Here is a 66,337-nt window from a genome sequence, read left to right as displayed (position 1 = left end):
ATATGGCTTTTTCTTTGCCACTCTGCCCTGAAGCCCAAAATCCCGCAGCCGCCTCTTCACTGTAGATGTTGACACTGGTGTTTTGCGGGTACTATTTAATGAAGATGCCAGTTGGGAACCTGTGAGGCATCTGTTTCTCAAACTAGAGACTCTATTGTACTTATCTTCTTGCTTAGTTGTGCAACACGGCCTCCCACTTCTTTTTCTACTCTGGTTAGAGCCTGTTTGTGCTGTCCTCTGAAGGGAGTAGTACACACCGTTGTAGGAAATCTTCATTTTCTTAGCAATTTCTCGCATGGAATAGCCTTCATTTCTAAGAACAAGAATAGACTGTCGAGTTTCAGATGAAAGTTCTCTTTTTCTGGCCGTTTTGAGCGTTTAATTGACCCCACAAATGTGATGCTCCAGAAACTCAATCTGCTCAAAGGAAGGTCAGTTTTGTAGCTTCTGTAATGAGCTAGACTGTTTTCAGGTGTGTGAACATGATTGCACAAGGGTTTTCTAATCATCAATTAGCCTTCTGAGCCAATGAGCAAACACATTGTACCATTAGAACACTGGAGTGATAGTTGCTGGAAATGGGCCTCTATACACCTATGTAGATATTGCACCAAAACCAGACATTTGCAGCTAGAATAGTCATTTACCACATTAGCAATGTACAGAGTGTATTTGTTTAAAGTTAGGACTAGTTTAAAGTTATCTTCATTGAAAAGTACAGTGCTTTTCCTTCAAAAATAAGGACGTTTCAATGTGACCCCAAACTTTTGAACAGTAGTGTATATATCAGCTTTCATTATATATATATATATATATATATATATATATCGCTTTTATTATATATATATATATATATATATATATATCAGCTTTCATTATATATATATATCGCTTTTATTATATATATATATATATATATATATATATATCAGCTTTCATTATATATATATATATCAGCTTTTATTATATATATATATATATATATCAGCTTTCATTATATATATATATATATATATATATATATCGCTTTTATTATATATATATATATATCAGCTTTTATTATATATATATCAGCTTTCATTATATATATATCAGCTTTCATTATATATATATATATATATATCGCTTTTATTATATATATATATATATATCAGCTTTCATTATATATATATATATATATATCGCTTTTATTATATATATATATATATCGCTTTTATTATATATATATATATATATATATATATATATCAGCTTTCATTATATATATATATCAGCTTTCATTATATATATATCAGCTTTCATTATATATATATCACTTTTATTATATATATATATCAGCTTTCATTATATATATATATATCAGCTTTTATTATATATATATCAGCTTTCATTATATATATATATCAGCTTTTATTATATATATATATATATCGACTTTCATTATATATATATCAGCTTTTATTATATATTTCCTGTTTGGCTTGCCATAATATGTGTACATACATATATTTTGTACATATAATTTGTCCTTTATATGCTTCTTTGTTTCTAGACAAATATCACTCTGAACCAATAATATACAAATATATATATTTGTTCAGAGTGATATTTGTTTAGAGTAGAGAAAAAAATAAGTGTGCCTGTCAGCCAGTGTATGTGTGTGGCTGCCTCCGCATGAGTGTGTGTGTGCGCACCTGCCACAGTGTGTGTTACTTTTATCATGTACCTATTTATGTTCTCTCAATGATGGATGTTTTGCTGTTTTTTTTTAGCTCACAAGCACAAAACGGAAAATATGCCACTCAAAATTGTCCCACCAAGTAAACTGGACATAAAAAAGCCATAGAGGCTTTGGGTGTAGATCCAAAAAACCTCTTTAAAGAGAGCTACACATCTTCAGATGGAGTATGGGCTAAAATTGTAGCCAAATGTGGTTATGCAAATACAGCCAAGAGAAGACGTCAAATTTTCGACAAATGGCGATACGTGCCAGTGCAGCCTCAAGAAGAACATGAAGCAGCACTTCATTCGCAGGAATGGCTACCTGTACCCCCTCAACTCCCTTCTGTGTCACCACCTGCAGCACCTACCCCGATACCCCAAGACAACAAACAGCCTGCTGATGCCCAACATCTGTCACCACCTGAAACCCCTCAACTCTTCTCTGTGTCACCACCTTCTGTTTTGTGCAGAGACAATAGCCAGGACCCTGCACATTATCAAGTAGAAGACAGTGAAGATACCATTTCAGTTGAATCTCTTTATGACACAACAGGGGAAAAGTTAAAGTTGTATTCAAAAATCCAGCGATCTTTATCAACAGAGGAAGCTGTAAGCATATTATTGAATGTGGAAAAGCACCATGTCAATACACACCCAGCCATAAACCCAAAATCTGGTGAGGTTTACATTTTTTCTTTCAAGGAAAACTATGAAAAACAAGACTGGAGAGCAGACCACATCGTATGGAAAAGTTTAGGAACAAACACAATCACTGATCCTCGGGGTGTTTTGAAAGTACGATATTTCAAGGTCCAAAATCAAGAAAAAGTCTTTAAAAGACGTTCATATGAACTTTGCAGACAAGACTGTCCGTATTTTCTAATCCATTACTTGGGAGATGAGGATGCCTACATTCCCAAACCCCATGGGAATGCCATCCATACAGACCGGCCTTTTATAAGAACTGCACCTTCAGTTCTGCATAACATAAGAGAGCAAAAGGAAGAAGCACCTGCCAAGGTATATTATCGAATGGCAAGCCAGATTCCACCTGGAAGCCAAGCATATAGGGATACCCATCAACCAAGGGACAAAGCTCAAGTATCCAGTACAATCAAACGTGCACGGCTGCAAGACCTTCTCCATCCCAATGACCTAATTGCCAGCTATGTACTGTGTAATTACCTCAAAGGGTTTGTGATAGACATGAGAGTGTACCCTGAGCTCTTCATTGTGGCAGCTTTGCCGGATATGAGGAAAGAATTGCAGGTAATGGTGGCTAATGCAGAAAGCAGTGCTCCTCATGTCCTCCATTATGACACAACATTTGATCTGGGAGACTTCTATGTGTCTCCTCTCTTGTTCCGGCACGAGGCCTTTGAAGAATGCCCAGTTATTCCGCTGGCCTTCATGATCCATCAATCAAAGACTGAAACGGTCCATGAAGAGTGCTTTAGGACAATCTTGAAGGTGTTTCCAGAATTGAGTTCTGAACATTTCATTATTTGCACTGATCGAGAGGCAGCAATCGAGAAAGCTATTTCTCATATTTTTCCAACAATGCCAAGGGTGAATTGCTGGAACCACATCCTACAAAATGTTAAATTTAAAGTTAAGGAGCTATCAGGAGGAAGGGATGACGTGCATAAGCACATGGATAACATCAGGGATCTCCTGGAATGTGAAGAAGAAGAAGAAGAATGGGATCAGATTCTTGCTGAGCATTCTAGAAATTGGAGTTCTCAATTTTGGGAATATTTCAGGAGAAACCTAGAAGTGCCTTTGAAAAAATCTTGTACATTTGCACTAAAAAAACTTGGTCTAAAACAGTCCTCAATTACAAATAATCCTTCAGAAAGCTTTAACAGCACATTGAAAAGATTGGTGGACTGGCAACAAGTCAGACCAGACAAAATGCTGGTAACACTCTACCAACTACAAACGTTTCACCTTAATGAAATACTGAGGGGGCGCTGTGAGCGTGGAACATACCACCTCAAAAACACAAAAATTGCCAAGGACCCAAAACAAACTACTTTCCCACCTGATGTTTTATCCATGAAAGACATTGTGAACATATACAAAAATGATATGTCAAACATGAGCCCCCAAAAAGAGGAAGAACTGGAGGAGGAACTCATGACATCCAAAATGTCATTGGCAAAGCTCCTCCTATGTGAAAACAGGGTCGTCCATGAGCCCCGGACCCAGTCATTTATTGTCTTAGGATGGATGGGTCAAAAATATTTGACATCTGTACACCCAACAGAGCACTGCACGTGCAATTCTTCTCCACAATGCTGCCACATTTTGGCAGTCCGGCTCTCTATTGGGCTGGAAGCCATAAAGAATAAAACAGCCACATTGAAGAAGGCAGAGAGAAAACGTTCTGGCCGTAAAGGCCCAACAAAAGAAACCACAATCTCGCCTATTTCAAGTGGAAAATGTACAACTGTGCATAAAGAAATGTCTTCCCGTCAATTTATTTCACCCAAAGACCAGATTGAGGTGAGTAAGAATTTAATGGTTGAATTTTGCAGGTAAACATGAACTTCATGTGATTTTGTTCTTGTAACAAAACCAATACCAAATCACCAACTGTCACCGCTTCGAACCAACACAAACGTGATGTAGGTGCACAGGAGATTTTTACTTTTGACATATTATATTTACAAGAACAAAATGTTAAGCTTTTTGTTTTCTTAATAGGCAAAGACATTGGACATAATACCGAATGACCAATTTATGGAGAGTTCTGATGCATCCTCTGTGCTTACAGTAGACACTCTGGCTAAGGTAAAACGGATGTCATTTTTATTGGTTGACACAACTTTTCCAGACATCATCTACAAGGATGGAAATTGCTGTAGTTATTTTATTTATGCTTTTATAACACCATCACACAAAAGCCCATAAATATAAGAACACTCTTTTAAAACGGGTTATTAATTTATCAAAGTTACTGTGAAATGTTATGTTTAACAAATACCTTTTTGCTCATTTAGTTAGTGCTTGTTTGCAGCAATGTTTTAAGCATTAGTGAATAACTCTTCTTTAAATAGATGATGTTAAAGACGTTTTTTAGTGTATCGTTATAAACTATCCTGAATACTGGATAAAGACTTAATTTGTCATCTCCAGGTCCAAGAATTGTGGGACAAAAAGCCAACTGAAACAGTTGTATCCATACTGGACAAAAATGGAAGGTGTTTTTTAAGGTTGCCAGATTTTCAGAGTCTCAAGCCCTACGTTTGGCTTACTGGAGAGGTACAGAATTTGCTATCTATTCACGTTTATATGCTACATTTCTCGTTATTAACTATTTTGTGTTTCACTTTAGACCATAGCTTTTCACATAAGAACTATGAAGAAGGAGATGGACCCGAACAACCAAATACTACAGTTGGACTATTATTTGACTGCAGCAATTATGCAGAGGAACAATGACTACCTTCAAACGCATCTGATGAGAACTGTAAGTATGTAGATGCGTAATTGTAATGATTGATTAGGCAACTATATTTACTTGGAACTGTATTTGTACAGCAATTGGATCGTTATGGTGCCGCAATTGGCTTCATACACCATGAGGAAAATCACTGGATTCTTCTGGTATGTGATGTGAACATAACTCATTTACTTGAGTGTGACTTTTGAGTGTGATTTTTAAAAACATTACTGCAACAACATGATTTAACTTTTCTGTTTCAAGTATATACATAAGGACTCTCAGCCAGTTTTTTTGCTGGATCCAATGGCTAAGAACGAGTTGACAAGATCAGAGGAAGCTGCAAAATGTTTCAGGTGAGAGACACTCATTTCAAACAAAGCAAAACTTCTTATTAATATTTTCATATTTCTAGAAATTTCTTGGACGTGCGTAAACACAAAGATAAGAAATGGGCAGAAGTGGAATGGAAGCCACAAACTATTGATCACACTGTTCAAAAAGACACACACAGCTGTGGAGTTTTTGTTATGGAGGTGAGTAGTTTGTATGAAATGTCTGTTATTTAGAGTAAATACAGTAACAGCTGGGTCAGTGGGCCATATGCAAAACTAATTGTGTTCATTTTTTGCCTGTTTTATATGTTTTAAATGTATTTAATATGGTCAATCCCCATCACTTTCAATGAGATACATATTTATCTCTTTCAGTCTTATTTTCCAGGCCATACACCAAGCCACACTACCATTGTGTACATTTTTCTTTTCTCTCTGGCACAAACCCTTGAAATGATTCACTACCATAGAACCATACTGCTGCATGACATGTACTGTTTTCCACATCTTGATTCTATGGTTTATCAAATATATGCCTCTAGTTATAGTAGTACTATGCACATCCCCTTTCAATCCAAACACACTCCAAAATTAATGTATATAGCTTATTTAAAAACTCCACTACCATCTCCAAACATTCAAGCCTCCAATTGGCCATCATGTTTTCACTGTTCTTTACAGCATTTTATAAGCTCTCACTTTCTTTGCTAAACTGAGGCACATCAAAATTAAGTAATTCTACCTAAACCAGCTTTTCTTTCACTCATATCCTTTATTAATAATTTTCTTACAGTACTTTCACCTTTCCAATATGCACATTTGTTAGCACATTCATCCTTTATTGACCTAGCCTGATGTATATCCTATCCAGCTTAGTTACTCCACTAAGTTTTTTTATATTCCATAATATATAACTCCTCATTCATTTTACTATGTATATTTCTTATCAATTTTGCTGTTTGTGTTGGGCCACATGTGTGACTTTCTGTGTAGTTTCTCAATCTGTCAATATGTCATTTTTTCCTAGCCTCTGTCTTACACCACTTGACTTTCTGGCAGATTCAGTCACTGTCCTGTTATCTAGTACCCCTTCACCACACCCCAGCATCTGTCTTACTACTTTCCTAAATTTCACACCACAGTCTTCCTTCAACTTTCAGCATCTGAACCTTTGCTTGCCTCTCACAATCTCCCTACTTTTTTTTCCAGTGACAATACATACCATATTGTCTAAACATGCTGTCCCTTGCCACCTGCCACAACTTCTTCATACCCTTCCTCCCTTCTCTCTGCCTTTAAATTTTAATTCCTATTTCCTTCCCTTTCATTGGCCGAACAGTAACACACTGTTCAAAATTGGGTTGTTCCAAATCTGGTATGTAAATTGGAGTTTTAATCAGATTTGATAATTTTATACTGTATGCCCTTTTTTAATGCAACCCACCCTGGGTTTGGACCCAGTGTACACCCTAATGGCAATATATTTGGAGCTATATCCATATTTGAAGCATGCAACTACAACACTGATTTGGGCATGGCAATAAGTGTGTCTATTTCTACACAGATGGCCAAGCAGCTCATAAACTTCCACCCTCGCTTACCATCTCACATTGTAGTTGATGAGAGAGTTGATCAGCTCAGAAGGACAATGGCATCCGAAATTATATCTGCTTCAGGTAATTATACTCTATACTAAAAGTGTTTAGATGTTAAACTTTGTGCCATTTTGAAGGTTAACATCAACAACTTATGTAGGTTCATTACACAATTTCAATTTACATCAACCTTATGTCCAAACAATTTTTCGTGTACTTCTCTTTCTTATGGCCATATGGCAGTCAGATTAAGGATTTTTGGGGGACTTTTTAAGTACCAAAAGTACATGTATGTTTTGTGAGAACTTAACATATTGTGCACTTTGTTTCAGAGGATCTTGTAAATGCTTGTCAGTGGTGCGCAGCATATACAAGCCGAAAAAAAGATGTCTTTTGGGTAAGAACACCTAGTGGCACATATTGTACAGCAATGTTGGGTCATGTACAATCTAATATTAACAACAGCTCATCATGTGATTTTATGATATACAGATATGTTGCAGTACATGTGAGCGATGGAACCACATAACTTGCGTGGCCATGTCAAAGGATGAATTTAATGAGTATGAGGGAAAAGATCGGAATTATTATTGTCCAGCATGTGCTGAAAGCTCCAAACTGCCAATAAATGAAGACAGATAAAAGATGACCTCTGAAAAAGGACTAAATGGCCAAAGAGAAGTACAATGATGTCAGTATTATTTTGTTCTAAAGTGTTGTGTTACATTTGTTTATTGATTTGTTAATCTAACACTTGTTTATCTATCACTTGTCATTAAAATAGTGTGTATAATTACTGTGCAAATGTACTGTCTAAATGAATATTTTCTATAAATAAGTGTGACACTACCAGGATAATTATCACAATTTAACAGCAACAACAGCACAGAACGGGTAGGTTCTGATTTTTTTTTTTATCTATTCAGCACTAAATGGTTGGACATACAGCACAGCAAGACTTAATATTGAAAGACCAAAACTAAACTTTTAAACTATATGAAGTTATTACTTTTTTCGCACTGAACAAGTAAAAATGGTGTTTTATAATTGTGCAGGGAATCTGACCCCTACCGACCGACCAGCGCTCTCAAGGTTCTGAACACTCCAGCAGTTGGGGACAGGCCAAACCGCTGCGGAGCCAAGAAACCGCACACAAGCCCAGATGCACCTCACTCTAAAAACTAGCCATAAATGAAACATTTAAATTTTTGACTCCACATGCTGCCTGAACAATTCTTCCCCTTGTGCTCAATCTCTGCCTTTCCTCTCACAGCTGACTAAACCCAAGGAGCTTGCCTGCTTGCTGGACACCCGCACCAAGCAGTGAAATTCACCATTAAGCCATTCCACTGGATCCTTGTCGAGTTTAAACCCCTTGTAACAGATAACCGTCTCCTACGGGGTTGGAGTTTATATCTTACCCAAAGAAATCTTATTAGTGACCCCAACTGCCCCTTCCCACTCCCCATCATTATATACCTACATGCATGCATAGAAAGACTGTTTCTATTAGCAATATGCCAGCTGCCAATGTATTAGAAGTACTGTATATTCTCTAACTCAGTAAATGATGTTCTCATGTTCGTATGTATGTAGCATGGTATGTCGTCGTAACTTATACTGACCATGCACTGTGAGTACATACTCCACTTTCCTGGATGCTACATTTTTTAATGTGTGCTGTATTTATTGTAGTGGTTTTTTTTCCTTTTTTGCAAAATAATTCCACATTTGCACATTGTCTATATTGTTCTTTGTTTCACTATGGTTCTAGAAGGAATGTTATTTTGTTGTATTTTATACTGAGGTGGAACGAAAATAAAATGCCACATTCTTCACCCTCATTCTTCTAGCGTGTTTTGTGTCAGTGACTCATCCTGAAGTAACCTGGTAGATCTATTTACATTTACTGTCATGAACAAGACAAATTTTTTTTTAATATCGGCCAATATATTTCAACAATATAGATTGTTTTTAATGCTTGAATTATTCATTTCGGTAACACTTTATAATAAGGGTACAAGTCATGGCATTAATTAAGGGATTCATTAAGGATTAACTCATAAGGAAGTATGGAAGAATTGAGTAGGAACAAACTTATTAATAACGGCAAGGTTAAATTCCTCTCCATTAACTAATGTGTGTATGAACTAATGAATATGAGGGTAATGAATGCTTTGAACACTATATGAATAATCTAGTAATTAATATGCTAATTAAGCATGTGGTTTCCATTTGACATCCCACATTCCCTTCCTCATATAATTCTGTAAAACATCTGTCTTCTTAATGCACATGCTTTGTTTTTTAATGTTTTTGTTATGGTTTCATCCTTTCATATTTTATAGAATGATAACATTTAAAATCATACATACAAAAATACACTAATATTTTTGCGTCTACAACACAGACACATACAGACACATACATGTCCATCCTGTCATCTTCTCCAGAATGCTGCCACTTCTATTACTAATATATACCTGTAGATGACTTACTGCTAACTTCAAGAAGATAAGTTGGCTGCAGAGTTCAATTCTCTTTATTGTTTTATTGTTATGTCCTATTTATTTGTAAAATCAACAAGACATCTGAGGCTGTTACATTGGTAAAAGATAGAATAGCACATCCATTAACTAGTTTTTATATGTGAGTGTATTATGTTATTTTAACCAGTGTATTTGTTATAATTAATAAGTTATATAAACATGACTGAAAGTGATTGTAAATGCATTATATGTTAAGCATTTATTACTGATACTTCATGAGTAATACATCATGTTTGTGGACCCTAAATTAAAGTCATGAACAATTCCCTCTTTATTACTGATGAAATACTTCCAAATATATCTATATAAGAGTTTCTGTAGCATTCCCATTAGAATAACGGCGTGAGTCTTTACTGATGATTCAGTGACAATTTATTGCTGACAATCTTGAAGACAACTTGAAGAGAAAAAATATATATATATATTATTATTACATTATGTTTGAATGAGTTAGTTAGTCATTTTAATAATAAATTAATATTGCGTGTGCCCCTTATTATAGACTGCACATTTCCCTTAGAAGTGCACAATAATAGTTAATATATATTACTCAAGCAATACTTAAGCATATATAATGCTTGATTATGCATTTATTTGACCTTTATTGTAAAGTATACATCACATTTCCCTTAGAAGAGCATAATAAAAATGTAATAAATATTACTCAAGCATTATTAAAGCTCACCTTCCGCGAAAATCCGATTTTTCTTGTTTTTTGTGGAATACAGTAGGTCTCTCCGAGTTGAATGTGTACACCTGCACATTAAACTGTTTTGCAGCCCCCATTGTCTGCAGGAGCTAAGCAAAGAAATCCCCCCTCCCCCCCTCCGAAAAACGGGTGAATTTTGAATGATCTTTCTGCCTACGTAGGCAGAAACTCACAGACCAGCCCACCTTGGCTCGAGAAACTCCCAGAGGCGGAGCTGAAGCGACGCAACATCACCGCTCATCAGTTAGGAGGTGGGAGGCAGTGAGCGGCAGAGCGGTGGAGGGGCGTCGCAGTGCTCCTAGCCAATCAGAGGAGAGATATTTGCATGCTGTTTGCATGTATGAATATTCATGAGCAAAGCTGGAATCCGGTCATTTTGGACACACCCCTAAAACAGTCCATTAAAAAAGAGCTATACAGAGACACCTGAGCACTTTTTTTTTTACAAAAACGGCTCACATGTCATTCATTCATACTAGAGACCACAACTAGACATTTTAAAATGAAAGAAAAAACGACGGAAGGTGAGCTTTAAGCATTTATAAAGCTAAATCATTACATTATGTGACCCTTATTGTAAAGTTATAAAGTGAGAAACATGTTAACAAATGAATAATTACTGAATAATTACTGCAGATCATGTAACAGTATAATGAAGTGAAAGACAGTGAATCTAATTACTAAGACTATAGCTGTAAGACTCTTAAACTCCACCTAACAACACACTGTACTGACACAAAAGGACAAATTACTGATAACAAACACTGTCACTTTACCCGCACTGAGACACTTTATCTTCTACTGCTCTAATCCATATCATGCTGCTATAGCACACTTGCACTCTGGACTTCATGTTGCTGCAACCGTTCTACTCTTTCTATTAATTTTTCATATTTGGGGGTATTTGTCTTTATCTATTTTGTATATTCTATTTGTATTGTATTCCTTTATTTTACGTATATATCTATTTAATATAATATTTTTTCTTTCAAAAAAACAATGTCATATTTTACTAAATGCTGATAATATTTGGAAGATAATAAGGATAATAGGGCAATTAAGGTTACTACTACTACAAATGATGTCAATGGCTTCATTCAATATCATCATCAAATAATTTACATAATTGTTCAGTACATATTTCCCAGGTGGCATGTAATTGTTTTCAGCTGAGTAGTTAATGTTGATTTGAGCAGTAAATAGTGAATAGTCCTTAAAGGAAATATAATTAGTAAGTAGTTCATCAGAGGATATGTAAGTCTCAGTAATTAATGTGGAGTTAATAGTGAACTACTATAGTTATTAGTTCAGTACTATCTACTGAGTAATTACTCAGTACTTCCTGGTAGAAGTTTTAGGTATTAAAACAGCACTATTACATAGTTACTGCTTAGTTCCTGCTTAGTTACCAACAGTATTCTATAGACAGAATTTACAGCAAAAAAAAACACAAACAACTGCATTAAAAATAAACTCTACATCAACACCATGGGCCATGAGCACAGGTCTCAGCCTAGAGTGTTAATGTGGAGGATGGAGAAGTAAGTCTATATCTGCTTTGCACATCTTTGTGTTTCCTGCTCTAATACACCCACTTCAACTTATGATTGATGAGGGGAAAAAAAATTAATAATGCAGTTGGAGTGTTTTAATGTTTAAATAATTGCCTTAATTATTTATTAGTAACTATAAACATTAACAATGTTAAGACTTAATGTTACAAACAAACTTATTTTATTCTTTAAAAATAAAAAAGAACTTTAATATACAGTTACTAATTATTATTAAATGTAAAATAATATGTAAAACAATAGGTCCATTAGGTCCAAAGGTTTTTTGGCCATCTTTAGTTAATGATTAACCAAGACATTTACTTACCCATTGACTAACGTTTAAGAATGTTGTGCATACTGGTAATTATAAAATTATTTGACATTAGTTAAACATTTTGTAGTGCTGAAAATGTCTTTAATAAATTCAAGAACTAATTAATTAAGAGATTACTGAACATTTAGTAATGTTTATTACTGTCGTGAGTACTTTTGATTAATGGACCGTTATTGTAAAGGGTTATCAATAATTGAATCATAAAAGGGCCTGGAAAGGCCCCTTAGAGCTAATTCCCAAAGGAAACATGCATGTCACAGTGGTGTCTGATGTTTCTTCTATCCAGTGATGCTGTTTAGTTTTATGTGTATTAGTTCGGGGAGACCCTGCGTCACCGCAAAGGACTTTGGAGATGCCAGTCGTCTATAATGCTTAGACATTGGCCTTTCATAAAAAATATGTAAACGATACTCATGTTTAAACATTTACTTGGAACCATGTTTATATCTTGTAAATTAATTTCCCCAGGTTTTCTTTTTACACATGTATGTTTGGTAATCTGCAGTATATATTTACAAATTAGACATTCGTGTTATGACACAAACTGAGTTGGCATCACATAAAGAAAACACAAAGGAACATAATTGTTTGTGAGCAGATTTTATTACTACTGTGTTTATGACCAGTGAAGTTTGTGCTTTTCCCTCCAAACTGTAGGTTGCGCTGTTGAAACCAGCAGGTTTGGCTGATACAGAAGAAACACAAAAGCAGTCCTTATTCTCAGTTACAGCTGTTCCCTCGTTTTGTCTGCAGGAGAAAGAAAACAGGTTAGTAAAATACATCAACAGAGGATCTATTGTTTATTCCATTTGGAATCCTTCCACTTCCTGGTTTTGACGAGGCCCACCGGTTACATATACACAACCGCAGCTGTTGAGTTCAGGTGGGGAATAGTAAACTGCATGCACTCTGTGTTCATACAGGGTAAATCTGTGTTTTGTAATACACACCAACACCACCATGTTCTTTTTCTTGCAACTTAGCAAAGAGTTCCTCACTTTTGTCATATGAAACAGACCTTGGGCTGTTGCAGAATGAAAATCCACTTATTTGTAGATCATTTTCAGTATGACTTGACTGTATCCATGTTTCTGTCATGCAAATAATATCAGCTTCCATATACCTTTTGTCTTCCAGGTGACATGACAACCCTTGAACATTGTGCAGAAGTGCTTTACATGATAATGATGACCGATGTGTTTCTCTAAGTGGCTCCACAAATGCGGGCATAGTTTGCATGAAACTTTCTATATCAGGTTTTGCATAAATAGCTGTTTCCTTGAAATCTTCTATAATGAGACCTTCCAGAGAAGTCACACGACTTAATGCCACATATGCTTGTCCAGGTGCAAATATCTTTTTAAGTGACAAAACAGCTTTATCCACAGTTAGACCTTGTACTTTGTGAATAGTGCAAGCCCAAGATAATTTCAGGGGAAACTGTCGTCGTATGCCACCACTTCTTGTGACTCTCTCTTCTTCTGGTTCAATTGGTGTAGCCTTTTCCAGTCCTGGGTTTAAGGATGGCCGTTTTGCTCGTAAGGCTCTACCAGCTCTTTCATTGTCAAATGTCACATATACTTTTGATGGGAAATCTTCTCCAGGATTAAAATGTATATCACTAACTGTACCAAAAGCACCATTCACAAGTCCATCTGAAACATCAATGTTTTTAAGGAGCATGACTCTTGCATTAACTGCAATGTGAAGTGATCGTGAAAGACATGTCTTGCAAACATTGCTGTGGTGGCCCTTTACTTTTTGAAAGTGTCCAGTTTTCAGGTCTCTCTCATAATCTTGTGCTCGAATAACTATAGTATCTTTGCATGTCTTGTGAAGCATTTCTCTATTGTGGTCATCAACTTCATTATTTGTGGCATAAATATGCAAATTGGAAGTCATGTGTTCTTCACCAGTTTCACACTGTTTCAGCATACTTATATCTTTTTCCAGCAATGGATGAGACTTCTGTCGTTTCCTTAATCGATTGAGCAACTGTGCGAATTCCACATCTTTCTGTCTCATTATCTGACTCAACTCAGCCAAAGCAAAATGGTCTTGCCACAGATTCATTCCCACATGATCAGCATATAAAGCTTTACCCTTAACTGGATTGAGCTGATAAAAGTCTCCAACTGCGATGATAGAAACCTTTCCAAAAGGTGAATAATCTCCAGTTTGTTTGATCTGCCTCAGTCTGCCATGAACATATGCAAGGAGTTTGTGATCAACCATTGAAATTTCATCAATAATTAATATATCCAGGTTTCCCAACTTTGTTCTCAGAGAATTAATTTTCTCATCTCCCAGTGGTTGATATGGTAGCTTTACATCTGTACCAATAGCTAAAGAAGTATGTATTGTTGCAGCATTAATGTTATAAGCACTTACACCAGTTGGAGCTGTCAGTAACACACGTGAGTCATCAGGATTATTTGATAAGCGAGATAGGATACGATGTGCTTCATAATGTATTGCTTTAATCAGCATAGATTTCCCTACACCTCCAGGGCCTGATATAAACACATGAAAGGGTTCTGGAGTATCACCACGTGCCTTTTGTAAACACCAGTGTCGGATTTTATAAAATATCTGGGACTGTGTCTCATTCATTGAACGTAGTAGAGCCATGGCTTCTTCCTTTGGCATGTTATGAGAATTATCCTGTAATGAATAGATTTCCTTGGGAAAAAGGTCAGGTATGATGACAAAGTTGTGCCCACGCATCTTCCATTGGACCATGTGCATCTAGGTCTTCCTGAGCTTTGTCTATGGAGTCACTCTCTTTTTCAATCATGGCCATATTTGTGTCTACTGTGACTTTCACTGAGACATTATCAGAATATTTCACAGACCCAGTTTCATAAAACTCTTGATATGTCTGGAAAGTGGATGGTTTTAGTTGTGATTTGAGGCAAAAACAACTCTAAAATGCTTTCATGATATTTCTCTGGATTTTTTGTTGGTGAGAAACGGGCATATCGTATCACAGCAGCTTCTGTTCGTGACCTTTTCTTGGCAAATCCTGATCCTTTCAAAAGTTTGATGCTGTCACTGGATGAACGCTCCGATTTAGACAATATTCTATATTCTGATGCAAACCTTGCCAAACACATTTCTTCAAATTCCTTGCTTTTAGGTCTGTTCTTATATCTGTCAGAAATGCTGTACATCCAAATATTGTCACCGTCATCATCGCCGCACTGAGCTTTCCTCTGTATGACATTTAGTGGAAGACTCATTCTGATTGTGTCACCAGTTGGAACAAATTGCACTTTGCGAGATGCCTGTTTTAATTTCATATTCGTTTCATATTGTGTTTGCTAATTCTACTTCCATCGTCTTTGTGGATTTGCTAGCTTTTTCATTTTCATCATTATTGTCATTGTAGATCCATGCGGTTCTTGACTCACTTTCCAACTCGTGTTTTGGGTTTCCAAACCAAAGATTTATTTCTTTAAAAAATAATACACAAGAAACCTGAACAAAATGATTAAAATGCTTATAAACAGAAAACTAGGTACTTATATTCATGTTCCTTATTCCTAAATCCTGAAACTGCGGTCAGAAAAGGTGAGGCTCCTTCGGCTTTTTTCTGCTTGTCTTGTTTTTTCTCCTGCACGAGCCTAATTGTTAATGACCTTCAAAAAACACTGTAATTATCAGAATCTAACTCACTACTGCCACCTACAGGTGCCTAGTGGTAACACACATTTCTAATGCCATTACTGTTATACTAATACTGGCCCTTACACATCCGGCCCCTAATTGTCTTGTAAATAAACAAACAATTACAATAAACCATATAATTCCTTAACACTTAATAGCAGTAAACAATTTCTTATATAAACAGTTTTAAACAACCAAATATTGTACAATTATCCTTTTCCTTTCTTTCTCTTTTTTTTCAAAAAGGGAATTTCTCTATTAATGTCCAATATGTCTTCATAAACTGGAACAACATGGAGTCAGAGGTTCAAGCACATGACTCACCGTTGGAGATCAGTCTTTACCACTGTCTCATGCAACAAGCAATATGCTACATATCCGCTTCAAGTAAGAGACACAGCTTAGTGACTGGTCTCAGGAGAAGATTCACGCTGGTCTTCAGTCGGACTTGACGAACTCTCCCCTTAATGTCCTGGAGGGTCTCGATGACTCGACCCATGATCCAGGAACTTCTGGGAGCAGAATCATCAATCAGCAGCACAATGTCACCAACTGCAACATTACGCCTTGGGTGCAGCCACTTTTGCCTTGGTTGGGTGGTAGACCCCATGATGTGGGATGTACCACATCCTTGCTTCATCTTCCTTGTTGTCGAGCTCGTCTTTGTCACTGATGTCACTCATGAACTTGACGTAATCCTGACAGAACTGCTCATTTTTCATGAACTTCCTTCGCAGGTGCTCTGCCCTTTGCACAGCTATCTTGCAATTGTTCGGAAACTTGGCATCCACCGCTTTCAGGGGAAGACCAATGCTAAAGGCGTCCGTCTACCAATTGTACTGACTTAGACACCGAATCCATGAATCGTCTGTCTTCTACAGACATTTCCATTTTCTCTACATGCTGAACTTCAGGAAAGTCAAGCTTCATCTGATGGTGTATGAGATCATCAAGACATGCCACAGAAATTCTGTTCGCTGAAACTTCTGGCCATTCCTCTGCCTTCTCCTTATGGTTTTCCTTCTGCAGAGGGTCATTTACAACCCACCCAAGGACGGTTCTGATAGCATAAGGCCCATTACCTTCACTATTAACAACCTTCCATGGCTCCAAAGCCTAAGGCACATTGGTTCCTATTAATAATCCTACCTCAAACCAGCCTCAATCTCCTGGACATGGATTTCCTTCAGGTGTGGCCATTTATCCACATATTCTTGTCTAGGAATGCAGTCATCCTTGACAGGAATCTCCTTTTGTGAATACACTTGGGGAAGTGACACATAGGAATCACCTTCCAATCCACAAATCTCAAGTCCTGTGACAACATGTGTGCTAACAGGTCTTTCTTGTCCCATAGTGCGAAGTAAGATATTGGTCTTTCTTCCAGTCACATTGAGATCACGCATCAAGTCTTCAGATCAGAAACAAGCTGAACTGCCTGAATCTAAAAATGCGTAGGTCTGCACAACATGTGCTCCTTTCTCAGACTTAAATTTCACTGGCACTACAGCTAGGGCACATTTTGCATGTTATTTTCTGCTCACAAGTCTTGCTCAAATGCCCAGGTGACAGACAACCAAAGCATAAGCCTTTGGACTTCAGAAATTCCAGCCTCTCTTTATGAGGTTTCTGCACAATAGACTTGCAAGATGCCAACTTGTGTTCTTTCTGACAGTAATTACATTTATCACTGGAGTAACTCAAGTCCTTTGCCTTGCTTGTTGACTGTTTAGTGTCATTCATGGGTTCAGCACTGGTTACAAATGTGCTTTTACTTTTCTTTGGACCTTTGTGGGTGGCCAGATTTAGCTATGCCTTTGTCCTTTGAACTTGCAGGCTCTTGAATGTTGCCAAATAATGGATCAGTAGCTATTCTTGCCTGTCTCTCCACAAAGTACACCAAATCTTCAAACCTGGCTCTGACACCGGTCCTTTCTTGTATGTCACACGCAAATCCCCTCCATCTTTCTCTCAGCCTGAAAGGGAGTTTTGCAATTATTGCACGCATGTTAGTTTGACTATCCATTTCTTCTTTAAACTCCATTCCTTCAACTGTATTAAGACAGCTTGTGAGGAAAACAGCAAATTCTGTTATTGATTCTCTGTCTTCTGATTTTAAGGCAGGCCACTTCAAAGCCTTCTGCACATACGCCACAGTGATGGTGTATTCATTTCCGCAATGGTGGTGCATTAGCCTTTTGGCTTCTTTGTACCCTACGTCAGGATGCATATGCTGACAACTCTGTACCAGAACTTTGGGCTGACCGCTTGTGTACTGCTCCAGAAAGTATAAACGATCTTTACTACTGGAGGTTCTGTCTTCAATTCCATGCTCAAAGGCTTTAGTGAAAAATCTGTATTCAGTTGGGTCACCACTAAAAACAGGAATGTTTACTGATGGTAAGGATGACAACCTTTGCTGTTTCACCAGCAGCTCAGTGATATCATTCTGATGCTTCATAACATCAAGCAGATCTCTAATCTGCATGTTGTCACGTTGTCTTCCAGCAATATTAGCTCCACTATCAGCATGTGAGCATGGGGGAGATGAAACAATGCTGTGTGCGTTTTGCCTTCTACTCACATAGTAATGTGGTCTTAGCTGAGAAGAATGCCTTGCTGGTCGCTGTAGAGGAAAAGCCACATCATCTTCCACAACTTCAGAGAATGCCGCTTCAGCATGCAAATTCCTCACCTCAGGAGGCCTCACTTGTTCTTGCTCTTCCACATCGGACTCACGCAAACCAAGCACTTCAATTTTAGCATTCGCTGCATCAATAGCTGTTTGCAATTCTAGGATCTCTTTCTTTGCTTGCAACTTGGCCAATTCTGTCAATTTCTTGCTTTCGTTTCAATGCACTAGCCTGTGCAATCAAAGCTGCTCTCTCAGCCTCGTACTTACGCTTTGTAGATGAGGCAGTTGAAGACACAACTGAAGCTGCTCTGCTTGTGTGATAAACTGACCATTGAAGCACTATCTGCAGGGCTCACTTCAGCTTCATACTGTCTTGCTTCTTTAGCTTGCTCATCAGCTCTTTTTAACCATCTCTCAACATCTTTCACAAACCCATTAAGATGTTTGGTCCTAGGTTCATACCAGGTTTCCTGGTCTTTAATCATATCCTCGTCAGACATGCACTGTAAAAACAAAAAAGTTGAGAAAACTCAAAATTTCAAGGCAACTTACTGCACTCGATTTTTGAGTTTAGAACTCAACTCAAAATATTAAGTTTTTAAGAAAGTTGAGCCAACAAATTTTTTCTTGTTCAGATAATGAATTTTTCACATTTACATAAAATTCTAATTTTAAGTTTTACATACTTAATAACACAGGTTATTAAAAAGTTGACCCAGCTCATTATTTCTTGTTCAGATTATTCATTTTTCACATTTATATTAACTTCAAATTTTAAGTTTTATATACTGAGAGTTCCAGATTTGTAAAAAGTTGAGTCAACTTATACGAAAAAGTTGAGAAAACTCAAAATTTCAAGGCAAATTACTGCACTCGATTTTTGAGTTTAGATCTCAACTCAAAATTTTAAGTTTTTAAGAAAAGTTAAACCAACTAATTATTTCTTGTTTAAATTACTAATTTCACATTTATTTATACTTCAATAAAAAAAACAGTTTTACATACTAAGAGTTTCAGACTTTTTAAAAAGTTCTTCTCACACACACAAAGTTCTAGATACTAAGAATACCTAACTAAAGTTGGGTGTCCTTATTTAAGACAAATGACAAAACTGTTAAGTTAACATGTTTATTAACCCTTTCTGCAACAAGTAATTTCAAGTTGCAAGAATGTCCACCAAGCAGGCTGATAAAAACTCCTGACTTAACAATGCAAGGAACAAAGTGCTGCTGTATAGCATTTATAAAATATATAAAAATAAAATAAAAAAAAAAACAAACACAATAGCAAGATTTAGATTCACTACACAAGTTGTGCTTGTTTGCAAAAAGTGGGTGCCATTTCTGTACACTCTAAGCACATCACTGCCCAGCTCTTTCTGCCACATCCTTCTCTATAAAAAATGGATCTATTACTCTGCCTTAATCTTATAAAAATCTCTTTGAGATACAGCACCTAATCATTCAAAAAACATCTGCAGACTGCTGCTGTAGAACCGTGAGCTATGCTTTATGTAAGGCATAAAGGAAACAACTAAACCAACCCTTGGCAAGAAAACAGCTCTTTGGCTTTAGAACATTTTTGTAGCTCCTTTAATCCATTCAAATGGATATCAGCAATGTAAAGAATAAAACAAAAAGGTTGAAAACCCACTGGATAAAGCCCTGAACATTGGGGCCAATGCAGAAAAAAAAATTCCTTTACAACCTGTAAAGCCAAAAATGTCTTGACATTTCAGACAGACGGATTAGGCCAACCAGCAAAGTGTATGTAAAAGATCAGTTTCTAATTTAGAGAAGGAGCTTGGTTTGTAAGCTCCTGACACGCTGAGAGCAAGTAGGGGTCAATTCCATGAAGATGTGCTGAATAGTTTCAAAAGTATACATGTGTTCTTTTGGAAACTCCATGTTCAAGGAATAGAGCAGGCCGAAAAGGTAGGCAAAGGCAGTAGGAAGGTCTGGTACATCTGTGAGAACAATAGCCACTTCCAGCACAATGGCAATACTTGTGACAGTGGGCATCAAGGAAGGTGCATCATCATCATCATCATCATCATCATCATCAAGAACAGTGAGGACACCCATCTTGACACCTTTGGTCTGCTCAGCCTCTGGTTCGGTTACCTGAAGAAAAGCAGAAATACTGTTGTTGAATAACCACCCAAAAACATAAGACTAACAGTCTAACAATAACAATAATAATGATAACAAGATACAGTTTTAGAGAAAGAGGGGGGTGGGAGTCCTCACATGGTGGGGAAACACATCTATGTACACTTTACTGCCATAAGTGTTTGGAACCGGGGATTGATGATTTGTACAGGTGAGCAAAAACTTCTGTGTCCACAGGTGTGTAAAAGCAGCAGCTATACAAACTTTTACAAACATAAGTGAAAGAATTGGTCTATGCTCTCAGGAGAATCCACTCACAATTCCCCACTCTAAATTATTTTTAATTTCCCCTCGGGGATCAATAAAGTATCTATCTAGCTATCTCATCTATCTATCTAATGTGACTGAATGTGCTACCATACCATGAACAGCTATTTTTAAGCCTTTAGGCACTATTTAATTTAACTTCATCTACATAATCCATGGTATTTATTTTAGTTTGCCATTATTCTATCCAAAACCAAATACAGCATACAACAGATAAGAGTACCTCTTCATCAAGCTTTTCAAAGAGGGTGTCCATGTCTTGACAGAAGGATCCCTTTCTTGCACGGTACAGTTTAAGCAGTTGAGGAGAGTACTTATCCAAGGCTGCTCTAAAGGTCCCCAACAGATCCTAGGTTGTGACACGAAAGAACTCTTCACAAATCTGCAGAACATAAAACCAGCACAAATACAAAAACATTTAAATAATGAGATTTTACAAGTTTGTACCTTAATTTATAAACCCAGACAGTTTCCCTGACAAGGAATACTCCTTGATGACATGGAAAATGCTGTCTAAAACTAGGCTTAATCACTGGATGGAAAACTGACCCAATCAATAGGTAACAATTTAATCTACATTAGGGATGTCAAGATAGCAGATTACAAATATCAACATAACACAAATATCTGTAATATTACTTATTTTTCTATTCAAAATTGACAGTCAAAAAATAAAGTTCTTTTAAAGTCATAACATACATATTTAGAAGAAACCAATACTGTACCAAAAAACCCAAAAAATTAACTTCATGGAAAATCCTCAAATAAGGAAAGTTACATAAATAGCCTAGATATAATTAAGAAAACAAAACATTATTATAAAAACACTTGAATGTTGTCATCAAATAACGATGCAGTGCTTTCAGACCTCAAATAATGAAAATAACAATGCAAAGAAGTTCATATTAATTTAAAAACAACAATACTAATGTGTTAAGGGTTCAAAAACCAATATTTAGTGAAAAAAAATTGACTTTAAAATCACAGATTTCATATTTCATTCTGCAAATAAATGCTCTAAATGAAAATATTTAGGAGAAATATATATAAATAAAACTAAACACACAAAGTAATAGTACTATTATATTAAACAACACACATTAAAGGCCAAGTTAAAGATGAATTCTGAAGTCATGTACATCAACAGTACTTACCATTATCATCAATGCAACAAGCACGTCCTGGGGGACACAATCAACTTTCCTGCTACTGGGTATGCAGCCAGTGGGTGGTAATCATTCACGTGACATCACCAAGAGGGCAGAGGAGAGAGAAAGAGACAGACTTGGATCACTTTACTAGGATTATAATGGGATTAAAATTAAAGAAAGAGGGCTTGATTTTTGAAGGAGCACCTGTTTATTTTGGCTATTTATTAACCTCTTAAGCTCCAAGCCTATTTTTACCATTTTCCACCTGAAATAACATACTTAGATTTGAAGGCTTTTCATTCCAATATTAAATAATTCAGAGTCAATTCTGTGAATTAATATTACTTAAAAGCCTTTACACAATTAATTTAAGACACTTTAATTATTCAGTTGAACATATAGTAAAAAACGGAACATTTTCAGGCGCTTTTCAGATTTTCTATTTTATTTTCTTATTTTCAGACATATAAACTTTATAATAATAAAAACTACCACTTTTATAACTAATTTTGAAATAAACTCTGGGTTTTTGTGTGGTCTACTCTTGTACAAACTCCTATAGCACTTTGTTTTTAATAGCAGTATTTCCTCACAGTGGGAATTCTCTGAGAGACACAATCTGTAGCCGGCCAGGTCCCGCCCTCTCCCTTTCAGCTGGCAGAACTCGGACACCTGATTGGCTGACAGACCTCATTTGCGTACCTGCATGTACAGTAGGCTCTCCCCTGTCTGGCTCTATGCGGAAGCTCGCGGAGCGTCGAATAATACGGTTTTAATAAGGAGATAAATTTTAGATTAGTTTTTTTCTGCATCAGATTATTCCAAGTGCTGATAGGATATAACTGTGGATTACAGGAGACTGGATTGATGGATTCTCTTAAATTTGGACGCGTTTTGAAGGTAAGAGCTTCGCTGGTGGGTGTTGTGTGTGTGTGTCCTGATGTAACCCCGCAGCGGAAAACAAACAGTTTTTAACTGTACACACGCAGGGCGACGCGCTCTTTCAACTCTAATTCAGGAACCGTAACAGGAGCCAGACCGTTCGAATGGTGTATTCGATCAAATATGGACGTACGATAAACGCAAATATGCAATGTAATATCTTTATGAAACTAGGCACATTTCACCCTAAATGTTTATTTTCTGAAAGGAGATACTGCTAAATAGGCTAGATTCTAAGCTTTAAAATTGTATATTGGCTGTCTATATTGAGCATATAAGTGTTCATAACTATTCATAAACACAGCCAGATATTATATTTCATAAATTTCTGGCCCGCCGGCGGGCCAGGGCGTATTAAGAGGTTAAGTGGATTAACTTTATCAGAGTCTGGGGTGGCTGGATCATGAAGCTGCTGCTGTTTTCAGTAACGGAAGGTTCTGCCCTATCTATTCATATATGGTTTATGCTGGTGTGTGGAGGAATTCCTGAGTAATTAAACTGGGAAAACAAGGTGTCATTTTGGACGTTTAAAACGTCCATCGGGCAGAAGGATAAACCAAACAAAATGTGGTCGCCGTAGTCGGCTTTATTTTGGTGCATCTTACTAATGTTTAACGTTATACAGTAGAATTAAACAAATATAATATTACGACTCTTAAACCATCTCACAAATAAACAGACCCAGTAACGTAGCTACATGAGGGGGAAATGTACAGAGTGTAAGCTTCGCTCTAAACATAGTTAACTTAGCTATTTACTTACCACTGAATCACTGAATACATGGACTGTAGTGCTGCAACAATACTGTGCACTACCGTGCCGTCAGTCAGCCGGGTGCCCAGGCTTTCCCCCTGCAGGCTATGGGCCTTGTCTAATTTCGCTAGCTAGCTTGCTAACGGGCTAGCTAGCTTGCTAACGGGCTAGCTAGCTTGCTAACGGACTAGCTAGCTTGCTAACGGGCGTTAAAACGATGGGTCACCGGTGTAACCGCGTAGCGGTGTAATGTATGAGTAAACGTTAGCAAAACGTTTGTTGCTTAACAAGCGGTTACTTAGCTAGCTAGCTAACTGGCTAGGTTAGCTTAGCTGGTTGGCTGGTAACTTAAAACCCTGGCTAAAATATCCAAAGAAGAGTATATTGTACAAATTTAAGCATGCAATTATGACAAATGTACTATTTCAACCGAAAAACTCACCTTATGGACGATAAATCTCAGTTGAAGATCACCGAAGTGACTGCTTGCCGCAGACGAAGTCCATTTCAAGATGGCCGTAATCCATTTCCGGCAAAAATCGAAAATCCCGCCCCGTTCTCAACCAGGGAGTCAAAATGAGCATGCGCAGAGTAGTTGGCCTAGCCTTAACTAGGGTTCATCTACAATTTGTACATTTTGACAGTGCAGGATGTCAAGTCAGGTCAATTTTTAACAAGTAACACAATAAAATTACCTGAGCCAATTACTTTGATGTAGTTTACAGTGCAATTGAATATTTTTTGTTCAGCTTAACTAAAAATCATATTAAGGCGAACAATTTTAAGTTTTGTTTTTTACAGTGTGTATTCTTTTGCTGTTTTATTTAGTTTGCAAATGTCCACGTACACTCCTGTAAACTCAGTTGCCAATTTTCGGGAAACTGTACAAGCATTATTTTCAACTTCCATTAGGACATCAATATCCTTCATTATTCGATTGAGTTGTGCAAACTTGGATTTCCTATCTGCCAGTGTCATGCTAAGCTTTTGTTCAATTCCTTTAGCAGTCAGCTTTAATGTCCTCTTAGGACGAACAGCTTCATCACTTTGTTCATGCACTTTAAATCCTCAAATATTCCTCTTTTCCACAAACACAAATTGTCACTGAGTCACTGGCTAACTCCATTAGCAAAGCCAGACACATTTCTACCTTGTTCCTTCAACAAAAATCCAAACTTGAGGTCAGTACTTGCATATAGATGACTGAATCCACTCTTCAGCACATCCACAGGGTTTCTTCATCCACTTGGAGCTCTTTTCTGACTATTTATGTAGATCCATGCGGTTCTTGACTCACTTTCCAACTTGTGTTTTAGGTTTCCAAACCAAATATTTATTTCTTAAAAAATAATACACAAGAAACCTGAACAAAATGATTAAAATGCTTATAAACAGAAAACTAGGTACTTATATTCATGTTCCTTATTCCTAAATCCTGAAACTGCAGTCAGAAAAGGTGAGGCTCCTTCGGCTTTTTTCTGCTTGTCTTGTTTTTTCTCCTGCACGAGCCTAATTGTTAATGACCTTCAAAAAACCCTAATTATCAGAATCTAACTCACTACTGCCACCTACAGGTGCCTAGTGGTAACACACATTTCTAATGCCATTACTGTTATACTAATACTGGCCCTTACAGTCATTTTTATGTTCCTCAGTCTTACATCGTGTAATAAATGTTCTGTTACTTGGAGGACGTGGAAAGTTAAATCTGCATGTCGTTCCCTTTTTCTTGCATGTTTTTGAGTGTCTCTTGCTGTGCATCTGAACTTGTGACACTTCAATGTCATGCATTTCTTTGTCCTCATCTGAAGGCAATTCACATGTGACATACTGATCAATAACCTGACAGACACGGAGGTCATCATCTCTGTCTATCTGTGGAGCATCTTTTACTCAGAAAAGACAATGAGTGTGAGGTGAACCACGATTCTGGAACTCAACTCTCATGAAAAAATCTGTTATCTCTCCAATTGGTTTGGCTTCAGACATGATGACATCTTTTAGGAAACAGTGAAATCGATGGTCAAACATTCTAGCAGCAGTCACAGGGTTACTTTTCAGCAGGTGACATCTCTCTGACCAATCAAGCTCATCAGCTGATACATGTTTTCCTTCTTGTTTCAGGATTGTTTGCATGAGTTCTGGCCACCGGAGGTCAGCAGAGGAAAACGAAGCAAACCAGGTTGGAAGTCCTAGTTGTCTGACCATTGCAAACAAATCTTTCTGCACGCTTTGCCAGAACACTGGAGCACCTCTGATAGGTTTCAAGAATTTATAGCCTTCATCAAAATGTAAAATGCGACGTAAGGATTCTTCAGCCTTTCTGGTCTTGTCTCATGAAAAGTACCTGTGCCTTTAGAGAACAGAACTGGGAAGCATTTGGCCTCGTTTGACTCTTCAGTTAATAGCCTGACTGGATTATTTCCTTCTGCTGGTGCTACAGACATGATTCCATCAAAATCCTGATCCAGAACCTCTTGTGCTACATCAACAGGTTGTAAACAAGTATCCATAAACATGCCATGCTGTTGTCGGTCAAGAAGAGTTTCATCAATGTTCTCATCCTCATTGGTATGCTCAGTGTGTTCCTCATTACCAGCTTGTTCACTTTGGTCATCACAGTCATCTGCTCCTGCAGTGTTGCTCAGTGGATTAATCCAATCATTGTTGAATTTAACATCACTGTAGAATTTGTTATGGTTTTTGAGGTACATCAGTGCATTTTGAATTTTCTCTGGGTGGACAAATTCATACTTATAATGCCCCTTGTATGTCAACTTTCTTTTCAATTTCACACGGATCATGAAATCAGCATGTTCTGATCTTGGTAAAAGCTCAGCTGCATCAGCTACATTTGATGGCACACAGCTTATTGGGCCTACGACAGAGCTCTGTGATCCTTTTGGCAGCGGCACAATCTTCATGAATGGTATATGCATAGCAATCAAATGACATTCCAATGAATTTAATGTTTGCAATTCATGAGGAACTGGATCTAGTGACAGATTATTCACAACACTCTGTTCTGGCATTTTTGCATTACAAATCTTTCTGTGACAAGTATAACAAACCCAAAGAGAACCAGCTGGACCCGTTTTAATGGCACAATCTACATCACAGCTCTCATTGCAAATATGCAAATAATCCTTTCCGCTATACATGCAACTGCTGGATCTTTTTTCAAATATTCATGTTTTCGACATCGTATGACTTGGTGTTTGAACAGAGCTCTGTGACAAACCGCACACACGTATTCTGGACCTGTGCTTGTTTTGTTTTTGAACTGTGTAATTACATAATCAGTTTCTTTTCTTTTGTTTTTATGTATTTGTCTTCTTTCTATGTTTCTGTTTTTCACACCCTGGGCAAATGAGCTGTCTGCTTTGTATTTTAAAATGGAAATCTGCTTTACATGCTCTCTGTGCTCGTCATCTGTTCTATATTTCATAACACTGTTCGTTTTTACAATTTCTCTGTGTTCCTTGTCCGTATTGTATTTCATTACACTTGAATGTTTTTTATATTCTCTGTATTCCTGGTCTGTGGCATATTTACGTTTACTTGTTTTTTTAAGGTGATTCCTGTAAAAAGAAAAATCAAAGTTTCACTTTGGGCTTGCTTTTTCTCGATGAACTGCATAATAAACGACAAAACTAAAATCGAAATGCAAATAAAATAAAATAAAACAAATAAAATAAAATATAATAAAAAGTCAATAAATGAATAAATAAAAATATATAATAATAATAATAATATAAGCAGATACTGTTGCTGCTCTAGACATTTGGTATTATTAGTAGGCGCTGTAACTATTATGAACTTCTACTAGTTGTATAAATAATACTTCTGGTATGATACGGTGGTTGTAAGGATTTGTTCTTAATGCAGATGTAAATGATGACAATTCTAGCATTGGATAACAGGTGTGCCTTGCCAGGCAGGGGGCTGTATTCCCATAGATTAATGATTTGTTATTAATACAGATAGAAATAATTGACAAAAGATCGGGTTAATATATTGAGCGTTTCATGTTGAAAGTTGCGGGCTTTAAGAAGCGTGACTGGGACCATATGGAAAGCCTTCATTAGCGCGTGAGTGTTAGTTTAAAATAAATGAGTAGCTTAAAAGTGTGAACGGGGGTCCTTAGGTATAGTCGAAGGCGGACCGGGAGCGGTATCTCGCGGGTGGGCGGCGACCCACTGCTTGTGTGCATGGCTTATTCGTGTCTTATCTGGGGTACAAGAAAACAAATAAAAAGGGGTATACATAGCAGTATAAACTATAAGTTTAAGTGAAGTGAGTCTGTGGCCAATAAGTGTGAGAGAGTATGCGTGTGTATGTGTGCTTATTCCAGGGACTGAGTGTGTCTGACTTTGTGATTGTGTATGTGCGACTGACAGAGAGAAAAAGAAAAGGGTCTACGAGTGTCTGTTACAGGGATTAAAAGTGTACCTGTGAGTGTGAAAGTGTGCGTGTCCAGTTTTCCTGTGAGAGAAACAGAAAATGCGTATCTTGTGTGGCGGAGAGAAAGAATGTGTGTGTGGCAGTGAGTGAGAAAGTGTATGGCAGCGAATTAAAGAGTGTGTGTAAGACAGAGTGAGTGAAACAGAAGTGTGTGCGTATGTATTGGAGTGTGTGTTAAACTGTGTGTGAGCGGGGCTCCTGTGAGCAGTGTGATTGGTTGAGTGTACGAAATCTTGTGTGACAACGAAATAGGAATGGATGAGTCCCACTGCAGGGGAGGAGTCCAAGGTGAAGTAGGGAAATAGAGTAATACACAGTGAAAATGGGGGACAGAGGTGAACAGGGGGAAAAGGCTTTTGTATGGGTAGATAGATATATCTATATAAGAAAATATAAGGATAAAAAACCTAACTATACAAGGTAAAGATCTATCTGTAAACGGAGCAGTTTAGTAGATGTTGCTAATGGTCATAAATAATTAAATAATTAACAGAGTAAAGTAACTGATGTGACATAGAACTATAATATAATATAAATATGCATACGTTATAAGACAGTTCTAAAAAGAGAATGTGAAAATGTGAATACCCAATCATGAGTACAGTGTACTTTAATGTAAGCAAGGTTGGGGAAGTGTTAATATAAATAATTAAGTTGTTGAATAATGTCCGAGAGGTGTGTGACTGGATAGATAATTAGAGAATTTAGAGAGTTTAATACAGGGATTATGGAGACAGAGAGGATGAAAATAATTAGCTTAATTTTGGGTATTGGACTATATCTTGGGGGCGCTAACCTAACAGGGACATATGTCTAACTCTATATTCTATAAGCAAATCTAATAATGGAAATAATGAATGTGTGTGGCTGTGTGCGGAATCGTTTCCTATTGCAGAAATACTAAGCAATTTGGATTGGCCATTTTTGCAGTGCTTTGTAAAAACTTAGCAGTTTATTTTTCCCCATATAGTTCACTATTAACTACATTATATTATAATAATATTGTACAGAAGATGTATGCTGGAAATTCCAAAATATACTATGCCATGCAGCACTGTTGTATAAGCTGTACTCAGAGCAGGACGAATAAACATGGTTTATTATTTGATTTTTAAATGATCAGTTAAATAAATAGAAAATGCTACATAGTAAATAGTGAATGAATTACTGAGTGAGCCATTCCAAACACAGCTTTTTCTATCAGGTGATTTAGTTAATTATCTTACTATTCGTTTCTTATTCAGACTGATCTCAGTTCAGTACTAGCTGAATGAGACTTATATAAGACGGATGTAATATCTAATTTCTCTATGATCTCATGTATATCCGTCTATGCTAATATTTTGATTATCTTAAGAGCGATAGTAGATTTCAGAAACCAGTGAGGAAAGACCTTATTTTTATTTTTTTATTATTATTTTTAAAGGAAACGCAGTGTTGCATCTATTTCAAGCTACAGGGAATTGGGTATCTTTCTGATAAGGGGACATAATCAAATATATTAAAAAATTGAGCTTTCTATTTTGCTTTCAATATGCTTACTTTCTGCAATGAGGAACTTGCTTTACTTTCTTTCTGTATAGTATTAAATTAGACTAAAAAGAGATCTGGAAAACAGCATAAATTTAGTTTTCATGCTTATACAATGCCACCTATAAAACGAATGCATAATTTTCTGGCTGTAGCATGAACAAAATCAGCTAAGCAATATAAAATTGTTTCATCTGCATAGTGGTAAAGTTTGCAATCTGAGAAGCAGAGCCACCAATATAATTTATGTATATATTAAATAAAACTGGACCAAAACTTAACCTTGTGGTACACCTTTAAGGTACAGATGCCAAATCTGAATAATTATTCATTGACATGCACTGTTTTGGGTCTATTTCTGAGCAGTGGCATCAAAGCAAATAATTTAAGCTAAATTCAGTGGAAGAGAAAAGGTGATAATGATGGTAATAAATGAAATATGTATACAGTAATAATCTATAATAAACTATGGGTACTCGGTGCCTTGCACGGGCTTTCACGGTCAACACCAGAGTGTGAGTTTCTGACAGTGTGACATACCTGGGTGTGCGTTCCCTAACCATGCCCTGCAGGAACACTACAGCACTGAATGTAGATTAAACAGTGCTGCTACGCTGTGTGTGGTTCAGTGGGATAGGCTGGTTAGCCAAAGACGGGTAAGATCCCAACATACTACACAGGGACAACCTAAGACAGGCACAGTCTCGATCTGACCACCACATGCATTTTAACAGAAAACGGAGAAAACATTGTGGAGGGGACGCGCAGCCCAGGGGGAGAGTGAGTGGATGAATGAAGTGATGGGGTGTGGGTCAGTGGAGGCCTGGACGGGGCAGACCGGCCAAAATGGACAGTAAGAGGGTGAAGCAATTTTGCGTAAGTTCTCTGAAACAGAAATTCTGTTTCAGAAAAAGGGGGAGATGTGGATAGATGATCATTATTACCACCATTATTTGCCCAACAATTATTTTATACTTTTTATCTTTTTTAAACCTATTAACCTTTTTCATCCCTCACCACTATTACTAAAATTTTTTTGACCAATCATTATTTTATAGACGTAGAGCATTTTTTTAACTTTTAGCTTGTTTATCTTTTTAAAGTTTGGTTTTAAAACAACCTCTATGCAGATGAGCAATTACTTTCAGCAATATTGTAACAGTCTTAACTTTAAGACACACTCAATCCTAATTTAAAAAGAAGAAATAAGAAACTTAGAAATCACAAAATTGAACTTTCACTATTCAAAATGTGAGCCATTTTTGGAGCAAGGGAAACAGTAAGTGAGATTTGAAAAATTGTTTAAGGAAATAGATGTATTGTTGATAATTGTGAAAAGCAGTCTGCTTGGCATTGTATATGCATAAATACATATTGAACATATTGATCAGTAAATGAAAAGCATTGTTTGGATTTTATTTGCTAAAATAACGTGAACAAAGCAAAGCATAAAATTGTTTATTGATATTGCTAACATTATTGTCTGTAATGGAACGATTGATACAGAGAAAAATAATCACGTTCCACTTCTCCCAATTCTTAAAGCACTAAATAAAATCAACTAAATATAGAAATCAAGTCTTTATAAAATCTTGGGAACTGAATAAAGTCAGAATCATAATTTCTTAGTAAAATAGCACACTGCAGAAAATTAAAGTGGCAGGTAAAATAATATAGCCACAAACAGTAATTCTGAAGTCCAAGCAAAAGTAACCCAAGAAAGCCCAGTACATCAACATGGAACCATTCCTGAGACAGAAGCCACATTATGTGTAGTTAGTTTCAGTTTAAAACTTTGGGCCCTGAAATTCTATTATTAAAGTGGAGATGAAGGGGAGAATAGAGCAGCTGATCATTAAAACTTTGCATGGAGCTATATATAAAAAAAAAAAAAAAAAACATGATTTAGATGTATTTCCAAGTTTTTCTTATCTATTATCTATATAGTGTTACCAATACAATATGAGAAGCTTTCAGTGGTAGGCTTAACAGCAGGTGCATTTAAAGCAACAGCTTTGGGCTGTGAAGCAGTAAAATATGGTCTGTACAATGATGGAACTCCAGAGCTGGGTTGTTTTAGTGTCTGTTGCTGACCTTTACCTTTGGTAGTGTTTGTGAGAGTGGAAGTGTTTGAGTTTGTGAGTGTGTGCATGCACGAGAAATAGTGTGTGTCTAGTGGTAAACTGGGTGGTGAACATTAGTAGTGTTTGTAAGATCTAATTTGGATTAGTTAGAGCCAGAGGGAAGCAGTTACACTAAAAGGGAAAGGGATGTGAACAAAAGGAAGGTAAAAGCAAGTAATTAATGGTGATGATAATTAAATGTTGCAATTTACAATTGAAAATTCCTAAAAGTTAGGGATTTAAAGAAATGACTAAATGTTACGGATTAAACGCACATTTGACAGTAAAGATCATGATTGAGTATAACTGAAAATCAGGACAACTGAAGAAGGTAAGAAAACAAAAATTGGGCTGAAATCTGTGCACAGACAAAATTTAAATATGAAATAATTAACTTCCAAGGGGAAATTAGAGCTCAAGTTAAGTGTGATAAATGTATTTTAACCATGTATTTTAACTTGCAGGAAGGAGACACGGAGGACGCCTTAAAACACTTCCAAAATGAATAGAGAACCTTAAACATGATTATAATGAATACAAAAGTCTCGTTTCAGATCTGTTTACACAGGGGGAGAAGGAGAACGTGGTGCAAAGGTGGACCAGTCCAGACACAGAGTGAGGGTTCCTCCGCCATTACGCACGAAAGGGGAACGAGCATGGCTGGATTGAGCCTTTCCAGGTGACTGAGAGAACAACGTACGCAGATCAACTGATAGGCGAGGGTTCTACAGCTGTGCAACAACAGAGATCGCTTAGAGAGCCAGAGGGAGAGGTGAGAACAGCAGCTGAATCGTCTGACCCAGATGGAGGCCCGCAGCAGGAAGGAGGGGCAGCAGAGCCCCCGCAGCACGGGCCTGGCCTGGCCACAGCAGAGAAAAGATTTCTCAGAGCACAGCAGCAGCAGCACACAGCCTGGCTGTGACTGAGGAGAGGAATTGAGGGAGTGACTCATTCAGCAACGTTTCGATTGCGTCAAAGTACACTACATATAGAAACTCTAAAACACATCTCATTAAAAAAAACACAGTCTTATCACACACCAGCTCATACTTTTCATTCACTGATATTGCAGACATCAAGAGCCAGAATAAAGCTCTTCGTGCGTGGGGCTGAGGTAGTCTACCCTAACCCTACCCTCAGAACCCTGAAGCAAGAAGAAAGAAGAAACGAACAACACGCATTGCAACTTTAACATTTACACATATAGGGTTATAAACTGTGATTGGCTAAATTAGGGGGGGAACACATTATTTTTTCTTTACAGGTTGTACTGAACATTGCTTTCCTTTACAGGTGGCCGAAAGACTCTTGAAAAAACGAAATTGTAAAAAAAAATATATACACTCTGTAACCTTAACACTTACACATATAGAGCTATAGATAATAAGTTTACTAAACATTGGGAAACTTAGAGGGAAAACACATTTATGGTTTAATAATGGCTTGGTACGGAAAAAGGGAGTGGGACAGGTCAAAGTACGGAAACTATAACGGACCAGCATTTCCTCTGACTATTCCAATATGGCTCCAGATAATAGTAACAGTTGCCCTCATGGGTATAATGATAATAACACTGACCATTGTCTCAAAACAAGAACAACTAACAACGGTAGAGGGAACAATTGTAAACACATCAGTAACCGTACACCCGACAAACGCAACAACTACAGACCAGCCCACACAGCTTAATAGAACCAAACGATCAACCATCAATCAGCCTAACTCAAAATGCATCAGGCGCTGGGGAGGTATAGAATTAGACTATTATTGGGGTGAGATGACCATATGGACAGTGAACTTATGCGACGTGGTTACTTGTGGTAAGCAGGGGTCCAAGGGGGAAGCGGTGTACTTGTGTTGGTCCCGTGATGATAATCTTAAGTGTAACCATAAGGGGGATTCTCACGAAGACCTTCACATTAACATAAAAAAGTTTTTCACCTCATTGCAGCATTTTTTTTTTTCAAGTTGAGAAGCTAAAATAGAATGTGCATTTTACTATATTGTTTATTTTTTCATATTTTTTTAAATAGAATTTTATTATCATTTGAATCTTATATGATCCAGAATAATTCTCATTACCGTTACAGTAAATGACGAAGCTAGATCAACGGTTCAAAACATTTTTTGATGATTAATTTCATATTTCCACAACAAATTCCATCAACTTAACAGCACAGTCCTTGACAATTACTTTGATCTTTTTTATTTATTTATTTATAGTTAAGCAACTCTCATTACCGATACAACATTTGTAAAATATATTTACAATTTTTTTTAATTAATGGAAATTATTTTAGAATATGTTTGATCACAAACTCATGTGGACAACAGGTGAGGGGTATACTATAATAAAATGAAGAAAAGTTATGATAAGATGTGAAACATTTAAAAAAAATTAACATTTTAGATCCATATCGGTAATGAGAACACAATTAAACGGTAATGAGATGCTCTTAGCTAATTTCACAAATAACTTAAAATGCTAATATGCTAACAACCTATAACTTTGCCAGCTGTCAAAGCCTTATATTGTGATAATATTCATGAAATAATTGATTTTTATATTTTTAAAAGTAATGAGTATTAAACCATAACGGTAATGATAATACACAGTGTAACTGAGGACAGTTTTAGCAATATTAACACAGATTTCTCAAAGGGAGAGAAGAGTGACCAACTGACCTTATCTCCATTTTGAAGCTTGTGTCTGAACTGATGCATCATGGGATAGCTGATCAATTTGAAGGCACAGTGTAATTTTTTTAGGGGGGTAAAATCATGAAACGGTAATGAGAAAAATTGTTCTGACACAGTTATTTTGTTTAAAATCAAGTACATTTTTTGTTCAACACCAAAAATATTTACTTTTAATATGGTTTCACTTAAAATTAGAAAGAAGGGATACGGACACATAACGGTAATGTGAATTTCCATATATTTTTTATTTAATTTATATAAAAATAATTTTATATGAACAATTGATCCATACAGTACTATCTATTTGCTTTACACACAATATCAGAGTTTTTGTGAATTGAGTACTGATTTTAAAAAAAATTGTCATGGACATGTTCCCTGCAGCTTCATGAGAATCACTCATAACACCGACCAAACAGCTTATAAAGCCAGACCTTGTAACAAGTGGGAACACGTAATTAGGTCGACACATGTCAATTGGGATCCAAGCAAACGCTGGGCGACTCGTGAGCGGGAAAAATGGAACAAACTTAACATACAAAGGGATAATGGTGCGATAAATAATCTGATATCCATTGCATTACAGTGGCAATCCGATCCTAAGGGGGAAAAATCTTCGGCATTTTTTATAGGGGTCGGGGTGGATGTAAATGGTAACGACCCTGTCGGATGGATCAAAGTTAGAGTTACAGATAAACCGACCATCGACACCGACGAGGCCACAAAAAAAAAAAAAAAAACACAATAGACAATAATCAAGTGTGAGGAAGAGCAAGAGGAAATGCTGGAAACCAACCAGTCTTGGGGATGACTTTAAGGTTATGATGTCACTTCCTCCTTTGATAGAGTTCGTCTCATTGGCCGCCTGGGGGCAGAGGGGTCGTGAAAGAATTTTTCCTGTCAAAATGGGTTGGAAGGCTGCTCGACAGGTTTTCGCTCTCACCGTTAGCAAAATGTTCACTCACGTGTTGATCAAGTGTTGAACATATGTAAATACATATTTGGAGGAATTACGATGTGTTGACGTATCTGGTTGATACATCAAAAGGGAGAATTAAAGAGTAACTGTTAATTATACTTTGGGTTGATTGACAAATATCTTTCAGTTATGATTACTTATCTTAGTATCTGTAATGACATAATCATTGTGTGAAACCTTGTATTCAATATGCATAACCAATACTCACATTGTATCTGATCATTTTTATTACTCACAGTGTATTTTACACGCATTGATATAAAAGATTAACCAAAAATCACAATATATCCTTTACACATATAGTAAAACATTGTTTGATCAGGCATGTGACTAACACAGACTCTATTATATGACAAATTAACCCACATGATACATTTACTAACACATTAACATATAACATATGAGATGTAGCTCAGGCTTGAAGTATTTTGTTTTACTGCATGACCCTAACTAACGGTCATCAATTCGACTGGTACGGGGCTAAATTGCTACAAAAAGGCTATTAGATCAAAGCAGCCTTTTGGTGAGTGAGTGCCTCCCTAAAAAACCTCTGCTTCAAAGCGGGGGGTGACGCACACACACAGATAGTGCCAGGATGGAAGAACACAGTCAAGGTCAAACACTAGTGGTCCGGTCAGACACGTGAAACTTCAGTACTAACACGTGCATGCTAACATGAGATGATTTTAACAACACCTCATCAACAGGCTTACGTCATTTGGGGTATAAAACATGGAGTCAGATCAGAGGGGGTCAGAACTTATGCTGGGACGGCTGTTAGACGGTCTTTCATGTGTGGGTTCTCCTGAATATCCAGTACCTTGTAATAAATACTTGGTTTGCTTTCAGCTTCACTCCACCTGTCTGACTCTCTCTATCAAACGAACACGTAGGGGAGTTGTACCCCGGACGAGAGGTGGGAGTAGCCCACCTTTCATTTTCTTTTCTACAACAGTACCAATCCGGGAATCTTTTATTATCTGGATGTACAAGATAGAAAGCTGTGAGAAATAGCATCCAGCCTCGTGTCTGCCTGCACAAATCACTGCATGATCCCCAAAACCACACAAAATGGAGGGAGAGTTAGGACTGAACTAAACACAGGCAGCTGTAGCTAACTAACACTTCTCAAACATACACTCGAAGATTTAGTTAAAAATACAGATCATCCATCCTTAAAACATCCAGAATATTACATTTAAAGGCCTTACGCTTCATATTAAACTATTTTTTAACACTTTTTAACACATATTGAACTCTTTTTAGACACTTTTAACCAGAGACTGAATTCTACCAACCTCTCTCCAGCAGAGCTCTCAGCCAACTGAGGAGAGACTAGCTAAACACCAAAAGACGCTGCGCCCCCCAGAGGAATGGAGAAAAATAACATACAATAAAATAAAATAATAAAAGTCCTGGAAAATAAATATATTTTTAACCAATCTTTTGTAAATAAAATATAGAAAAATGCTAGCATGTAAAATATGAAGATTTTGTGTGAAAAATAAATAAACAAAATAAAACCCGTTACAATTACACACACTATATAAACCCCCTTCACTATCACTCTGTGTCGAGTGATTCATTGGTTAGCCCTCATTACAAAGCGTATTCTTGATATTTCTATTTTGATCTCTGGTTTTGACTCTCTGGACTGTTCTTCCTCGATTCTGATTTTTGCCTTCCCCCTATTGTTGGAACTCTGTGTATTACTTGGATTGTTACCGTTTCTGATTATTTGCCTCCCCGTGAACTCTGGACTGTCCCTCTATCTGGTTTGTGCTATTCCTCTCTGGTTGTTGTTTGCTCCCGCTGACCTTATTCTTCAGTCTGACTACCCTGCTATTGTATTTATATCTGCTCTATTTAATAAATATCTCTTTATACTGCATCTGCGCTTGTCTGAGTATATCTGATCATTACAGCAACAGTGTTACTTAATTAGGATACTTAATTCAGTGACTAATTTGTTACAGTACAATATATAGTAATTGGATTACAGTTACTATTTAGAAATAAGCGGATTACGTGCATTACATTTCAGTTTAAAAAGAATAAAATTAGTGAGCACTATAAATAAGGCTGCTAATGCTGATGTTCTTGATTTTTGTTCATTTTAAACCAGCATGGTACTTTAATGACCCACACCACATGCAGAAGTGGCCCCTGGTGGAGAACTTAAGCTTGTTTTCTTAAGTGGCTGTAGGATACATTTATTAAAAAGTGAAGTAGAAAAAGTTACTGTTAACCAGTAAATAATTTCTCAGCTTTAAAATATTCCACATCAGTTAAAAAAAATGTTGGATGATGTCAGGAATGCCAGGCAGGAAGACGTGGAGGCGGACATAAACGCAGGTAAAAGATCATTTATTAAATAAATAACAAATACCAAAGAAACCAGAAACAAGGAAATAAAATAAAACAAACACGAGATAATACTATCATTATAACTAATAATAATAAACCCAAGAGGGAAGTGTCATGTCTGGTGCTGAAAGCATTCCCAAGTCTCCCACATCCAGCTCTATCTGCGATTCTCACGCTTCCAACTTCATTACCCAGAACGCACCACACCCACTCCCGATCACATGACACATCACATGACACCACCAGGAAGTCCCGAGTACTGATTTCCCTCAGTATATAAGGACCATGCTCACGCTCACACCTCGCCGAGTATCTGTTTGGTAAATCCTACAATACACAGCGTTTCTCTTGCCCTTGTCTATTTCCATGTATGATCTTGTTTTTGTTTTCTACCGACTTCTATTTCTGCCTGTTCCCTTTTGTTGGATTTCTGTGTATGACCTGGACTGTTTCCCATTTTGGACTTTTGCCTGCTCTGTGATACTGCCTGCCTGTGTATGAACTCTGGACTGTCTCCCGTTTATGGTATGGTTTCTCTTTTCTCACTGGTACTGACCCTGTTTACGTTGACTACCCCTGATTTCCTCGGGTTGCTGTTGTTTCTGGAACAACGTGAATAAAGTGGATCCAGGACCGACAACACTCACATCCAATCAGATTTAGCATCTCTCAGTGACGTCATTACAAGCGCGACTGTCCAAAAAGACCGCGGGGAGATTTAAACGCCAGTAGAGGTTAGATCGGGCCCAAAAAATCCGACCCAGCCCAAACCCGTGAATGTTCTGCCCGACCAGCCCCGCCCCGCCCCATAAACGGTCTGTTTTCGGGCTGATTGAATGAGCGAAATATAATCAGAATTATGTTTATTAACACTGTAACATAGAAGCATAAAACTATTATTTAATTAAAATAATTTTTAAGAACAGCTGCACACCGTGCTGCAAGTCAAACGCGGAGGAGTTCACGTGCGAGAGAGAGAGAGAGAGAGACACAGGGAGAGAGAGAGAGAGAGACACAGGGAGAGAGACACAGGGAGAGAGAGATTTGGGTGTTCTGGTGTATGAGCTACTCACAGGTAAAGGTTCTCACACACTGTATCTCCTGTTTCACTTTTATCTCCTCGTGCTCATATTCTAGTCCCATACATAATTCTGCAGCTCCCTCAGTGTGTTCTGTCGTATTTTGTGGCTAGCGCGAGTTGTTGTGCGAATCCGACTCCCTGCTGAATCCGACTCCAGAATCGGCACAACACCCCCCGCTGTACAACTGCGGGAGTGAAAACAGCGCTTATACATAAATAATTTTTTTCACTTTCAGTTTTCCTTATTAGGTTCGCTTTCGTTAACAATAATAATTGGTTACTTAGCAACATTGTGATTATCACACCAGAGCTTTATATAAAATAAAAATATAATTAAAAAACAGATGCCTACACCTCAGACTATTTTCTGGAGCCCGACCCGGCCCGAGGAATGTGATGGGAAATCTCGGCCCAACCTCGGGTCAGGTCGGGTTCGGGCAGAGAATCTAAGCTCTAAACACCAGTAACTGCTGTGCTCCCTTGTGCATTCAAGCTGTGCGGTGTGGAGGAAGGTAAGAAAGCTCCCGTATCTCCTATAATCAGTGTTAATACTGTTTTAATTGAACTAAAGTCTGGCTCTTAGGCTCTACACTGTTGCATGGATTCATATTTCAAAGTTCCCTTTCTGGGAAAATGTTTTAAGCATTAGCTAGTTAGATTAACTAGGTTAGCTTACATGCTAACGTACTTAGCTAACTAGTTTACATTTTAAAGACTGGTGAATTTAATGGAGCTTAGTATCAAACATTTGTTTTAATTACATGAAGATCTACAACGCAGCTTGCTTAAGTAAGTTAGTTACTTTGTTAGTTAGTTAGGTTAGGTAGTTAGGTTAAGTAGTTAGCTATCTACTTAGTTAATTATTTACTTCATTAGGTTAGGTAGTTAGCTATGTGCTTAATAATTACTTTATTAGTTAGCTAGCTACTCTGTTAGTTAGTTATGTAATTTGTTTAGCTAGTTACTGTTGTAAAAAAGAAAATGAAAGGTGGGTTAACACCCACCTCTCGTCCGGGTACAACTCCCCTACGTGTTCGTTTGATAGAGAGTCGTAGACAGGTGGAGTGAAGTTGAAAGCAAACCAAGTATTTATTACTGAGCTCAGGAGAACCATACACACAGGAAAATAGGTAAACAGCCGTCCCAGCATAAGTTCTGACCCCCCTCTGATCCGACTCCATGTTTATACCCCAAAATGACGTGAAACCTGCTGATGAGGCGTTGCTAACGATTAGCTCATGTTAATATGCATAATTTCACGTGTTAGTACTCAAGATTCACGTGTCTGACCGGACCACTAGTGTTTGGCCTTGACTGTGTTCTTCCAGAATGGAACATCGTGGCACTATCTGTGTGTGTGCGTCACCCCCCGCTTTGAAGCAGAGGTTTTTAGGGAGGCACTCACTCACCAAAAGGCCGCTTTGATCTAAGAGCCTTTTCTGTAGCAATTTAGCCCCGTACCGAGCGTACCAGTCGAAATCATACAGAGTGTACCAGCCGATGATTGATGGCCGTTAGTCAGAGACATGCAGTGAACGAAATGCTTCAAGCATGAGCTACACAAGTCGCACAATGAATTTCATATGTTATATGTTAATGTGTTAGTGGCGCGTGGTTAGTCCGCCATACAATAGATCCTATGTGTTAGTAAATGCCTTATGTATCATGTGGGTTAATTTGTCATAATAGAGTCTGTGTTAGTCACATGCCTGATCAAACAATGTTTTACTATATATGTAAAGAATATATTTTGATTATTGGTTAATCTTTTATATAAATGCGTGTAAAATAAAACCGTGAGTAATAAAAATGATCAAATATAATGTGAGTATTGGTTAATGCGTATACAATACAAGGTTTCACACAATGATTATGTAATTATAGATACTAAGATAAGTAATCATAATTGATGATATTTGTCAATACACCCAAGGTAAAATAAACAGTTACTCTTCATTACTTAGTTAGCTATGTTAATTAGCTGCCTACTTAGTTTGCTACTTTGTCATGGTGTGCACAGAATACAGACACTCGCAGATGCAGTAAAACGGGTTGTTTATTAAAATAGCAGGCAGAAAAAAGGGGAGTCGTACAAACAGAGTTAGAGCACCGGAAAACAGAAGCAACGTAGGAATAACCATACCATGAGTGAGAGACAGTCCAGAGTTCAAACACAAGCAGGCCAACATCAGAGGTAATCCAAAATCGAAAAAACGTGAAACAGTCCAGGTCATACACAGAAAAAATCCACAATCAGAGGTAATCCAAAAATCGGCGTAGAGAAAAACAAAACAAGGTCATACACGAAGGTAATAGAGACAAAAGATAGTAACGCTTAGTAATGAGGAAAATCCAACAATACCCGGCACAGAAGTGTGTGAGAGGTGTCCTTAAATAGTGCCAGACTAATATTCGGGGCTTCCTGGTTGGAGCAGGTGAGGTGACGTGTGACTAGGTGTGTGCGTGTCAGCGGGTGGTGCGTTCTGGGTAATGTAGTTGTTAGACTGAGAACCTCTGTCAGAGCTGGGTGCGTGAGAAACAGAGGAGCTAACAGCACCAGATGTGACATACTTACTTACTTAACTAGCTACTTTGTTTGCTAATTAGGTTATTAAGGTTAGTTAGTTAGCAATCTACTTACTTAGTTAACTGCTTAATTTATTAGTAAGCTAGCTACTTTGTTAGTAAGGTTAGTTATGTATGTACTTACTTAGTTAACTACTTCCTTTATTAGATTGCTAATTTGTTTGTTAGCTAGCTACTTATTTAATTACATACATACTTTTAGTTTGCTACTTACATTGTTAGTTATTTAGTTAGCCAGGTAGAATGCTTTACAATTTTATTTTGTATAACATTATATCTATTGCTCTATTTTGAAAAGGCTTTAATGCTATCTGTTAGTTTATTTACACTTTAGGTTACATTTAAAAAAAAAAGAAATTATTGAAGGTTAGCATGAAACATGTTATATCTATTTTATGTCTTTTTACATACAGTATTAGCAACTGTGCTTATTGTTTTCCATTTAGTGTAAATGAAGCTTTATTGTTGAGCCAGGAGCATCGTGCACGTTGTTTTTTTTTTTGTTTTTTTTTTAACTAACATTAATATGCTGATTTTGTCTGATTTGTATAGTAAGGTCACACTTCTGGCTTGATGTTTTAGTTGCATTTTAAACTAAAAGTGTTTTAAAGCCATTTTTTATTCTGAATTGCACCCAGAAGGAAGTGTGTGATAGCAATAATATTCAGAAGGAAGATAAACATTACCAGGAACTTTACATTATTCAACATTTAGCTGCACACACAGAGTTAGTGTTTAACACACCATGTCTGTTGTGTCTGTATGGAGCTGTAGTGGTTCCTAAAGGTTACCTGCAATAATGCGTTCCATGCAGGCCTGTCGCACTAATTATATTATTAACTTATTTTATAATAAATGGACATGCCCTCAATAATATTTGATATCTATTATATCTGACTAGTGTTTATTTGTATGCGTACTAAACAGTGAACAGTATTTTAGCCAGTCATGCAATGACCATATCATTTATATCTGTGAACCCCATACACACAGTGTGGACTGAAGAAGGGGAAGAATAAAATATATACTGTATTTTCCAAACTAAAAATTAAAAATAAATGTTTAAAAATACATTTTCAAAATTATTGCAATTTGATAAGAAAATGGAGATGAGGGAAACAAATTATGCTGCCCTCGCACTGTGTCCTAAAGTGTGCAATACTAGACAGCTAGCTAACCCTTGATCTTCAAATTAGTCCACAAGGCTTTCTTTTCTTGTTTTTAATCGAAGATTCAGCAAGATACATAAAGTATTTGTTGATAAAGATGGGTAAAAAGACAAATAATGTCCACAACTCAAGGGATTAAGATGGATTCCCAGAGAGAAACACTGTAGACTGAGAAAACATGGCCTTCACTCTCAAACAACACAGGATGTGGGCTGAGCTTCAATTGTGCACTTCCTGTTAAGAAAATAGCCACTAGATGGCAGCATCTGACTGTCACAAAATCAAGTTACTCTAGAAAATGAATAAAATAATGCATGCCTTAGGGGAAGGCAGAACACTCCCAGCTTGGTATAATATTATTATGCCACTACAAAATTACTTAATTAAACAGAACTTGCATTTAAACTCTATTAACAAACATCTTTTTTTTTCACTTTACTCAGAGAGAAGAACAACTAATTCTGAGATTGGCCTCAGAAGCACCCTAACAGTCCCATCTTTTACTATTTTGACCTCCACTTTACGGATCCTCTTGTCACTGCTTGGCAGGGTGTTCACAATCACTCCCACAGGCCATTCATTCCTCTGGGCCTGGCTGTCTTTTAACAGGACGACATCACCGGGCTTGACATTCGGCCGATCATCAGTCCACTTTCGGCGACCTTGCAACGTGGACAAGTAGTCCCTTCTCCATCTCTTCCAAAATGTATTTGCTAGGCATTGTAGATGCTTCCACTGCTTTCCATGTAGCTCGGCCATTTGGAAGTTTCCTGAAGGTGCTGAGACGGTGCTTATCTTCTGGGTAAGCAACAGCGCAGGCGTGAGGACAGTTGGCATATCAGGGTCAGAGGACACGGCCACCAGGGGTCTGGCATTTATGATAGCCATCACTTCAGCCATGAGAGTACTTAAGACCTCGTGTGTAAGGCGAGTGTGTCCAGTCTGAAGCAGCATCGCCTCTAAGATGCGCCTTGCAATGCCAATAAGCCTTTCCCATGCACCCCCCATATGTGATGCATGTGGTGGGTTGAAAACCCAAGAGCACCCCTTGCTTTGCAGGTAGGCAGTTATGGTTGAGTCCTCCATGTTAATGCCCAGCTCTTTACAGGCTCCAACAAAATTAGTGCCTCTGTCAGAACGAAGAAGCCTGGCCGGCCCACGTACTGCAAAAAATCTTCTTAGAGCGTTTATGAAGCTGTCAGTTGTCATGGATTCAAGCAGCTCCAAGTGGACAGCTCTGGTGGCCATGCAGGTGAAAATTGTCCTCCGTGTCATGATGGCCCAGGGCCCAAAGACATCCAGGCCCACATGAGTGAATGGAGGCTCGGGTGTGAGTCTGTCAGTGGGCAGGTCTGCCATCTTCTGTTCCTGCAGCCGCCCACGAAGCTTGCGACAGGTCACACACTTGTGAATGACAGAGGACACCAGCCGCTTTCCACCAATAATCCAGTATCCTGCTGCTCTGACCGCTCCCTCAGTTATGTGTCAACCCTGGTGCACTATCTGCTCATGGTAGTGTCTCACCAGAAGTGTGGCAATGTGGTGTGTGCGTGGTATAATCAGGGGATGTTTTTCTTCTCTAGACAGATCAGGTGCTGATGACAGACGACCTCCGACCCGCAGCAGGTTGTCTTTGTCGGCCACTGGGTTGAGCTTTTTGAGGGGGCTATGTTTGGGAAGGGTTTTGCCTTCTTTCAGGCATTCCAATTCCACTTCGAAAGCATCCTGTTGAACAGCACGAATGATCACACTCTTCGCCTGTGACAGTTCGCTTATGGAGAGTCTGTCTATGAAACAGTTCCACCCTTTGTGCTTTGAACTGGCAGAGCTTCCCTTGAATGCTGCAGCAACGTGAATGAGCTTGGCTGTTGTATTGCAGAGATTTTTCCACTGGGAGAATCTTTCGAACCGCTTTGAGCCCAGCTGAGCATCCATGGCTCTGGTAGCCAAGGCGGTGACTTCAGGCCGAACCTCAGCATCTGTGTCTGGCTCCACCAGGGTGAAGGTGTGAGGCTTTGGAATTTCCTCTGGGTTGTTGCGTGATAGGAAACTGGGACCGGAGAGCCAACTACTCTGCTGAAGCTGCTCTGCTAACATAAATCTGGTTGCATGGTCTGCAGAGTTGTGGTCGGTGTGGATGTACGTCCACTGGTCCGGGTTTGTGGATCGTCTGATGCGGGTCACCCTATTGGATACATACACATAAAATCGTCTGGATGAATTATGAATGTACCCCAGAACAATTTTGCTGTCAGTGAAAAACCTGACTGTATCCACATGCATGTCCATTTCATCCCTGATCAGCTCATACATCTGAACTGCCAATACAGCTGCGCAAAGTTCAAGGCGGGGGATAGTATGGGCAGGCCGGGGGGCCAGCTTGGACTTTCCCATAACAAACCCTACGTGTGGGTTGCCATTGTTCTCAGGTAGGCAACAGCCCCTATCGCTGTTGTAGATGCATCGCAGAAAATGCAGAGTTCTTTTCTCTGTGTGGAAGACAGTGGCATGGGGATGTAGCATCTCTTTATTTGCAGGTCTTCCAGAGCATTTAGTGATTCTCTCCACATTTTCCATTTTGGTTCTTTTTCCGAGTTAAGTGGTGTGTCCCACCCCTGCTCTGTAGAGAGTTCTCGCACTAATGCTTTCCCTTGTAGTATGACTGGAGCAATAAACCCGAGAGGGTCATATAAGCTGTTAACAGTGGATAAGATACCTCTACGGGTGTATGGCTTCACTTCCCGGGACACCTGGAACGTAAAGCTGTCTGTTTCCAGATTCCAGGAAAGGCCCAGGCTTCTCTGAAGGGGCAGAGGATCTGAGCCGAGATCCAGGTCTTTCAGGTCTTTGGATCGATCGTCCTCGGGGAAAGCCTCCATCACTTGTTCACTGTTTGATGCTATCTTATGTAGCAGCAAGTTGGATTCGGCCAGCATTTCTCTGGTTCGTGTCAGGAGGTCTATGGCTTGCTCTGGAGAGGTCACAGAGGTCAACGCATCGTCTACATAAAACTGACGCTCCACGAACTGTCTTGCATCAGAGCCATATTCTGCTTCACCTTTTTTGGCGGCCCGTCTCATACAGTATATGGCGATTGCAGGTGATGGTGTATTTCCAAATACATGGACTTTCATCCTGTATTCCACTATGTTTTTGGCAAAGTCACTGTCCTCGTACCAGAGGAAGCGCAGGTAGTCTCTATGATCCTTTCTGACCACAAAGCAATAAAACATTTGCTGCACATCAGCTGTAACAGCTACAGGCTCTTTCCTGAACCTTAGGAGTACTCCTAGCAGTGTATTATTCAAGTCTGGGCCGCTAAGAAGTACATCATTCAGGGATACACCATCACATGTAGCGCTTGAGTCGAACACTACTCTTATTTGATCTGGCTTCTTTGGGTGATAAACACCGAATGTGGGGAGGTACCAGTGCTCTTTACCTGGCTCTAGTGGAGGCGCATGCTCAGCCTGGTCATTATCCAGCATTTTTTGCACAAACTCCGCATAGTGTCTTTTGGTCTCTTGCTTTTTCTCCAGAGTCTTCTTGAGTGAGCTGAGACGCTTTACAGCCTGTTCCCGATTGCTTGGGAGGGATTGCCGCGATGTCCGGAAGGGTAGGGGTGCTACCCAGCTGTGATCGGTGTCCTGATAGACCTCTTTCTCCATGATAGTCAGGAAAGCTCTGTCGTCTATTGACAATGCTGGTTTGTTGTCGTCTTTGGAGCTCTCGAATAGAGAGTGGCCTAAATCATCTGTCCTCTTGACCAGATTTGCTTCATCCTGATGGGGGAAGAATGCATGGTGGTGCTGTGGTGTACCACTGTAGCCCTCCTTTACTTGAATATTGTTTGGACATGGACAGAGAAATGATGTTCGGCCATTCTGCAGCACATTGGCTTTGTAAACGTTGACTTCAACTGGCTTGTGAACTGCTCCGAGGCATGCTTCTCCCACAATGACCCAGCCTAGGTCAAGCCGCTGAGCATAAGGAGAGTTGTGTGGCCCATTGATTTGTTCACGCACCTTATGGACTTGCAGGATGTCTCTTCCTAGGAGAATTAGGATGGGAGCATCAGGGTCCACAGGTGGAATCTTGTTTGCAACTGACTGTAGGTGGGGATGGTGTTGTGCTACCTCAGGATATGGGATTTCAGCTCTATCATCCGGTATCATGTCACACTCGATCAGTGTGGGTAGGGGTAGCTGCAATTTCCCATCTAAAGACTCAAGCATGAAGTTGCTTACTCGTCGGCCAGAAGTGTGCATTGTCCCCGCACAGGTCTTCAGTGTGTATGGGGCTGAACTTGCTTTTACATCAAAGAGTTTGAAGAATCCTTTCTTTGCGAGTGACTTGTTACTCTGTTCGTCCAGTACTGCATATATCTTGACAGCTTTCTCTTTCTTCCCAGCTGGGTAAACTCTGATTGGGCAGATCTTGGCACATGAGCGTGGGATATCTGAATTTCCACAAACCTCTGTGCAACTGGCTGTGACTGTCGGCATGTCTTCGTCCAACTCCCCGCTTTCCTCCTTCTCTGTGACAGCACCATCTTTGGGTGTGGGAGGGCCTGGATGTAGTGCTGCGATGTGTCTTTCGCTGTTGCACTCCGCACATTTAATTGGCACTTTGCAGTCTTTTGCCATATGTTGAGTAGAACCACAGCACTTGTAGCAGATGCGGTTGTCTTTCAGATAGGCCCTGCGTTCTTCTATGGGCTTAATACGGAAGACTCTACACTTTTTGAGTGGGTGAGGCTTTCTATGTATGGGACACTCACGGTCTGGTTCACTCATTTTCTTCTCAGCAGTGCTGGAGTTGCTGTCGGTGAATTTGGGTGCGACGTCTGTTTTGTGCACACTCACAGAGGCTCTGTATTTGGGCTTAACAAATTTCTCTGGATTCTGTGATGTAAAGCTGCTAGAGGTGAAGGCGAAGCTGGGGTCATTTCTCACCTTAGCTTGTTGCCGGATGAACTGTGAGAAGAGAGAGAATGGAGGGAAGGCTACTCCATGATCTGTTTTGTACTTGGAGCCCATGGTTATCCACTTCTCCTGTAGGCTATGGGGTAGCTTCTCTGCGATAGGGTTTACCCCACGAGCTGTGTCCAAGAAGGCGAGGCCAGGTAAGTATCCCTCATCTTTGGCACACTCCAGTTCAAGGAGGAGATCCCCTAGTTCCCTGAGTTCGACATTGTCCTTGTTTGTTAGCTTTGGAAATTCTTTTTAAGCAATGCATGCTCCATAGCTTCTGGTGTTCCATAGCAGTCTTCCATGCGTTGCCAGACCATACGGAGGCCTGCAGCAGGATCCAGGACATGTACAGAGCGAAGCCGCCTTGCCTGTTCAGCAGAGTCAGTGCCAAGCCACTTTACCAGCAGATCCAGTTCTTCTCTGGATGACAGATTGAGGTCCTGGGTGGCACTCAGGAAGGACGCTTTCCATGACCGGTAGTGCTCAGGGCGGTCATCGAATTGTAAAAGGCCGGAGCTCACAATCTCTCTCCGCATAAGGTACCTGGCGAGGTCTTGTGCTTGTTGCGGTTCCTGGAAGACCCGGGGAGGCTGGTGAGGTGGCATTAGATAATGTTTGACTGGAGATGGATCACTTTTCTCTTCTTTCTTTATTACAGTAGGTCTGTTCAGTGGGGCTGGATAGCTGGGTACACTGAATGAGTGTAGCGGCATATTTACCGGTGGTGGTGATGGTTGTCTGCCAAAGAATGCTGAGTGTTGCTGGACATAGTTATTTGCACGTTCAAAAGCACTGAGTGGATTTCCTGGTACATATGGTTTGTAGCTCCTCTCCTCACTTTCAATCTCTTGTTCTTCCTCATAGGCTGCAGCCTCAGCCTCGGCAGCAGCGGCATCCCTCTGTATCTTGAGAACATGGAGACTGGCTTCGAGTTCACCACGAAGTGCAGCTTTCTTTCTCATCAGGCTTGCTTCTTTTTCGGCAAACACAAGCTGAGCCTGAGCAGCCTTTGCTTTGGCACGTGCTCTAGCAGCTGCTGTAGAGGTTGATTCACTAGATCTTTTTGATATTCGTGACCGAGTATCTGGTGTTTGAAAAGGTTCTTGCCTGTTGTTTGCCTGCTGACAGTCAATCAGTGGATCTGGGGCAGCTGCGCCTTGAAGCTGTTCGATGGCGGCATCCCCTTCTACATTTTCCCGGTGTAGCATATTGTTTTCCTCGGACATCTTGTAATGCTTGAGTTCGCCGTGCTCTTGTCTTTTTACTATGCTGCCCTCGCACTGTGTCCTAAAGTGTGCAATACTAGACAGCTAGCTAACCCTTGATCTTCAAATTAGTCCACAAGGCTTTCTTTTCTTGTTTTTAATCGAAGATTCAGCAAGATACATAAAGTATTTGTTGATAAAGATGGGTAAAAAGACAAATAATGTCCACAACTCAAGGGATTAAGATGGATTCCCAGAGAGAAACACTGTAGACTGAGAAAACATGGCCTTCACTCTCAAACAACACAGGATGTGGGCTGAGCTTCAATTGTGCACTTCCTGTTAAGAAAATAGCCACTAGATGGCAGCATCTGACTGTCACAAAATCAAGTTACTCTAGAAAATGAATAAAATAATTCATGCCTTAGGGGAAGGCAGAACACAAATGTAAATTCATATGTTAACATATATCGAATTATTTCTGAAGGTTAAGCACTTCAAAAGGGCATCTGCTAAGTTCTGCAAGACTTTTAAGAAATACCCATCTGTGTGCCAGTATTTCCTTGAAAAACTGCAATAACATCGGCACCATGTGGGCTGATTATGGTCGGCGGTTCAATCATAAAAACACAGAAACCAACACTGTGATTAAAAGGTAATATTTCTTGATATAAATCAGAAATGTTACGTTGCTGTTAATTGTTAAGTCACAAATCTTTACAGAAACAAAATATTGGTGTGTTTTCCTAAACAGTCTTAAAGCTAAATACTAAAAATAAAGCTGTTTGTAATCTAAGAGAGGGGCTGTGGATGGAAAAAAAAAGAAAAAAAATCCAGCTAACAAAATATAAGTTTGTGCTTACATTTTCTTTAATTTCAGCGCACTATTTCTATGCACACTAAGACAAGAAGCTCTGGGGGCAAGGAAAATTTTCTGCTCTTGATCTGTTACAGGGCTTCGTGATTATCATCAGATAGCTACTGTCATGATTTGTACAGAATGCAGACACGTACAGATACTGATAAAATAATGTTTATTATAAAATAAACAGAGGTAAATCATGGTCGATACAGAAAAACAGGTAATCACCATAAACAGGAGCAACGTAGAAAAAAACATACCATAAACGAGAGCCAGTCCAGAGTTCATACACGAGATACCCAATATCAGAGATAATCCAAGAGGCAGTAGTGATACACAGTCCAGGTAATACACAGGTAATCCAGTAAGTGGAGAGACTCTGCCCCATGCTTTAAATGATTTTAAATTATTCCTCATTGAAACATTAGTCTATATGAGCTCATAAAATACCCTCAAATGTTGCTCCAAATCCTTTTGTTATGAATGCTTGCTCCTTTGTTCCCTACACTGAATGTACTTTGTTTGAGTCCCTTGTTCTTTGTTTTTTTTCTCTGTGTATTAAATGTTAAATAAAAATAAGGAGCATCCAGGAGAAATCTGGAACTACACTTTGTTCTACAGCTCGGCTCACAGTATATAACATACTTGATTACAAATGAGAATTCCTTTTTACGTTTTACTGTATTTATGTTTATTTGCATCTGTTCAAATCATATATTTTTTCAGGTAAAACACTAATATTGCTGAGATAAATGGATTATTGTCATTTGCTTTGGTGCCTAAAACTTGATGGGTCCAAAGAAATGCTAGAAGCCAATCAGGTTAGAATGTTGCTTCTCCACATCATAATTAATTTGCATAAAGTTGAGAAAATTTCAACTCTGTGTCGCTTGTCGCTCTGTCTCTTTGTTGCTTGTCGTGTTGCCTCTTTCCAGTGTAAGGGCAGGGTTAGTGGTGGCGTCCTCTACCGCAAGGTGCTTTCTGTGTGAGGAGAGCAGGCACAGTCCATTGTGGAGTTTATTGCAACCAAACGAACACACGTGCAGTTAATTCCAGTCACAAATAAAGACAAAAAACATTTAACTGATGCAGGACAACTGTATGTGTTATATATTATATATATATATATATATATATATATATATTAAAACCATATCAACTTATGGTACAATGTAGAATTGTGTTTATTCATTTATCAATAACATTCAGTCAGCCTCCAAGGAAATTAATCCCTTCTTAAATCTGGTTACATCATTATTACTTTAATAATACTAAAGATTTTATCTGTATATAAATCTTTTAGCAAAAATAATGCAGAAAATACATCTTTTTTATAATTCTTTGTTTTTATGTCTTGTTATAAGAGGCCTGTGACATGTTTCTAGAGCAGGACACTCTTTATATAAACAGCATATGTCATACATTAAATGCAAGTTTGTGTTCCCATCATTTTATACCTATGAAAGGTGACCATAGGGGAAGCTTAAAGACCTTGGTGCTGCTGGTGTCACTAAAATATTCACAAGAAACAGAGTTTGTTTTTAAGCTGTTGCGTATTAAATGGTTTAATTTACATAAAATTAGCATACAAGTGTAATTTAGATTAGACATACAAATTAGTTGTATAAACAGATTAAGTGTTTTTATTGTAAAATCATTAATGTCAGACATCTTACAATTACCTATTAAAAACCTATTAAAATAAATGATCAAATTGATTCAAAAGATAATATAAACTGCCCATTCAAATAAGCAACTTAAAAATGTATTAATATTATTTTAGACCAGTTATTCTGATTTTATTTAGTGTTACAGATTTGAATCAGCTCTTATATGACCCATTCATAAACAACTGTCACACATTGCATTATATTATTTTTTTATATTAACTTTATTTTCTAATTTGTACAGTTGGACCAAGTCTTATAGCTGTATATTTATAAAATTGTACTTCTTTACATTTATGTTAAAAATAAGAAATTAATACAGACTTCCACAACATAACTGCATCATAACTTTGATTTTATATGGTTTATATAACATCCTGCATCAGTAAAATGCTTATTTCCTTCCTTCATGACTGGAATCACTGTGTTTGTGTTCCTTTGGACGCAATAAGCTCCACAATGGACTCTCCCCACACGCGAGGCGCCTCGAGACGGGGAGCCAAAGCCTCGACTACCGGTAGACAAAATCTGCACACCGTATTATGTAACGGTAACATTAGAGCTTTAATAAGCAACATGTTATAAATATATTTTACTCATAATAATCACACAGCCTTGGAACAGTGAGTAGAAAATGCTCCTTTCCCTTTATTTTTTTATCCATGGCCCCTATAGTATTCTGACCCAGCTTCAACTAAGTTTCATGTGCAAAGTTCATGTGCAGTTCTACCTAAAAACAATATAAATTCTGCCAAAGAAGAACACCAGCATGGCTGAGACTGTTATTATAAACCACCCATGTCAATCATACTTTTACTACACAATTACATTAATAGAAATAAGACTGCATCAGCATAATAGTCAACAAACAGAATGGCAGAGATGTTCTTATGCAACCATGACAAGCCTGGCTGTGATTAATCAGTTACAACCTTCATTTACCTTATCTTTTCGTCTGCCTACTCACACTAAGAATAATTATGACCAGTTATATTTAGTCACAGTCTTGTAATTCTAGACATATAAAAAGCTGATAGGCTACTGTTAATGCAATTGTGCATTTACATATTTGTAAATGTATTATTATTATAAAAAAAACCCTTTTCCTTACCCTTCAGGTTTTTTCATCGTTTAAAATACCAGTTTTTGTCTTATTCCAGGAATAGTCAACTGGATGATCCACTGTAGGTTCTCCTTGGTAAAGCTGAATTACTTCACTGTGATAAAGGTTTGGATCTCAGGATCTTTTACATCCAGTTTCTCAAATGATTGAAAGTGGTTGGAGGGACAAAATGATTGTAAAGAGAGATCAGGGAATTTGTGAATATCAGGTCCCCTCTCAGTCCAAGTCACACACCGTGTATACTGTATATCCAGCTGTTAGAAATGATCAAGGAGTGGCAGACTGTTCCTGCTAGCATGGCTGAAATCATTTCAGAACTGGAAACAAAAGTGTGGGATTATTCAGCTAAAGCTGACAACACAGATAAAAGTCGCAGATCTAAACCACTCTGTCCAAAACTCTCCCAGCTCTGTGTAAACGTGAAGAAACACCTGACTGAAAATATTGGAAAATGTAACCACAGATAAAGAAAAGTCAGAAACCGAAGAACTTGATTTTCCACAGAAAAAGAAGAAAAGAAAATATTACTGTTGTTCCATTGGAGTATGTGACTATCCTTTAATATCTTCATTTCTTATTAACTATGAAAGATGCAGTTTTGAAAAGATCTCTCTACATGTGCATGACGTAGAAATGAAAGGTGCTATAAAGACCTCAATAAGAGCTGAGAGTGTGAAGAACATTTCCAGTTAATGAATAACCTTATCCATTTGAACCTTTTCAAAACGTGTATAAAACACCTTTTACAAACATTGTTTTTAAAGGAAGCAAATAGTTATTTTATGGCATCACTTAAATCTATTGTAAACTCTTAATTTGTAAGTATGGCTAATATTAAATGTCATGATTTTTTATTTTAAATGTACAATGTTCTAAAGATTTGATGTTTAATATTTAAAATTGAATCTGACTGAAAATGTTACAAATAAGATGCTTCCTGTTAAAATAAATCTTTTAATGTTCATATTCATGTTTTCGTACCATTAACTAGTTGTGTGTATTATACTGTATTTAACTACAGCCAGTGCATGAATGTTTTCTGATCTGAACATGCATAAATAAAATCAATAAATACAAATTCTTTAAGCAACGTTTTATTAAAAGAACAAACTGGAATATGACTTTGTACTGCACACATTTAAATGAAAAAAAAAAGTTTAATATTGGTAAAAGAATATTGCAACTAAAGAACGAGGTACTGGTATAACATCTGACTCAGCAATCTCATCCATTAATACAGGGATGGTCTGATTTGTTTTGTAAAGACTAACATGGTCTAATATTTCAAATTATGTAGAGAGAGAGACGCACACACAGAGCGAGCTCTGGAAATCATTAATACACCACTTCAGTTTCTGAATCAGTTTCTCTGATTTTACTATTTATAGGTTTATGTTTGAGTAAAATGAACATTGTTGTTTTATTCTATAAACTACAGACAACATTTCTCCCAAATTACAAATAAAAATATTGTCATTTAGAGCATTTATTTACAGAAAATGAGAAATGACTGAAATAACAAAAAAAGATGCAGAGCTTTCAGACCTCAAATAATGCAAATAAAACAAGTTCATATTCATAAAGTTTTAAGAGTTCAGAAATAATCAATATTTGGTGGAATAATCCTGTTTTTTAATCACAGTTTTTTGTGTGTGTCTGTCTTTTATACTATAAAAAAATACCTTTTTTTTTTTTTTAAATAAGTTATTATTTAAATTAAACTAAACATTTCGGTTATTGTCACCAAGAATATCATCATCACAAAAATACTCTGTAGTTAAATGGCCTACCAATATACTTGTTAAGCTACCTTTGACAGGTAATGTACTCACTACATATTACCTATTTTCACATACAGCACAGATGCCACATGCCGTATTCGAACATCTGTGTAATAGCAAGCCTTACACTTCTGGCACTGCACCTAAACAAGAAATTGTTTTAATAAATAAGTAATGACTGAATTTGTTGCACAAACACATGTAATAAAAGGTAGACGTACTGATAATGTTCTACCTTATCTTTTGCAGTCAATGGGTCCCAGCAACTGGAGCACTTCTGAGTGCGATCTGTACAAAAATATAGAATATGTCTAGACTTTAATCTTTATCACACACACACACACACACACACACACACACACACACACACACACACACACACACACACACACACACACTCACTTGCTCACACACCTAAATTAAACAACAAAAATGTGTGGCCTTAGTTAGTGCCTTAGCTGCTGTATGTCAACTACATGTTCTTCTACACTTCAAGAATGTTTTCTGCAAACTGTATCAATAAAAAAACTGAAGCATGAAAAGATTAATGAGAAATTCTGTTAAAGTTGCAATTCTTCAGGAAATCTTAAATACATCAAATACAAATGGCTAAAGTAGAATTAATGATTGTACCTTCACCACGTGTACTCCATACGAGTGTCTATCTTGCTGTTGTGGATGTTTGACTCTGAGGATTGTCCAGTTGCCTTTGCAACCTCTGGCTGATGCAAATAAGCTAAAAAATGACACTGTATTAACTACAAACTGATAAATCATAAGCAACTTAGATCACTTCACACAGACCACAGGTGAAGAAAGCAAAGCTTTATTCAGATTAGATTAAGAACAGAGAGATTCATGGAATGTGTTTCCCTGACCAAGCAGCTCCATCCAGGCCTAATCACCATATAAAATGCAGACTAATGGATACTTTTGGCAATATAATGTATATTCATAATTTTATATTTTACCTCCAGTTTTTCAAAATGGTCTGCTTTCTATCCTCTCCCATAGAATTAATGTAAATGATTCCTCTCTTTGTAAAAGAAAGATAGATAACGTTTTAATATCATTAATGTGGAAGGAAGCTTTTTTTTTAAAACATTTCCTACATTTAATCTGCGGTTTAAACCACAGTTCTTATAGACTTTATACTAGAGTAAATAGTGCACTGAATACATAATAAAATAAAATGTATGAATATGCTCCTTTTCTCTCAGAAATTGAAAGTAGTATAAACTTTTGTGGTACAGGTAAGATACCTCAATATATTGGACTTGAACAATAAAGATTTCATGACATTTTATTGGATACATGTCTGCTTCTGGCAAAAATCTATAAAATTATAATTGGGTTGCAGTTTGGAACTCCAGCAAGACAATAATCAAACATATCCAAATCCACACAAACCTTAAAATCAAGATTTTGAGAAGCTCTGAGCAGAGAGGTAGATGATATTTCTATCTATGACAGAGTTACTATACTATGATGGAGTATGTCTGTGTTCTACAAGCTAGAATATTTCCTTCAAGGTCAAAAAAGTATCTATGAATGTAATTCACAAAAAGTGTCTAGTGGTTCCCATTTTATCTAAGCTCCAATTATCTCCCCATATGTCTTTAGGATGTTGTTCTATTTGAAACAAAATTGAAAAATTTAAACATAAAAAAAAACAGATTAAAAAGCAATATTTGCTGTGTTTATATACCTTCAAAAAGTGTGTGCTTTGGCATCTTCCTAACAAGATCAGCATCTTCCTAACAAGATAATTGAACAATAATCCTTTAAGTATTCAAGTTATAAGTAAACAAACATTTATTATCTGGTTATAATGCCAAATGGTAAATATATTTATATAGGGATTGAATGAATAGTTAAATTAAGGCTGAGGAGTTAAAAGCAGGACAAATGGAAGTGAGATATTAAAACACTTTTACAAGAACCAAACTGATATTCAAGCCTGCTGGGTCAAAATATCTCCAAAGCACAAGGCAGGTCTTGTTGCATTTTCCTAATTTGCTGTGGCCAGTACCTAACCAAACTGCTCCCTGGAAAGACAACCAGTGACCTAAAAACAGGGTCATAGGTGCCCAAAGTTAACTGAAATTAAGGGTGGTGAGGTCAGCCTCATAAACTTACAGAACTTCTACAGACTTCTTGGTCCTAGATATTACAGGACAGCCTGTGACCAATCTATGCATTATTCCAGGGGGGCCCAGATACAGTTTTATTTAGTTTTAATGTTTCAGCGGATACATAATGTGTATACATTAAATTTGAATTTTCCAGCTTTTAAAAAGTACTAGTGAAAACAAACACACACACATACCTGAGCCTTTAAATAAATCAAGGCATCAATAACCTGTAAAAAAAAAAAGGCACAACTTTTACTTTAGCAAAATCTTGAACATTCCTATAAGCAGTGCCTTCCTCATTAGGAAGGTATTTAGGCTCATAAAGTGACTTTAAGGAAAGCACTGACACATAGTGTGGTCCAATGTTTTTGACCAGGACGTTGATGGTGGTATTCCGGAGAAATGCAGTGGGTTCCTTCTTCAGTAATTCCCCACCTGCGTCCGATCAGGCTAAGATCGGCTTCATTGTTTCTGGGCTTTCCGGCAGGGCTTTGGAATGGGCCACCGCCATTTGGGGAAGTCTCGGAGTCTGGCTACGACTCCTTTTTGACTATTTTTCGCGGTGTTTCGGATCATACACGCTATGGGCAGTCTAGTGGTGAGCGCTTGCTAATCCTTAAGCAAGAAAAAAAAAGTCCGTAGTAGCCTACGCATTGGACTTTAGAACGCTAGCTGTGGTTGGAATGACCCTGCTTTAATCAATGTTTTCACCATGGACTCAACCCTGAGATTCAAAGGGAGGTAGCATGCAAAGACGACTCACTCACCCTGGATCAGCTCCTGTCTCAAAGACCAAAAGCTGCTAGCCATATTCCTATGAATGCTCCTGACCAGATTCAGTCTGGTAATCCAGTGATGCCACTCCAGCTGTCTCTGAGCCCAGGGACATTAAAAGGTCCAGACTGTCTGCTGCTGAAAGGCAACACCGGATTCGCCTTCACCTGTGCCTCTACTGTGGTGAACAAGGTCATCTCAAAGCTGCTTGTGAACTCCCACCCAACTCTACTAAGGCGTCTACTCTGCGACAGGGTAATGTGGCACATACCCTTGTTACTGAGCATAGAATGAATGTTTCAAGTTACCTGTTATTATCACTACTCCAACAGATGTGTTCTGTTTCTCAGCGCTTGTAGATTCCTGGTCGGAGGGGAACTTTATCAGCATGGACCTGGTTGAGGATCACGCGATTCCCACGCAAGACTTTCCACGACCCATTTCCATCCACGCCATTGATGGGAAGACAGTGTGCGCCAAGCCGATAACACAACAGACTCTTCCTCTCACCCTCCAGACCAGTGCACTTCATACTGGGGAACTCTCTCTCTTCGTTCTCCCACGCACTGAACATCCCCTGGTTTTAGGAGCACCATCACGTGGAGGCTGGAAGACATCACTGCCTGGTCATCCTTCTGTCGTGAGAACTGTTTATCTCTAGACTCTATCACTCTGCAATTCACCTCTATTGAAAGCCCTGACACGGTAGATTCCCCTGTTATTCCCTCTGAGTACTCTGACTTCGCTGATGCATTTAGTAAATCTAATGCTACCAAGTTACCTCCCCATCACTCTTTACGACTGCTCTATTGATTTAGTAGAGGGCTCTACACTGCCTAAAGCTCGTGTTTACCCACTCACTCATAACGAAGAGAAGGCTATGGAAGAGTATGATAGCGAGGCTCACGCGCAGGGTTTCATTCGCCCCTCCAAATCCCCTGTTGGATCCGGTTTCTTCTTTGTAAAGAAGAAGGATGGGGGTTTGAGACCCTGCATCGATTACAGAGATTTAAACGACATTACTAAGAAGTTTTGCTTACCCGCTTCCATTAATTCCGTCTGCCCTTGAGCAATTACGTAAAGCCCAATATTTCACCAAACTCGATGTTCGTAGTGCCTATAATCTCAATCTCATCCGCATTAAGGAGGGTGATGAACGGAACACTGTGTTCTCCACTACCAATGGCCACTACGAGTATCTCTTTTTGAGTTACGGTTTAGCTAACGCCCCTGCTGTCTTTCAGTCTTTCATGAATTACATATTTTGTGATTTGATTGGCCACTCCGTCGTAATTTTTATAGACGCCATTTTGATTTACTCCCCCGATCTGTCTATGCATGTCCTGCAAGTCCGTCAAATTCTCCAATGCCTGAGAGAACATAATCTCTAAGCCAAAGCTGAGAAATGTTTCCACACACAGAGGGTCACATTTCTCGGCTAAGTCATCAGCTCTAATGGCGTCCTTATGGACGATGATAAGGTAGCAGCTGTTACCAGCTGGCCGGTGCCACAAACCATCAAAGAGCTTCAGCGGTTCTTCGGCTTTGCTATTTTCTATAGACGGTTCATCCGTAATTTTAGTGGTATTGTTGCGCCCCTTACTGCTCTCACTAAGGGGGCTGCTAAAATTCTGAAATGGTCTCCCGAAGCTGAGCGCTCTTTCTGTGAGCTGAAAGCAGCATTCACTTCAGCCCCTATGCTCAAGCACCCTAACCCCGAGTGTCCCATCGTAGTGGAAGTGGATGCTTCTGAATCAGGAGTCGGCGCGGTTCTCACAGCGTAGTGGTTTCCCAAAGCCTTCTTCTCGCGCAAGCTTTCCCCTGCGGAGCGTAACTATGGCATAGTGAACTCCTAGCAGTTAAGTTAGTCCTAGAGAAATGGCGTCACTGGCTGGAGGGGTCCGTCCATCCGTTCACTGTCTATACTGACCACAAGAATTTGGAATACCTCTGTACTGCCAAACGACTCGACAGGCCAGTTGGTCCCTTTTTTTTCTAGCTTAAACTCCTCTATCTTATTTCGTCCTGGTAATCGTAACACTAAAGCTGATGCGCTGTCCAGGGTTGACAGCACTGTGGACATCACATCCCAACCTCAGGAAGCTAAACGCATTCTTCCTCCCTCAGTTCAGATCGCAGCCATTCAATGGGAGCTAGATGATCAGATTCGCCAAAGTAACGCTAATCAACCCAATTCTGAGGATTGTCCTCAGGGTAAAATGTTCATACCCATCCAGTTTCGTGATAGATTAATTACCTGGGCTCAGTCTGCTCCTACCTCCGGTTATCCCGGTGTCACACGCACTTTACAGCTACTCTCTGCCCGCTACTGGAGGGATTCTATGCGTGCTGATATTCATTCTTTTATTACCTCCTGCTCTGTCTGTGCGCAATGTAAAACGCCCAAAACCCTTCCAGCCGGTAAGCTACTTCCTCTCGCAGCACCTGAGCGTCCCTGGTCGCATATTGCTGTCGATTTTGTTACTGATCTGCCTGTATCTGGGGGATTTAATACTGTCCTGACGGTTGTAGATCGCTTCTCTAGAAGGGTTCATTTTATTCCGTTCCCTTCTCTACCTACTGCTTTTTCAAACTGCTCAGGCTGTTTATACGCATGTGTTTAGACATTTTGGTATTCCAGAGGATATTTTGTCTGATCAAGGTCCTCAGTTCACCTCTCGAGTGTGGAAAGCGTTTTTTTGAGCATCTGGGTGTGCACGTCAGTCTCACCTCTGGTTTTCACCCTACAAGTAATGGTCAATGTTAGAGGGTAAATGAGGAACTCTGGAAATTACTCTGTACATACTGCTTTAAGCACCCTACTGACTGATCTCAGTACCTTGTTTGGGCTGAGATTGCACAAAACTCTTTAGTTAACGCTTCAGGTCTCACCCCCTTTCAGTGTGTTCTGGGTTCTCAGCCTCCTCTAGCTCCTTGGACAGCGTGCCCACTGACGTGCCGGCTGTGGATGAGTGGATGAAGCGCAGTGAGCAGGTGTGGGAAGACACGCATCGTAAAGTCTCTGAGGTACTGCAAGTGTACAAGGAGCGTGCTGACAGGCACCGTGGTGACAGCCCAGACTACCAACCAGGAGATCAGGTGTGGCTATCAACCCGGGACTTTAGGTTTGAGGGTAGTTGTAGGAAACTCCTGCCTAAGTTTATTGGTCCTCTTAAGATTTTGTCTCAAATTAATTAAGTCACATATAAGTTGGAGTTACCTCCTCAATACGGTGTTAATAACTAATTTCATGTTTCTCTCCTCAAGCCTATGGTCCCGGGTACGCCTGCTGGCGCTGCACGGGCTGACGTTCCACCTGCGGCTGTGGAGGGGGAGGGTTCGTCCATGTATGCTTTCCGGGAGGTGCTGGACTCACGCCGACGTGGGTGTGTACTCCAATACCTCATCGATTGGGAGGGGTATGTTCCGGAGGAGCGTTATTGGGTGGCTGCCAAAGACGTGCTGGACCCTGCCTTGCTCGCGGAGTTTCACGCTCGTTTCCCTGGTAAACCGGCTCAGAGACCACGTGGACGTCCCAAGCATCCTCCGACCGCCTCTGCTCCAGACCGTCAGGCCCCTCGCTCCGGTTGGCCCCGCTTGTCCGGCACCTCTGCTACGCCACCTGCTCCTCCCGCCTGTACTCCCTTGTCCGCCGGGTGGTTGTTGCGATTTTCAAGTATGTGCCAATACTGATTACTGATTACAAACTGAATTGTGACCCCCATACCTTGACGGTTCAAAAGAATACACACACTGTTTCACCCCTGCTGATAATGATATAATGATTCAATTACTTAATTTTATTTTAGTAAAGGCAGTATCCTGCATACCAAGTAAGATATAATACGATATAATACACTTTAAAATCAGCATTTACTTGTTGAATAACTCCACAGTTTAGTTATTCTACAGTGATACAAAGCATGTGCAAATAAGAAAAGCATATTGTTTCTTGCATGTTTGTATAAATACAAATGAAACTGAACAATATTTTAGCTAGTCACACAATGATGGATAACAATACCTGCACCCACACACAGATTAGACTGCAGTACATGAAAAATGCATACAACTTTAAACTATAATTAAAAGTTAGTTGTCCTGTGATTGCTTTATTATGCTATTACATTATCAGTAATGCATCCAAGCCTTCACTACCAGACTCTGCAACAGCTTCTTCCACCAGGCACTCAGACTCCTCAACACACAGAGCCTCCACTACCAGACTCTGCAACAGCTTCTTCCAACAGGCTGTAAGACTCCTCAACACACAGAGACCGAGTTGAACCCTTTTGTATTCATTATATTTATTGTAGTGTTATAGTTTAATCGTTACACTCTTGCACTTTAGTTTTTTCTATTGCTTGTTCCATGTTGCACCATGGTTCCGGAGGAACGTAATTTCTTTACACTGTTTACCTGTACTCAAATGTAATGACAGTAAAAGCCTCTTGACTTGACTCTTAATATGACAGCAATATATTTTAGCACAATTATTTTTGAGACGATGTATTTCTTAAAAATGTAGGTATTGTGAGAGACCAAGAGTGGAGTGTTGTTGAGTTAAAAATGAGGCATCATTTTTTTATGGCACTGCATCAGATGCAGGCTGTATATTATCATACCTTTTAAATACTTACATTTAAAAGTTAATTTAAACTTTTCAAATATTTACAGACAGTTTTCCCAAAACAACTGCTGGGTATTGTATTAAATGTTATGTTTAAACATGAAACAACACAATTTGTACTAATTAACTAATTAATTAATTTGCTTGCATAATTTAAATCTATGCATCAAAGCACTTTATAGGATGAAAAGAGCATTTGGACAGAGAATTGGGGGACGCTCAAGGCGAAAGTTTGTTGCTATAGAGGAGTCAGAATTTGCTCACAAAAGAAAGGTATGTTATAATTAACCATTGTTTTTAAGTATAAAGGTAGCATTTTTAAACGTTTGCTCTGAACTCATCGTAGCACTTCTGTACATTTTCAGCCAGCAGAGGTGTAGTTATAACGCCAAAAGACAGAAATACATTCTCTGTGAGTTCAGCTCTTTAAATGCAGCACTCTGGACAGGAATAATCTACTAATTGTGTAATGTTTATACATGTAAGGTAGTGTTGTAAACTGTTGTGCAACAGACTGCATTCACCTGCAGTGATACCCTCATATAAGGTGTGTTTGGAGCCTTTATTTCATGTACATGAATGTTGGATACTACAAACTACAAATATGCATTAATGAGATATAACAGTCAGCTATACCACTGCCTCTGTCTCTTTAGTACAGTCGTGGCCACTGCAGAGCCACTTGGCGAAGGAGAAAAGGCTAGAGGTCAAAGGAACTCGAAGACTACCAGTACTGAAGATGGCGAGAGACCGCTCCAGGAATACATTAATGCCCTTAATCAGAAGGTACATCAGAAGGGGGTCTCGTGTACAGTGACTGTTGGAGGGCATATCAGCATGCATTATATGCTGATGGATAAAGACATCTCTCTGTTAATCACAGTGAACACTTTGTTGATCCCCTTACTGGTTGCCACACTCAGCACATTGAAAGCGTCACGTTACAGGGGAAACAGGACATCAAAACTTCTTAGAGACCATCTCAAATTCATTCAGTGGCAATACTGGCTGAGCAGGAGACACAACAAAGGCCCACTGGCACAGCTGATTCATGACATTAAGAAAGCATTTAACTTTGAATAGAGTAAAAAAATTGAATTAATTAGTTGTTTATGTTTGTCTGTTCTGTATTTCTTAGGAAAGGATTTGTTGGAAAGTACTGTTTTGTACTTTTGTGTAATGTGTGATCTTTATTAATCATCAAATACATGCTACAGATTCAAGAGAGAAAATTATAAAAAATAATGTGAAGTTTTGTTCCAAACCTAAGGGTGTTAAAGAGTTTATCCTGCATTTGTTGAAAACTGCCTATATGGTGCAGGGAAGTTTTTTTTGTGCGACCTGATCGTGCGACAAGTCGATAATGGAGTTATCGTGACAGGCCTACCGGCTGGTTCTTCTTCCCTCCTGCCCTCACCAGGGCCACGGCATAGGACTGCACCTGGACAGGGCAGGAGTGGATTAAATGTCCCTCATTGGGGTTGTTACAGTCTTTATCCAGATGCTCATGCCTCAGGCAGTTTCTGCATTTGACGTCCCTGCATCCCTCGACCTGATGTCCATATTTTAGGCACCCCCTACAGAAGGCAGGCTGGCACCCAAAGAAGAGATGCCGCCTATTCCCGCCAAGCGAGAAATTGGCAGGGGTATAACATTTCCCTAGCTTTAGGAATATGTTAAAAATTAAAGGGGGGATACCATCCTTTGCTACAAATTCTCACCAAGTTTATTCTACACATTACCCACTAGATACCCTCTTTTGTCCCATTAACACACATATTGCCAACCCATATTTACACATTTTCCTTTACAAACAGTCCATTGTCCAGAGTTCATAGGTCCAGAGCTTGATGGAGAAAAAAAATGTTCAAGAATCCATGTATCCTTTGTCCAGTTGCCATATCCCTTTTCCTTCTTCTCTGGTGTTTGTCTAGTTCTGCACCCCAACCATAATCTGCTTCCAGAAAGAAAGAAATACAAAGAACCCTTCTGCACAAACACAAACATCACTACTTAGCACCATCTTTGACCTCAGCATAACATGAACATTAGTAGCCATTCCTAAGCTTAGTACCCAGTTAGCATTTGCATTAGCATAAACATAAGCATACATTATTAGCATTATCATAAACATCAGCATCCATTATTAGCATTAGTACTAAATTAACATTAGCATGAACATAGACAACCATTATCAGCATTAGCATAAACATAGGCAGCCATTATTAGCATTAGCATTAAGTTAGCATTAGCATACACATTAACATGCACAGGAGTTAGAACACTGATGAACATAAGCTTGAATTAGCACATCTCATTCCCCTGGTTTACTGTATAAACATGTATCAATACTTAAACCAAGCCAAGAACATATAAAGTTCCTTGATAAGGGTCAAGGAGAGAACTTCAGGTAACTAAAGGCATCCAGCCAAATGGGCTTGTCATCCACTAGGCCCTTCCTGTTTCCCTTTCACCTGCCCTAAGTACACCTCCCATATGATCCTTATGTCCTGTAGAGACTGGGAATAAAACAACATGAAAAAAATGTGACAGCATCTGTTACAGGGGTGTATCTCCAACTTCCATCTTCATTTTTGTTGAGGTTCCTAATGTACTTTCAGACTCAGCCCAGTCAATGTTCGGAGCTCAGGACGTGACTCAGTCCCTTCACCTGGCGTAAAGACACCTGCGTTTCAGCACCACGCCATCCTCCACGCACCACGGGTTGTCCCACATGTAGTCAGCAGCTCTTGTGTAATGCCTGGGACGGTCGCAGGACCGCGGCGCCAACCCCGTCCGTAGGGAGAACCCCAGCCAGATTCTGGCAAACAACATAGCGGGGTGCCCAGTCTGAAATAATTTTTAAATAACTGCAAAGAATTATAAATGTGGAAGATTGGATGGATGTGACTGTGCTAAAAATATTTTCTTTTTGAGTAAATTATCCTGAAAGTTCCCCTTCAGATGATGACTGGTGAGGGGCAAACTGTATCGGCCAATCATCAGCTGGGGAGACCTGCGACTCATCCAGTAAAAGAGACTGTGGGCGGGACAATGAGCAGCAGAAGGAAGTGTTTGAGGTGAATGGAGCGAGCGGGAAAAGTGGAGAAGATAAGTAAACAAAAGGAGCGCTGGAGTGTGAGAGAGCAAAATATTGCATTTATAACCCAGAAAATGCAACAGGCACTAGATATTGTGCAAAACTGGGCTATCCAATGGGGATTTAGAATATCAGAGGAGAAAACCAAATCCGTTTTATTTACTAGGGCAAGTGCAGAATTTAAGCTAAGGCTGACAGGGAAAGAGGTGGAAAGGGTTGACTCCTTCAAATACCTGGGGATGTGGTTTGACCGGTAACTTACGTGGAGTGTACACATTAATAAGATGGTGGACAAATGTAAAAGGGTGCTGAATGTCATGAGGTGCTTATGTGGAGCGGATTGGGGTGCATGCAGAATAGCCCTAAGAACCATTTACACAAGACTGGTAAGGTCAGTGTTTGACTATGGGTGTATGGCATATGGGTCAGCTGCTAAGACATTTTAGGCAACTAGATGTAGTCCATAACCAAGCTCTTAGAATATGCTGTGGGGCGGTAAAGACAACCCTGGTAGCAGCACTACAAGTGGAACTGGGGGAGATGCCCCTCTACCTACGGAGTGAGCAATTGGCAGTAGTGTATTGGGCAAACTTGAGGGGACATAGTGATGACCACATGACGCAATCAATACTGATGCATAGTCAAGAAAGAGAGAAGGAGGCAAAGAGCTTTGGGTGGACCATTAAAGAAAAGGTGCACGAGATGGACCTGAGTAATGTTTGTATATCTCCCACATTCGTGTACCCGGTAGTTTAGCTTACAGTAGATCCCTTGTCCACCGATACTGGTAACAATAGTGGTATTTGTACTAAGTGTGAGATAGTTAGCACCTTGGTGGATAAGGTGAATAAGTTAGAGCTGCACGTCCGGGGTTTAATAAGGGATAGACAGCAGGATTCACTGTTAGCAGCCCCGGGTGTCTCAGGGAGAGTTAGTACCCCCTCGATTACTTAGATCTCAGGGTGCTGGTTTATTAGTAGTTCCTAAAATTCAGAGGAGCTCTGCAGGAGGAAGAGCTTTCTCTTATAAAGCTCCTCAACTCTGGAATAATCTCCCCGAATATGTTCGGGACTCAGACACAGTCTCAATCTTTAAGTCTAGACTGAAAACTTACTTGTTTAGTTTAGCTTTTGGTAATTAATGTTTTTCCCTTTAGATAAGGCTGCAGATTCAGGGGTTCATGGACAGAGGGAATTGTGGTAAACTGAGATGCTGGTGCTGCTGTTCTCCCACTGCACACGGTCACTCAGGTTTG

The 66,337-nt window shown here is 38.7% G+C and overlaps 2 protein-coding genes and 1 long non-coding RNA gene across 5 annotated transcripts; 1 reads left to right on the top strand and 2 right to left on the bottom strand.

Moving 5' to 3' along the window:
• Nucleotides 1–7,097: 7,097 nt before the first annotated feature.
• Nucleotides 7,098–8,933, top strand: LOC111197017 (uncharacterized). Its single transcript, XR_007427968.1, has 4 exons — nucleotides 7,098–7,181; nucleotides 7,433–7,497; nucleotides 7,593–7,791; nucleotides 8,156–8,933. It is a non-coding gene; the product is annotated as an uncharacterized LOC111197017 (long non-coding RNA).
• Nucleotides 8,934–19,663: 10,730 nt separating this feature from the next.
• Nucleotides 19,664–24,570, bottom strand: LOC111194769 (uncharacterized). 3 transcript variants are annotated; one of them, XR_007427952.1, is made up of 4 exons: nucleotides 24,276–24,570; nucleotides 22,142–22,193; nucleotides 21,211–21,369; nucleotides 19,664–20,672 (listed from the first exon to the last, which is right to left on the bottom strand). XR_007427952.1 is itself a non-coding variant. In XM_022679650.2 (3 exons), exons 2-3 carry the CDS (start codon nucleotides 21,241–21,243, stop codon nucleotides 20,340–20,342), a joined length of 366 nt encoding a protein of 121 aa, XP_022535371.1. In that variant the 5' UTR covers nucleotides 21,244–21,369; nucleotides 22,142–23,233; the 3' UTR covers nucleotides 19,664–20,339. The 3 variants fall into 3 exon arrangements, 1 of the variants encoding a protein (XP_022535371.1); XR_007427951.1 differs by having other exon boundaries at nucleotides 22,142–22,196; nucleotides 24,276–24,509; XM_022679650.2 differs by lacking the exon at nucleotides 24,276–24,570 and having other exon boundaries at nucleotides 22,142–23,233.
• An 18,604-nt stretch (nucleotides 24,571–43,174) lies between these two features.
• Nucleotides 43,175–44,191, bottom strand: LOC125785855 (uncharacterized). Its single transcript, XM_049470036.1, has one exon. The coding sequence runs from the start codon at nucleotides 44,189–44,191 to the stop codon at nucleotides 43,268–43,270; it is 924 nt and encodes a 307-aa protein (XP_049325993.1). The 3' UTR covers nucleotides 43,175–43,267.
• Nucleotides 44,192–66,337: the final 22,146 nt, after the last annotated feature.

The sequence above is a fragment of the Astyanax mexicanus genome, chromosome 21 (genome assembly GCF_023375975.1).
Source record: "Astyanax mexicanus isolate ESR-SI-001 chromosome 21, AstMex3_surface, whole genome shotgun sequence".
In the NCBI taxonomy this organism is placed as follows: Eukaryota; Metazoa; Chordata; class Actinopteri; order Characiformes; family Acestrorhamphidae; genus Astyanax; species Astyanax mexicanus.
The sequence above is the reverse complement of the archived record's forward strand: the minus strand, read 5'-3'. Positions and strand labels throughout refer to the sequence as shown.

Coding starts and splice junctions, on each gene's coding strand:
- LOC111194769 (XM_022679650.2), bottom strand. CDS start 21,243: ATGGACACCCTCTTTGAAAAGCTTGATGAAGAG. Junction 20,673..21,210: donor TTGAAAAGCTTGATGAAGAG/GTACTCTTATCT, acceptor GCTTTTCTTCAG/GTAACCGAACCAGAGGCTGA.
- LOC125785855 (XM_049470036.1), bottom strand. CDS start 44,191: ATGGCAGACCTGCCCACTGACAGACTCACACCCGAGCCTCCATTCACT.